The 71,031-nt window shown below is 45.2% G+C and overlaps 3 protein-coding genes across 5 annotated transcripts in view; 2 read left to right on the plus strand and 1 right to left on the minus strand.

Annotated features, from left to right (window-relative positions):
* Positions 1-205: 205 nt before the first annotated feature.
* Positions 206-31,616, minus strand: LRP11 (LDL receptor related protein 11). Of its 3 annotated transcripts, XM_084775832.1 has the most exons (7): positions 29,915-30,711; positions 24,522-24,679; positions 22,022-22,163; positions 13,949-14,074; positions 11,482-11,691; positions 7,291-7,386; positions 206-2,001 (listed from the first exon to the last, which is right to left on the minus strand). In XM_084775832.1, exons 1-7 carry the CDS (start codon positions 30,471-30,473, stop codon positions 1,847-1,849), a joined length of 1,446 nt encoding a protein of 481 aa, XP_084631958.1. In that variant the 5' UTR covers positions 30,474-30,711; the 3' UTR covers positions 206-1,846. The 3 variants fall into 3 exon arrangements, with proteins under 3 accessions (XP_084631958.1, XP_084631959.1, XP_084631960.1); XM_084775833.1 differs by lacking the exon at positions 11,482-11,691 and having other exon boundaries at positions 29,915-30,722; XM_084775834.1 differs by lacking the exons at positions 11,482-11,691; positions 13,949-14,074; positions 22,022-22,163; positions 24,522-24,679 and having other exon boundaries at positions 29,915-31,616.
* Positions 31,617-45,247: 13,631 nt separating this feature from the next.
* On the plus strand, positions 45,248-53,180 carry LOC311594250 (UL16-binding protein 1-like). The gene is made up of 6 exons (XM_084775837.1): positions 45,248-45,538; positions 48,546-48,665; positions 49,712-49,966; positions 50,196-50,546; positions 51,068-51,196; positions 52,292-53,180. Exons 2-5 carry the CDS (start codon positions 48,572-48,574, stop codon positions 51,172-51,174), a joined length of 807 nt encoding a protein of 268 aa, XP_084631963.1. The 5' UTR covers positions 45,248-45,538; positions 48,546-48,571; the 3' UTR covers positions 51,175-51,196; positions 52,292-53,180.
* A 13,648-nt stretch (positions 53,181-66,828) lies between these two features.
* The window catches only part of LOC311593841 (UL16-binding protein 1-like), a gene marked incomplete at its 3' end in the record, with an annotated part of 4,906 nt that continues 703 nt past the window's right edge, over positions 66,829-71,031 (plus strand). Inside the window, exons 1-3 of the mRNA XM_084775233.1 lie at positions 66,829-66,926; positions 67,188-67,293; positions 70,538-70,750. Coding sequence (XP_084631359.1) covers positions 67,221-67,293; positions 70,538-70,750 — 286 coding nt within the window. The 5' untranslated portion in view covers positions 66,829-66,926; positions 67,188-67,220. The remainder of the gene's footprint in view (positions 66,927-67,187; positions 67,294-70,537; positions 70,751-71,031) is intronic.

Consider the following 71,031-nt stretch of genomic DNA (forward strand, 5'->3'; position numbering starts at 1 on the left):
GAGGTCTCGCCCAGGCTTCAGACATGGAACCCTAGGTAGGGCTTCATCTTCTGCATCAGACTTTATAAGGTTTGGGGTGACTCCATGTTTTACAACACTCAGTTTCCCTCTGTGAAAAGTTGGTATGATTTAATCCAAATACTATTGTAGCATTTTGGGCAAAGTTAGTAACCTACAATTTATAAGAAAGGATTTTTTTAAGGCATAAGAATAAAATAGTTTATTAAAGGAATAGTACATACAAGACATATTTTCTCAAGTACTTTAAAACAATAGCAATACTAGATTGTAGTTAACTTCTTTGTATATAAAAGATGTGCAGAAAGAAACATGCCTTATCAGTCTCTATTATATTGGATATGGCTGTAGGTGACCTCATCCATAAACACCACAGAGTGTAAGTTCACTCATGCAGTTCATCTTTCAGACTGCTGTGTGACATTTACATCACTGGCAGCTCTAAACAGTCAGCAAAAGGCTAGAGTTAGGCTCTCAAGAGACAAAAGCACACATTGATTTTCTAGAACTACCCATTTATTAATACATTTTGATAGGTTATATTCCCTCACCAAAGTCAAGCCCCTTGTTAAAGGGACCACCTACTTTACATTCAGCCTAAACTAAAGAGACTACAGTGTTTTTCAGTGTTTTGTAATGTTTGCCACTTACGGTAAATACAATTGGGATATCGTGATTATAAATGGGCACCACACTGCAATCCCCTCAGAGTAACCTCTAGTGTACAACTTGAGTGATGATGGAAAAATCTGCCTTTACTCCCCACAGACTTAAAAGAAAGATGCTAAGCTGGATGCTGGATTTCTAAAGGGTGAATTTGTGCAAAAGTGTTTTCTGCTCTGTACATACATCCTGACATGAGCTGATTGTACACTTTAACATTTTAATAACACGAAAGACAGTAAGGACAGAGGTGTAGCTCCATGGTAGAGCTCTCGCCTAGCACAAACAGGCTCTTGGGTCTCACCTCCAGCCCTGCAAAATACACGAAGGGAAGCATCTGGCTCATTCCATTGAACAGCCTGTGATACTTGAACATGGGGACATTTGTACAAACACCGTACCCAGGCATCAATGTTTTGATTGATAAGTCGCACTTTTTCATCAGAAAGGCTCATGTTGAAAACCGGTACATAGCAGTCACTGCTCCACATTGTGAGACAGCACTGAGCAGATTGTCCTCACTTAGCCCTAGGCTACGCTTCTATTTGCCTTTGCCTCCAGGTCCTCTGCTGCCACTTTGATCTCATTCCGTTACCGCCTAGAGTTGCTCTTAACCTGAAGGTCCCTTCCATGGTCAGCCACATGTGGCAGCTACCACTGCAGTTTGATGTCAGAAGCATGGGGTGGGGTGGAGACCCATATTCCTCTCCTGTGGGACTTTGCCAACCTCTTCAGAGTGCTCATAACAGACCAGCCATCGGTAACAGCTCACTAAGTGTAAGTTCACTTAAAATCCCTTTTCAGAGAGATTTGGCAGAGGACAAGAAGATGGAGCTCATGGGAACTCTGGAGAAGAGGGCCAGAAGACAAGGGGAGGCTGCTGCGGACCAGCGGATGGCAGTCCACACATGAAAGGCAGGACTGCCATCTGTCACCATGGCATACTGACTTTATGTCCCAGCAAACTACAAACTCAATCTCATGAATTCCTCTCTACCTTTGAAGACATTTTACCTCCCAGGAAAATGATTTCATGATCATTCAAGGCTTGAGATTGCAGCATCTTCTAGCACAATTTAAAGCAAAAGATCTTAATGATGATAGAACCCAAAGAACAAGTTGTAAGAGATGCCCATCCTCGCCCCCAGCTGTTTAAATAGCTTTATTACAGATACATCCCATTGATGAGGTAGTCGGATTCCTCGGATGTAATGGGACGGGCTTTCTTAAGTTTCTGCTTCACCAGTCGGAGTCGGCATGTCACCATGAGAAGTAACAAAGCGGTGATGACCAGACCCAATGCCAGGGGTAACACTGCACCTATGCAAGGTTTGGAAAAAAAAGTGCTGGTCAGTGCTTGGCAACAATGGCTGCTACTGGCTATTCTATGATGAGCACTTGGCATGCATTGTTTTAGTTTTAAGGTCTGTTTTGGTTTTTGGTTTTTCAACACAGGGTTTCTTTATGTAGCTTTGGAACTCACTTTGTAGACCAGGCTGTCCCCAAACTCACAGACATCCACCTGCCTCTGCCTCCCTAGTGCTGGGATTAGAGGCATATGCCACCACCACCCGGGCATGGGCATGCATTATTTTACCTCATCTGAACAACTCCAGTTGGTGCTACTCTTACTGCTGCTTCTCCGTAAATGTGCAGGATGGTTAATTTCCCTGTGTGCTTATGTATTATAGCCTCAAACCCAGACCTCTTAAAAACTAAATTCTCTACCAGTTTCCTCCAGAATTTGCCTGGCATCAGGAGTAAAAACCCTGCAGTGAGATGGCACTTATCTCCAACTACGCTAGAGACTGTTACCATGAGAAATGTCCTCATTGTCAGTCACGCAGGTCCTTGGTGAATTCAAACAGGATCATCTCATTGGCTGTGGTCTAACCCCTGGTTTCCGGTTCTGGTGGTTTAGGATTTATTTCCAGGGCTTTTGAAGATGGCTCAGTGGTTAAGAGCACATATTGCTCTTCCAGAGGACCCGGGTTCAATTCCCAGCACCCACACGGCAGCTCCCAACTATCTGTAGCTCTAGTTCCAGGGGATCTGACGCCCCCTTCTGGCCTCCACAGGCACCAGGCACTCATGTGCATAGACATACATACAGGCAAAACACACAAATACATAAAAGTATTATTTTGATTCATTGTTTTTAAATCCAAGGATGCTACTGTCCTCCAATAGACCATTTATTGAAAACTAACTTCAAATATGCTGGTATTCACGGCCAGCCCTAAAACCGCATGCATACAGGCAACTCTAAACAGACTGGGCAGGCTCTCTGTATGTGTGTGTGTGTGTGTGTGTGTGTGTGTGTGTGTGTGTGTGTGTGTGTAATAAAAAGAAGCCATGAATTTTGTGGGGGAAAGGATGTGGGGGAAGTGAAGAGAGATAAATGGGGGGAGGGAGTGATATTTTAGTTTAATACTAACATTGAAAAATATGCTAAGCTGCGCATGGTGGTGCGCACCTGTAATCCCAGCACTCGGGGAGGCAAAGGCAGGCAGATCTCTGTGAGTTTGAGGGCAGCCTGGTGTACAAAGTGAGTCCAGGACAGCCAGGGCTACACAGGGAAACCCTGTCTGGGGGCGGGGAATGCTGGTGTAACTTTGGCCACTGGTTTTCCTTTGGAGCTGGCTGTAGTCTGGAAGGGCCACGCAGGTCTGCTTCCTGCCAAGCCCAGCAGCCTCTATCCTTAGTCACCTACACTGGAGGAGGGCCAGGTTTGATGGGATAGAGAGGCTATTTTTATTTAGTTGTACCTTCTTACAACAGGGCAAAGTAGAGGAGCCAGCATCTGCATGTGTAGCTTGACTCTGAAACATTTTATTTTATTTATTATGTGTTGACTGATAGCTATCCATGTGTCAGTCACTGGCCTAAGTGCTGCTAATCAAAGATAAGCAATTTTTTTTATTTGCTCACAAAAATACCCAGCTTCAAGGATAAACTAATACTAACAGCCAGCTTTATAGCTGAAATAACTGCATGCTCACAAGCACATGGGCTGGTGCATGGTATCCATTTTACAAATGACGGAAACTGGGGCATCTAACACTGTGTCATATGCAGTGGAAGATTCCCCCACACATTCAGAACAAGCCTGTGGTCTAGTCCCTGTGGTGCTGATTGCTCTAAGATGAATGTCAGGACATAATCGAGCAACTTAAACTGTTTAGCAGGCATTTACCAGAAAGACTGCAATGAAATATTGTCACAATAATAAGAGTTGAGTTTAAAATCTAAAGGTGGGAAGAAGTGTCTGGCTGGTAAGATTTTTGCTAGAGTGATTTTGATCTTATGTGGGAGCTCAGTTTGGGGGGGGGAGGAAGATAAGTTTGTTACGTATGTTTGTTCTTGAATATATGTAAATACTTTGGAGCGTTTTCTGATTAACATGCCTCTAGGGCAGTGGTTCTCAACCCTCTTAATGCTGAGACCCTTTAATACAGTCCTGGGTATCTGTATGTAAGCAGACCCGCCTGGAGATGGATGGGGGAACAGTCTTCCATATTTCTGATGGCCTTAGGTAACCCTTCTGTTCAATGCCAAAAAAGGTCAGGACCGACAGGTCAAGAATCACTGCTCTAGGGCTCCAGGTGCAATGTTCCCTGAGGCTCTTGGATCGTCTGGTCCAGATACCTAGGGGCTGTTAGCACAGCACTAGTAGCTGCTGCAGTGAAAGTGAGATCAACAGATAGGGAGAAGCTACAGGAGCAGGCTCCAAAGGGCAAGGGTCAGGACAGAGAGACAGAAAGGCAACAGAAACAGACTTCACAGAGAGTGGTTCCAGTGAAAAAGATGCTCTGAAGGGCTCAGGGTGAAGCCGGAGAAGTCTGCTGGAGTAGCACATGGAAATTTATTTACAGGAGACGGGACTATTTTCTTTTTTTTTTTTTTTTTGTGCGCAGAAAGAGACCTGATTACTTGCAGCCACAGACTATATGAACCAATCGAGAGAGGGGGATTACCAGATGATGCCAAACCCAGGCGAGGAAATGGCTATATCAAGATTCAGGCCGGGTGGCCATGGAGAGAGGGAACACCTTTTGCCAGAGCTGGAGGAAAGGAAGGGAGGGTGGGGCAAACAGACTGAGTGTAGGTAGCTGAGGTAGTTCTCCCAAGACAGCCTTAACTTTAGGCACTTAAGACTGGTCCCGGTATAGCTTGACATCTTTGATGTGACCTGGAGCTGACTTCACGTTAAAGGGCTAATAGAGGGTATCAGAATACCAAGGACAGCTCTGTGTGTGAGCATCAGGAAAGGATGTGAAGTTCATTTAGTGTCTACGGGTATCACATTTTAGGGCAAGGAAGCCTGCTACAAATGCACCCCCCACAGCCGGGCAGTCAGAAGCATCCAGAACCACTGCTTCTCCTTGCATCCCTGTGCACCCTGAAGAAAGAGTGTTCAAAGGGTTAAGCAGCCTGCTAGTATCAGGACCAAGACAAGGAGACTTTGTTCTCCTCCCTAAGGAGCCCTGAGTTCTGCCTGGCCAGGGAGGGTCTGTTAGCCAGGTCCTCTGGCTTGATCAAAGATGAAAACCAGTGTTTAGGCTAAAGGTGGGGAGCAAAGTTTGAGTGGACATCTCGATCTCAATCCTAACCTTGTGGCTCAGGTCCACCTAGGGAGACAAGACAGATGTGACATTCATGAAAATTTCTTATTTTCCAAATCACATATGAGGTTGCTAATTCCTGTTTAAGGTGCTGCTCCCCATCTCACCCCCACATACACACATCTGTAATGTAGTACTTGTCAGAATACTGAAACTCTGTGTGTGTGTGTGTGTATGTGTGTGTGTCTGTGTGTGTGTATGTGTGTGTGTGTCTCGTGTGTGTGCATGGTTGATGCTGGGTGGTGTCTTCTTCAATTGCTCTCCATTTTACTTTTGAGACAAGGTCTCTCACTGCACCTGGAACTCATGTAGCTGTAATAGCTGGCCATGAGCCCCTGGGATCCTCCTGTCTCTCCCTCAGCGTGCTCATATTACAGGCAAATGCCACCACACAAAAGCTGAGGAAATAGCTTGTAACAATGGGAATGACATTCGGAGCATCTGAACATCTGGAAAGAGCAGCAGTGAGTTAGAGCTGATCTCCAGAGACATGTGGCCACTGCTGACAGATGACCGGGAGACTTAGTCTAACATCGTGAGACAAGCCAAATTCAATAGGCCAGCCAGCCGGCTGCAGGGGGACCAGACAGGCGCCTGACGTCTGCTGTTTAAACATTGCATTTTGGTATTGTCCAGCTATGAAAGGAGATGAGCCATGTTGTTCAAATACCACAAAGAATATTCTGGGGTGAAAAGGCAGCTTTGTCCGTGTTTAGATTGGTAATTTAGGAATTGCTGGTTTAGTGTGCAGGATTCAGGACGAAAGCCTTTCTAAGGGACTGTCAGTGTGTTTCCCTTCCAGTTAAAAACACCCCAAATGATGGAGCTGTCATTGCACATGTCAACGGCCTATCTGCCGCCACTCCTGTTGTGTTCTGTCATTAAGAGCACAATGTCTTCCTCGGTCTTCTTCCTCACAAATAACTCAGCCTTAATGGCCCCCATTTACAAACCAACTGTGTAGTATATACGCTAATCACAGTGTTGCATTCACCCTCCACAGCCACCCTGTGCAGCACGAATAGTTACGTCACCTCCCCAACTGAAGTCACTGGCATCCAGAGATAAGAACCTGGCTGTAGTTGTCGAGCTGAGTGGAAGAGCCAGAATTTGAACTGTGGTGTCTGATCTCTCCTGGAACTTACCCTGTAGCCCAGGCTGGCCTCAAAACTCAGAGATCCATCTGCCTTTGTCTCCTGAGTGCAGGGACACTTGTGTACGTTACAGTGCCCAGCAGCTCATATTCTTAACCTCTATTGTGGGGCCCAGGGACTGTGCCACTGGGACGACCAGCCTGGAGCTTGTAAATACTGATACTTAGGACGAAAATCTCAAATCTCGAGACCGGTGGGAGTAAGGATCGTTCCCTCCTTTGTTCTGTGCCTGTACACCCCAGCGTATGTAGCTCTGCAACTCACAGGTAGTTCCTCTCCATGCAAATGAAGCATTCCCAGCATGTCAGCCCCAGCCAATGATGTTCACTCACCTGAAAACCCCTCCCCACCTCCCCAAGGCTTATATAGCCCTCATTCCCCACCCCAATAAAGGGCTGCTGTATCACAGTGAGCTAAGCCAGCTGCTACACTACAGCTGTATCAGAGACCAGTGCCTGTCCTCACATATTTACTGCCACACCCAGTATCCCTGCCCGCCCCGCCAAAGCTTCATTCCTTCAAGTCCTGCACCTGTACACATCCATGCCTGGATGCCCCAAAGGGAAGACATGGACCCCGGGCTCATGACTGACACCCTATCTCACAAATTTTTCCCACAAAGTGATCCCTGGAAGGGTATGACAAAGCCAAAGACAGTGGGCTACTGTCAAGGGCACCATGATGCACTGTGACTTTGAAGATGAGAAGACAGTCTGGTCCACGGAGTACTGCTTCTACATGAATGCTCATGGCTCCGCCTGACATGCAGCGGGGCTCAGGTGGCCCCGTGCACCTCACTGCTCAGTCGTGTTTCCAAGATTGACACTCACCTGCTTCCGGGGCTGGGTGGTCCCCTCGGGCTTCATCACTCTTGGACTTGAAAGTGTAACTCCCTTCTTCTCGGTTCTCTCCTGAGGGGTTACTGTCTGTGGAAAGTAAGCAGATAGACGTTAATGGGACATTAAAAACTTCAGGAAGTGGGCATGAAATCACAGCGTCATTTACTTTTTAACTTAGGTAGATGGCTATCTGTCTGAGTGTATGACATCTATGTCGGTGCCCACAGAGGCTAGATGTGAATCGCCTGATGTGGGTGCTGGGAATTAAACTTGGGTTCTCTAGTTAACCACTAATTAACCTCTCCAGTCCCTAATTTACTTTTTAAGCGATGGGCTAAGAGAAAGGAGTGGCAGGATTTATTTTGAAATAAACGTGGGCCAGCTGGGCATGATGGCTCATGCCTTTAATCCCAGCACTCAGGGAGGCAAAGGAAGATGGATCTCTGCTGAGACCCTACCTGATGTGAAGAAGGAAACTTGTCAGGGTCACTTAGGGCACTGGGTCAAAATTACCAGAATCTGATCTTGTGGTTTATTCTTCTTACACATTTAACCACAGTAAAAACTTTGGGAAAAGGTTTCCACGTAGCACACAATAAATATAAAATTCAGGGGTTTGCACAGAAAGTTAGGCATTTTCATGCTGGAGTACCAATAATCTTTGAAAAGGATCTCCGAATGGTCTAGAAGTAATTTAAACAACCTTACATTGATTAGTATGGTTTTTTTTTTCTACTGATGAAGGGAGGATAATAACACTGTTGGGGTGGGGGACATAGTGAGGTCCCCAGAGCTATGTGAGCATGCACAAGGCTCCCCCACCCCCAATAACTGCTTATGAATATTGAAATATATTCCTGTAGTGTTCTAAGATCACAATCTATCTCTTCCTGCGCCCAAATGGAGGATATGTAAAGACATGCTCTGGTTGATTTAAATGACATTTTCTGAAGGAGTAAACAAAGCTGATGGAAATAACCTTGACTATCCTCATTTGTGTTAGGGTTAGGTGAAGGGTGGCTAGTTCAAGAGGACACTGGGTTAGATTACTGAAGACTAAGGAGTTTCTTAGAGGAGTTACTAATGCCCAGGATAGACAGACAGACCGATAGACAGACAGACAGACAGACAGACAGACAGACAGACAGACAGAAGGGCAATAATGGAGGTTCCAAGGAGACTTTAGTCTCCAGTATCAGAGACAGATGGCATGGTGGGGGATTTGAGGAGAATCTGGGACCTTGTGGCAGGAGAGCCTCGTGTGATTCTTTAAGCCTGGGACGCTTTATAGCAAGAGCCTGAAACTGGGCTCTCTTATTCTTAAAAGCCAGGGAAGAAAGTGGGAGCAGGATCACACTCTGGCGACACCTTAACAGCAACACCATCTGATGGGAACTCACTTCCTAGGGGCGGGTCCTGTCTGGAGTGCCCCACTAGGGGAGGCGCTCTTGGAGTTTGTCATAAATGAACCTCCTCACACTAGACATTCTGTTGGACTCCTGGCACCATCTTAGAAGGACACAAACATTTACAACTGTTGCACAGATCACACTTCCACGGATCCAAAAGACCTCCTGAGAACTGCGATTGAATGGACTCCCAACAGTTCCTTCACTACACAAGACATGAGATGGATGAGAACATGAAGAGAGAAGCCTTTCAAAACACGTCCATACACTCTTTGCTGTGGCACCTCCTAGGAGGCTGGCTATTTCAAAGATGAAGCTGACTGTCTCCTCCCCCGCCACTGGCGGTCAGAACTCACCCAAGCTTATAGTGAACACAAGTGGTGTACTCTCTATAAGAAGCGCAGGGCCATAGAAGTAGCTGCGGATGCTGAGTGAAGAGTGAAAGATTATGTGGTCCAAATCAGTGGTGGGAATGACAAACAAGAGGCTCCATTGGAGCAAGATGTCTTGACCCATGATACAGTGCGCCTGCTGTTGAGTAAGGGGCATTTTCCTTGTAGACCAAGGACAACTGAATCGAGGAAATGCAAGTGTGTTTGAGGACGCATTGTGGATTCCATCTGAGAGTCCTCAACTTACATTTTTGGTTATTGTTTTAAAAGGCAGAGGGGGTGATATTCCTGGACTGGCAGATACAACTGTGCTCAGTGGTTGGTGCCCAAAAGAGCTAATAGAACCTGATGGTTTTCGATTTTCTAAAGAAGATGATGTCACCAATATGTCGTCAGAAATCCCTGAAACAAAGAGGATAAGAAGCCCAGGACCAAAGCACCCAAGATTTAGCATCTGTTATTCCACATGTCCTGCAATTCAGACAGCGATGTATTGCTCTGAAGAAACGCTGCACTAAGACAAGCACGGAGGAGGCTGCTAAATGTACGGCCAAGAGAATGAAGAAGCCAAAGGGAAAAAACGCCAGGAACAGATTGCCAAGGGTATAGACTGTCCTCACTGAGAGCTTCTTGGGTCCAGTCCAAAACAAGGCTTGAAGAGTAACAAGTACCATTTCTGTGCCTTTGGCCTCCTGGCTGCTGCACTGGCTGCCCCTCTCTTCCCACATGGCCCAGCTCAGTCTGTCCTAGATGTTCTTGTCCCTGCCTCTGGCTGTGCTTTTCCTCGTAACTATATTAAACTTTCCCCTCCAGTATTAAAAAAAAGAGTAACAAGTAAGTGAAGAGACTTGAATCTTAAATAATCAAGTCCTTAAAGCTGGTAGAGTAGTTTACACTGTAGGAAGCCCTGAGTTTGACTCCCAGTGGTATATAAACAAGTAAACAAGTAAGTGTCCTGAAAACAAAGACCTTTGATATGACAGTTACCCAAAGATTAGCTATGGCCTGAGGCTTTGGCATATTTAATAGAGGAAGAACAGAACAGCACACCTGTATGCAGAAAAAAAAATTTTTTTGTATATGTTTTACTCCAGTTCCCTGAAGGGCTTGGCTGACCTGCTCCGCTCCCCAAGAATTCTTAAGTTCCCAAGAATTATAGCCCATGCACGGGCACACAACACTCCCTTGTAACACTCTGCAGGCCAGGAAACCAGATTTTCTTCCTCCAGCTAGGCTGGATACAAGAAGACAGCCTTGATAATGAGTGACTTGGACCACACAGAGAACAGGCCCTGCAGCTGCAACCACATCCAATGACAATCCGGCCATTGTGCCATGAGGTGCTGAGCAAACACAGGCCACACTAAAGCTCTGTATTCCCAACTGCCGGCGGCTCAGGAATTTCTGAGCGCACATTCACTATGTAACCAAACATTTATACGTGTCCTATATATAATCTTTAAAAAACTGTGTCTGAGGCTGAGGGTGTATTCCAGTGGGTCAGCGGCTGTTTTGCACATGTAAAGCCCTGAGTTTAATCCCTAGTGTGAGTGCGCGCGCGCACACACACACACACACACACACACACACAAATGATGCCTATACTGAACACACCGAAAAAATTTTTCTTGTCATTAGTCCCTAAAAAATACAGTAAAAGAACTATTTATTTGGCACTTACATATATAAGGAATTATATGTAATTTGGAGTGGTTTATAGAATATAGGTGGATGTGTGTCAGTCACATACAAATATAATGCCATCATTTAAAAAATCATTTATTTTGTATGTATGTGGGAAGGGGGCATGCATGTGTGCCAAGGCCCTTGTTGTGTGGAGGTCAGATGGCAACCTGCAAGAAGGACTCTGCTCTCTCCTTCCTCCAAATGCATCCTTGGGCTGGAGCTCAGGCCATTAGGTTCTGCAGTGCAGGTCCTAAGTGCCTGCACCTGCTGAGCTGTCTTGCTGGCTCTGCATTGCTACTTTTATAGATGGGATTTGGTTCTCACCGGTCTTGGAAGCGAGCTTTTGGGGACACCACGGGAGGACTGTTTTCACTAGGCATTCCTTTCCATAAATCAACACTTCATTTCTTTTTAGCGCTGGCGTTTGAGTTTGAGACACATCCTCTTGCACATCTCTACAGTTCTAGAGTCCTTTAACTGTAAACTGATTAGTACAAATGTCAGGGGTGGTTTTTGTCTTGTTTTTGTTTTGTTTTGCCTTGTTTGGCCAAACTCTTCCTTTCAGTTTGCAGCATTCCATATTTGGAGTACATGTGCCTGATGGTCTCTCAGCATGTGAGTCATAATCCAACCTGGGGTCATATTAACATCAGAAGATGGAGACTTACCGCGCTGAACGCATGTCATGTCCTTACCTGGCTTGACAGCAAGGATCTGACTCTCTGGTGCCCTCTGGGTGGAGTGGATCCTCTTCTCTGTGTGGGATGTGGTGGCTGCTTGTTTGTGGGTGGTGGCTTTCTGGGATTTTTCCAACCAGGGGTCTCCTTCACCTTCACTTAGTCCCGTGGTCCCTGGCTGGGCAGAAGTAGCCACTGTGTGTGTCACCATCTTGCGGTCAAGGCCCACTGTGGAAGAAGTAGCTCAGTTACCTCTCTCTCTCTTTCCCTCCCTCTATCCCTCCTTTCTCTCTCTCTCTCTCTCTCTCTCTCTCTCTCTCTCTCTCTCTCTGTGTGAATGCATGTGTGCACATATTGCTCATAGCAGCCAGAGGACAGCCCTGTTGTTCCTCAGGTGTCATCCACCTCTGTTTTTGAAGAGTCTCTCACTGGCCTTGAACCTGGAGCTTACCAGATAGGCTAGGCTGGCTGAGCAGTAGGCTTCTGGGATCCTCCTGCCTCTGCCTTCTCATAACTGGGATCCTGCCACACACCGCTGCTCTTGCCCTTTTATATGGATGCTGAAGAACTTCCACCTTTGCTTTCCGCCTTTGCTTTCTTTCCTGAACTTTAACTAAAAGTCAGTATATCTGCAGTTACTTTAGTCATGGGTATTTAGGACTAATATCCTACTATGCTGAGACATGCAGAACCCAATAAAAACCTATCACTTAGTTTTCAAATGTGCAATGTGTTCTTTCCTCCTAGCTTTCCTAACATGGACAAAGGCAAATTAAACCTTATGTTGTTTCTTTTTTTTTTTTTTTTAATCTCTCTACTTTGGCAGCAACGGGGGCTAAACCTTTTCCCCCCTTCTTTACACCAGTGAGTTACTTTCTATAGCCTGCCCCCCATCTCTCCAAGGTTTCTCTATGTGGCCCTGGCTGTGCTGAAACTCACTCTATAGACCAGGCTGGCCTTGAACTCACAGATCCATCTGCGTCTTCCTCCTGAGTACTGGGACTAAAGGCATACATCACTTGGCCTGGGTCCAGCTCTTCTTTCTTATGGTGCACTTTTAAGTATATGACTTTACAAAACTGATTTATAGGTCTAAGTTAGCCATACCCCAATGTGTCATAAACAGTCGTTAAAAATTATAAAAGCACTGCCAAGTGTGATAGACACTTATGCCTATACTCCCAGAGCTTGGAAGGCTAAGATTAGAGGATTGTGAGTGTGAGGTCAACCTGGCCACATGGCAAGACTTATTTCACACCCCTACCACACACACACACACACACACACACACACACACACACACACACACAATTATCAAGGTAAAAATGTTCATGTACTTCAGTTTTTGTTTTGTTTTTACTTCAGGTTTTAAAAAAGTGTATTACACTACATAGTAGAGATCAAAGGACAACTTCCGAGAGCTGATTCTTTCTTCCTATCACGTGTATCTGGGGACTGAACTCAGACCATCAGGCTTTAGCAAGTAAGGGCCTTTATTCATTGAGTCATCTTGCCCTCCTTCAGTTTCTAAAAGGTGTATGCTCTATTTTTACATATACCATAGTTCAGAAAAGAAAACGAAGGCCAAGGTTCAAGTTTTACAGCATCCATGGTGTGGCAGTGTGTAACGGTGTGTGGTGGTGTGTAGCAGTGTGTAACGATGTGTGGCGGTGTGGTGGTGTGTGTGGCAGGGATCCCGGTTCTAAGGAGGCAGAGAGAGAAGGATCCCAGAAGCCTACTGCTTAGTCTACCTAATAAGTTCCAGGTTCTAGGCCAGTGAGAGACTCTGCCTCAAAAAAAAAAAAAAAAAGTGGATAGCATCTGAGGAGCAAAAGGGTTGTTCTCTGGCTGGCTGCCTTGTGAAATGCTGTATTTTAAAGACAAAAATAGTCTTTGACCCCAGGCAATGGGCAAAGAGACACCTTGGTGGTGGTGGTGTTCGTATATCAGCCAGGGGCAGAGCAGATGGCAGTCCTTTGTTCATCCTAGCTTGATGCCTGCCTTGATGGCCAAAGCTGTTTCATGCCTAGGGCACATAAGATAAAAAAAAATAGTCTTTGAAAAATTGAAAAAAAAATGGGCTGGAGGAATGGCTCAGAAGTTAAGAGCATTGGTTGCTCTTCCAAAGGTCCTGAGTTCAATTCCCAGCAACCACATGGTGGCTCATGACCATCTATACTGAGATCCAGTGCCCTCTTCTGGCATGCAGGCACAATGAATAAATAAATAAATAAATAAATAAATAAATAAATAAATCTAAAAAAGAAAAATTGAAAAAAAAATCATACATGATGGCCAAAAATTTGTTGTCTGCAACTCAGAGTTAGCCTCTGTGAGTTCTCAAGCATATATTTTTTTCCACCAAAAGTTACTTTTGAAATGAGTAGTGGAAGAACTCAGGGCTTCCATTTTATCCCAGAAACACTGAGAAGCTTCTGCCACCCCTTTGAGATCCCTGTCTGATAAGACCGTGCAACTGACTCACAGTTCTGACAGAAGTCTTCATCAGACCCATCTGGACACTGCCTCACTCCATCACAAGCCAAGGTGATGTCAATGCAGCAGCCATTGTCACAGAAGAAATGGTAGCGCGAGCAAACACTGGAACATCCTGTGTGTGAACAAGGCTCAGGTCACAGGGACATAGGGCAAGTTAACATCCCCTGTCAGGATGACTGGGGAGAGGGAGCACAAAGCAGGGTAAAGTGACAGTGATAATGAGGACACAACAGAACTGGAGCAGCAGGTTAGAGGGCTCCCCTCCCCTCCCCTCACTGAACTCTCAGGGCTGCCTCAGAGCTCTGCCTGAAAGTCGAGATCCAAGTCTTTGTTGCCCTGGTTACGTTCCCCGTTACTCATTTTGCATGCATGCATGCACCCATCCATCCATGCATCCATCCATGCATCATGGTGCCTTTTTCAGGTGGGTCACCTGATGATATCCCAGCCCTTTGATGAGCGTGCTTCAGGAGTAGCAACGCCCTTTTATATATTCTGTGTCTTGAACTATTTTTTTTTTTACTTTTTCATTGTTTCTTTCCTTTTTTGTCCTTTTTGGTTTTTCGAGGCTGGATTTCTCTATGTAGCCTTGGCTGTCCTGGAACTAGCTCTATAGTCCAGACTGGCCTCGAACTCACAGAGATCCACCTGCCTCTGCTTCCTGAGTGCTGGAATTAAAAGTGTATACCACCATTGTGCAGCAAATTCTTTTTTTCCAAGTAGGTCCTTTAAAAAAACAAAACAAAACTGAGATTGCCTTTCTGCTGTTGACTCCATGTGCAAATGACCAGACTGCCATAGAGGATGATCTGTAGCCACTGGGAAATATGGGAAATAATGGCAATTTTCCCTCCTGGAGCTGTCAGGAGCTTTTAGCCTGCAGTCCAGTCTGTAGGAGCTACAGATATTTTCATGAGAGGCAATTTTTCTCTACTCTTGATTAAGCCAACGTTGTTAAGTATGAATCAGCTGGGGGCTGGGCAGATGGCTCAGTGGTTAAGAGTACTGGCTGCTCTTCCAGAGGACCGGAACCCACATGGCAGATCACAACTGTAGGTAACTTTAGTTCTAAGGGATCCAACACCTGCATACAGGCATACAGGCAGCCAAAACACCAATGCACATACAAATTAATAAATAAATTTAATTGAAAATAAATAAATAAATACAAAAAAGAGGTCACTTTTATGTGATAGATATGAAAGGTCTAGAAGCAGGTCTTCAGGTGTCCTACAGTTTGATAGTGACAGGATAGACTAGATTGCTCTTTCAGGAACATGAGTAGCAAAACATAAGATGTTCCACTAACAGGAAAAGCTAAGCATAGTTGATATGCACAAATGGAGTCAAACACTTATTTCATTGAAAAGCTATCAACTAAAAGGCTAAGGAAGTGAGTGTATCTGAGTGCAAGGCAATTGGAAGAAAGAAATTGGAGAAAGGAAGTAAAGAAGCGAAATAATGCAGCCCCTTAGAGCAGGTCGGCCCCCTGGACGGAAACCTAGGCCTGCAGAGTCGGCGACAGCCACCAGGGGGAGCAAATGGAAATGCAGATCGCCAAGCAATCTTACACCTGTGATGGAAAATCCTGGACTCCCCTTACTTCCCTGTAGTATTGGAGGCCGATCTGCATTCATACTTTAGCTGTTTCTGGAACAGTTATCTCCAAACTTTTAAAGTGTATTAATAGATACACATCTTAAATTTACTCATAAATAATATATGTGTGTGTGTGTGTTCATGTTCTGAGACACTGTATCCAAGATGGCCCAGTGGGTGAAGGTGCTTGTCTCCAAGTCTGAATTCCAGGCTCAATTCCAGGAAGCTACATGATGGAAAGAGAGAAACAATTCCTTGTCCTCTGACCTTCACACACGTGTGTGTGCGTGTGTGTGCAAACACACACATGGTAAGAAGACACATGCACACACACAGAATAAAAGACATCATACCCCTTATTAAATACACTGAAAATTTTCAGGAGACTGATAATGAATAAAAATAAAAGTTTTGAGTGTCTTTTTTTCTGCCCTAAAAATATGTTCATAGTCCCGCAGGGTTTGTCTCTATTTTAAACCACTGTTCTAGCTCATATTGAGGGGCTCTCCAGCCTGCTATCAGAAAAGATGGTTCTCCCAAGCATTCAGAAGGCATTAGAAATGCCAATGTACTCAAAAGCTGAGCCTCGTTAGTGTGTGTGTGTGTGTGTGTGTGTGTGTGTGTGTGTGTGTGTGCATTAAAGGACACAGAAACACCCGTCTATGAGCTGGGCATAGTGGTGCATGCCTTTAATCCCAGTGTAGAGACCAAACCAATGCTATTTTGTGTTCAGGGCCTGAGAACTTGACATGCCTCCCCCACCCTCACCCCCTTGGAGTTTCCAGGGAGAGCCACAAACATACATGAAATAACCTTTCCTAGGAGTTTGTACTCGGGGCCAACCAATCAGAGCTGCAGGTCACAGTGACCAGAACAAATGAAAAATTCCCTCTTGCGGTCTGTCCCTGGTTCCATTGCTTAGCTCTGATTCCCTAGCCAATAAGTTGAAAGGACAACTTTCCTGTACCCCACTAACCTATCACGGAACAGCAAGGCTTGGAAATGGCTTGAGACAACCTCTACAGTTTTTCCCTTAAAAACCTTGTTCCCCTCCTCAGGAGGGGGCTGACGGTGCAGGCTCTGAGCTTGAAATAAACAAGACCCTGTGCTATTTGCAATCTGGCTGATTCCTGGTAGTCTTTGGGGGGTTTTACAACTTGGGTATTAGATTTGGTGCATTGGGCGGGAACCCCCAGACCTCCAGGACCCCCAGGCCCAAGGCCAGCTATAAGTGCTCTTGTCCTGTCATTGTTTTGTTCTGTTTGCATTCCTTGTTGCTTGTTACATGTTACTTTCGTTCTCAGGTGTCCTCAGGTGACTCAGTATCTGAACAGCCAGAGGTGGCCAAGCAGACGAGCTAGAGGGTCATAGATATGGGGGGCTTGGAAGACGTTCCAGTCCCCAGCGGTGGAGATGAGAGTCTCCATCTGGAGGTTGCTAACCCAGCTCATGAGAGGACCGGCTCTCTTGGCTGCCTCTCAGCTTCTTCTCTTGGTAGCTAGCTTGGTAATCTGCCTCCACTTGGTAGCCAGGTTGGTAACCTGGCTTCATGAGAGGGCGTGTTTCTCAGCTTTTCCCTTGGTAGCCAGCTTCTAACCTGTTTCCACTTGGCAGCCAGCTTAGTAACCTGGCTCTGTGAGAGGGCATGATTCTCAACTTTTCTCTTGGCAGCTGGCCCAGTTTTTCTCTTGGTAACTAGTTGAATGTGTCTATGTGTATTTATACTCTGGTCTATGTTTGAATGACTTCTAGCTCCCTGGACTTAGTTCTGGTCCACTTTAAGAAAGTTAGAGCCAGAGCATACAATTTGTCAGTGGACAGTGAAAAAGGAAAAATGATGACTTTTTGTTCAACAAAATGGCCCTCGTTCAACCTCAAGTTTTCTGGGAGACCAAACTGATCACTCCTGCAGTGCGGTGAGATGCCAACATCTCACTACCTGTGCACACCAGGAAGTCTGATTTGTGCTTTGCTTTCTTTGTCTTTGTGTGGCTCTTGTGACTAAAAATCTTTTATAAGACATCCAGACCAGGTCTGGTGAGTTTGGTTTCTGGCAGAACATAACGGAGCCCATTGGATCTTGGGACAGTCTGCTGTTCTGAATTTTGGTTCTTTTCTCTCGCCATACATTTCTGTTGTGTGCTCCCTTTCTGTTTCTGTTTGCTTGTAACTGTCTTGGTTCTAGAAATGGGCCAGGTCTCAGGTGCCATTTTGGCCAATGCTTTCCATTACCTGCTGAAAGTGTGGCAGCTTGAGCCCGGTGCCTCCTACTTCCTGCTAGAACACTTGGCTGCTGCTGAGTCCTGGGGAGAGGAGCTTGTTCTAAGCATAAAAGGCCCTCTGGGGACCCCTGCCATGAACATGGATGCTATTTGATCCAGCTTGCAGTCTGGTTGCAAGCCTGCCCCCCCCCCCAAGCATAGAACACTGGTCTGATCTGGAACACTGCTGGAAAACCCTAGCACCTGCCTGTATTCATTGGGTTCAGCAGATGATAAGGTACTTTTCCCTTAAAATTACAGCTGCTAAATAAAGGTTTTTGTTTATCTTAAATGTATTGATGTATATGGCCATAATACAGTTGATTCAACTTGTTTTATTTAAAAGTACACATTTATTGTGTTCTGTATATTTTGGCTATAAATGATTGGTTATTAGATATGGTTAAAGATCTTTGACATCTATAGCAAAAATGTTAACTTAAATAATAATCATGTAGACCACATGGTCTATAGCCTGCCTTGTTACTCTACCATCTTGAGATAGCCATGTGATATTAAATAACAATTTTAGAGCCTCTTGGTCCTAGTAAGATCTCTACTTGTTATAAAAGTTGATTCAGCTTAACAGACTACTATTAAAATTTGGGTTTTGTTTACTATATCTATGATTAAAAGTTTTACTTTAATATTAGTTCGAAAATATATTTAAAGTTATAGTAACAACTGATACAGTTTATGGTCAGCTATATCAATAAATCAGTTGCCTGATGGTTAATAAAACAACTCCAAAAAATAATGCCCCATTCCCTAGGTGGGATAGATAGTTTTTCGTTGTTCAAATTTTTATATAAGATATAGTTTACAACAGATAGCTAAAGACAGACATGGATTCAGCTCAAATATGCTGGCCCTCAAGCTTGTTAGAGATCTGTTGAATATGGCATTTAACATATGTAAATTTATTATAAGAACAGAGATTTCCAGATCATAACAGTAGTTCCCAAGGCCTCAGAAGACTTGGACAGAACCCCTGGATTGTGGTTTCTGGCCATGGAGCAAAACTGCTCCCAACATCTAACCCTCAACTATGGATCAGCCTGTGGACAAACTGGACACCCGGAGAGTCATTGTCTCACGTTGCTGAATGCAAGGTGAGGTCAGTATCTTCCGTGTTCTTCTTCCACAGAAACAGCCTCTTGTCCTCTGTGCCTGATGCAAGACTGTCTCTGCCCATCATGCCATGCTGCCACAGGTGACAACTGGGACACTGTCTATTTCCTGGGATATGACTTAACTAGTCATCTCTGTCATTTTAATTGATGCATAAATTCATTTAGGTTACAATTTATCCTTCTCAGGTCTCTGATTACATTGATGGTTAAGCTAACGATAGCTTGACAGCGAGAGGACAATTAGACCTACTGCTAATAAAAAATAAGTCTGTCCAATTTGTACTGGGTTTCAAAAATATGAGCTTACTTCAGCTGTCTTATATAGACACGATTTTAACTTCTGCCCCTAGTTTGTATTTGTCTCAACAGATTTTCACCTGGCTAACAGACTCCATCCAGAGCTGCTGGGATCTGGATCTGCTGGAAGCTGATGTAAACCAGTCCCGCAGAGATGACTACTCTATGTCTCTTCAACTGGATCAGCTAAACATAAGTGCTCCATTAGCCTTCATTAGCCTTTGACTAGCTTTTCAGCCTTTCTAGGCCCTGATAATGACAACAGCGCCCCTAATGTCAGCAGGAAGAAGTTACAGAATGGCATGAGGGACAACTGACTAAAAAATAGGACCTTAGTTATGTTTAAGCCAGTCATGCTTTGTGTCCCCCCCCCCTTATATCAAACAGTGGTTGGGCACCATTCAGCTAATAATCATGAAGACACAGTACCTGGCCCTACAGCAGGCTGATTCAAAAACATAAATTTCATGAAGACCCATGATTGGGTCTTCAGTGAATCTGTCAGAAGGAGAGACTGTAGAGACCAAACCAATGCCATTTTGTCTTCAGGGCCTGAGAACTTGACACTGCATCCCCCCATTCTGCCCCAGAGTTTCCAGGGAGAGCCACAAACATACAGCTAGGAACTGTTCCTAGGAGCTTGTGCCTGGGGCCAACCAATCAGAGCTACAGATCACAGTGACCAGAGCAAATGAAAAATTCCCTCCTGCGGTCTGGTCCTGGTGACCTCACTTAGACCTGGTCCCCTAGCCAATCAGTTCAAAAGGCAACTTTCCTGTATCCCCCCACTCCTACCTACAGTTTTTCCTTTAAAAATCTTGTTCCCCTAGCACTAGGGGCTTCTCACAAGGGGGATGATGGTCTAGGCTCTGAGCTTGAAATAAACAAGACCCTGTGTGATTTGCATCCGGCTGATTCCTAGTGGTCTTTGGGGGGTTTCAGGACTTGGGCATTATACCAGCACTCAGAGAGACAGAGGCAGGCCGATCTCTGTGAGTTTAAGGCGAGTCTGGTCTATGAAGTGAGTTCAGGACAGTCAAGCCTACACAGAGAAACCCTGTCTTGAAAACAAAACAAACAAACAAAAAAAACCAAACAACCAAAAAGAAACACCAGTCTATGTCTCCATATCTGTTTTCCACTGCTTATACATGGTATTTCACATGACTTCATAGCACACTCTCTAACTGAACCAGTAAGTGATCATGCAGGAATAGCACCACACTGATGTCTTTATTTTGTTGTCTGTTCTTTTGAGACAGGCTGTCTCTGTATACCCCTGGCTGGTCTGGAACTTGCCCTGTTAACCAGCCTGGCCTTGAACTCACAGAGATCTGCCCGCCTCTGATTCCTGAGTGTTGGATCAAAGGTGTGCACCACCACATCCACTTCTGTGAAACTTTTGAGTAGGGCTTTTCAACTGACTCTCGTACCTTGCATATTTTAGTCTAAGGTACTCATTAAACCTACATATTTTTCTTTATGATTTAATACATGAACTATTGATATAGTTGAAGGAGAGATAAACCTGTTTTTTAGGCTCGGAACGGTCTTGTGAGAGAACAGGTGAGGTTAATCCACTAGAAGACCAACCACCTCAAGCAGGAGCTTGATTGTTGCCAGCTGAAAAGATCCTGTGACCAGACTCTGGGAGGAGATATATAAATGAGCCCACAGCTAGGGGCGGGATTTTTTTGAGACTTTGGATAGTTTTGGCTGTTCATTTCTCCACATCAAGATGCTCCTAGAGAGAACTGCTCTCGGGAAGGCTTCGGGGCTATGGGTCCTGCTGAGGTTCTGGGTTCTGGTTACTCCAGGTTCCAGCAGAAGAAATCCTGCTGATTATGCCAGGAGAATTGCTCCTCGGAACTGATATCCTTACAGTTTTGTTATTGTGTTCCTTAATCCTCTTTTACTATTGTTTTGGTTAGTCAGGTTATAAGTGATGTATGCTTGGTTAATAAGTTGTAATAAATTATATTGGTTAAGAAAACTGAGCCTACATATAGTCAAGTTTCTCTTCTATCCCATCATATGCCTTTCCTCCCTGAACCCCATATTTCATTTTTAATTGATGGATAATAATAGTATATAGATACATGGTATATAATGGTATACTTTGATGTATGTATTATATACATACATGTATATATGCATGTATATGCTTAGTACTGACAAGATCAAGTCAGTTAATAAATCTATCACCTTACTAATTTTTTTTTTTTGTGGTAAGAACATTTAAACATTTGAACCTGGTCTTCTGGCAATTTAGGAAGACACACTACTATCAGCCATGGTCACCATGCTATAAAGTAGAGGTCCCTAAAATGTACTTCATCTATTTAACTGGAATTCTGACAAGCGTTTCCTACATAGTCACCCCAGCTTTTAGTAACCACCATTCGACCCTCTGCTTCTACTGGCTGGACTGTTTAAACTGCTGTCTTCAGGCGCACGCTTCAAACACACACACACATATCAGAAAGACCCTCTCTTTACACAAAACCCTCTCCTAGGAAAGCCAGGCCAAAGAGGAAAGGCACACAGGCCCCATTAGCTCACGGTCTATGCTCTGAGAACACTTTCGACACTCTAGCCGTAGGGCCCAATTGTCCTAACTATAGAGCTCGTATATTTTTAGCAAAAAATTCAAGCACGAGAAATAAGGTGGGAGAGCCCCTGAAATGTGTCACCAGGACGCAAAATCCCACTGACGCCATCCCTCCGTGGCTAGCTGTGAGCCACTCAATGTAAGGAGTTTCTTCTCACCTCCGGTGGAGTAGATTCTAGGAAGCACAGTCACAGACACATTGTCCGAGCTTCTCTGACCCACTGTGTCAGTCACAGTCAGCTGGAAGATGTATGCGCCTTCCTTCAAGTGGGACAGCTTCAGGGTTCCTGGCTGAGGCACCTGCCGTACAAACATGTGAGCCCAGGGCCCAGCAGCACACATGACCATGAGTACTGCCCCCCTTCTCCACAATGAGCATCAGCTAGCCCCTCTTTTCTCCTGAGAGATGCTACATAGATAACTTTGAAACAGACATAATGATAAACGATAGATGACACTCGAAGTTAGAAATTTCTTCTGATGTACAAACCGAAGCAAAAAGTTGAGATGTAGGGGAAGAGAAACAGAAAGGAGGGCACGCACGGGTTCAGTCCGTCACTTACACAGACACAGAAGGCGGATGAGGCATGTGGTAGGAGGAGACCTTGCTAACAGACGACTCAGCCTGAACCTATTGTGTGACTCAGTTACTAACACAGTTCAAGCGGTTAGCTTCATCAGTAGGCACTGAGGCAAATATTTGTTCAGCTCACGAGAGAGAGCAGTGGCCGGAAGGGACCGCAGCACGCATGAGGAATTCACTCAGGGGTTTCAGAGTCCATGAAGAGTATATATAGCTAAGAAAATACAGATTAGGCTAGAAGGGGGGGGGGGGTCTGGAAAGCAATACAAGGGTTTTTTGTTTTATACAGAATAAAAGGATGTGTTGTTCAGCATTTTCCAAAGGGAAGACTTAATGTTGATGCATGTAGTGAGGTACAGACTGTTTGCATAAGCAATAGAGTTGATAAACATACTCTAGGACAGTGCTTCTCGACCTGTGGGTCCCGACTTCCTTGGGGGGGGGGTCACAGATCAGATATACTGCATATCCAATATTTACATTATGAGTCATAACAGTAGAAAAATTACAGTTATGAAGTAGCATCAAAACAATTTTACGGTTCAGGGTCACCACAAATGAGGCACTGTGTGAAAGGGTCACAATGTTAGGAAGGTTGAGAACCACCAACCTGGGACATGATGTATAAAGTGAGTTTCTGCTTCTGGAAAAGTCAGTCAGAGAACAATGAGCGGGGTGCTTGAGGAAGAACTCTTGCTTGAGTAACAGGCTTGGAATGATTCTGAGCAGGTCCAATTCTAACATTATCTTATCTCTAAGCAAAAACAGCACACTGAGATCAGTGCAGTGGGACCAGCTGATTGTTGCTTTTGTTTTGGTCCAGGCCAGTGTAAACTGGTTTTTCATTACCTCACCCTCTACAGCAGTGGTTCCACCTTGCTAATGCTACGACCCTTTAATACAGTTCCTCATGTTTTGGTGACCACCAACCCACATTCTCGTTGCTACTTCATAACTGTAATTTTTTATTTATTTTTATTTTCTTTCTTTTTTTTTTTTTTTTTTTTTTTTTTTTGGTTTTTCGAGGCAGGGTTTTTCTGTACAGCCTTGGCTGTCCTGGACTCACTTTGTAGAGCAGGCTGGCCTCAAACTCACAGCGATCCACCTGCCTCTGCCTCCCAAGTGCTGGGATGAAAGGCGTGCGCCACCATGCCCGGCCTCATAACTGTAATTTTGCTACTGTTATAAATCATAATGTAAATATCTGGTATGCAAGATGTCTGAAATCCAACCCTTGCTACTGTTATGTATAGTAATATCTGTGTTTTCCAATGATCTTAGGTGACTCCTGTGAAAGGGGTTGAGAACCTCTTCTCTAAGGGGAGTGGCCTGGATGAAGTGTCTGAGATCTTGTCTGGAAGTGTTCCTATCTGGCTCCAACTGTCCCATGGGTGGTATATATAGGAACCCCCTGTACAAATGGTTCCTGTCCATCCACAGCCCATCTAGCTGTGCCTGGGTGAGCCTGCTGGAGAGCAGGAGAGCAGAGGTCAGGACAGCCCTATGCTGTCCACCTCACTTCTTAGCACAGTGTCCATAAGTAGGTTTAACTGCTGTGTACAATGATTCCAGGTCCAGTAAAGAAAAAATTCATTCTACTATTAGCTCCCTTTTTATTATTCTTTCATTCACACTTTCTGGGCAAAATTATTAAGTAAGGGTAGCCGGGAACTCGTGACCTGAAACTTGCGATCTCCCTATCTCACCCCCCTGAATACTGGAATTACAGGCATGTGCCATCACACTTGACTTCTATCCAAACTCTTGTTTTATACTAAGAAAAAAGAAAACTCCTTAAAAAAAGAATCAGAATTATTCAAACACAGTGTAAGGCTTTCTCTCTGAGCTGAAGAAGTTGAACTCTGGCAAGCTTTGGAGCAAACAATGAAGACTGTTTACTAAGCACAAAGGGAGCTCACAGAATCAGCCATTTTTAGGATAATCGATGTTAGACTTTGTCCATTTTATGCACATTCTGCATATTTCCATGATTTTAGGAACTAATTGCAAAGGACATTACAGAAGACCACTTCCCGGAAACACCAGATTTTGTTATCAAGAATGACACGAGTCACCTTCATGTCCACTGATGGGTCACCCTGCTGCAGTGTCCACTCATACAGGATGATGGCGTGGTCATCTGTGCTTTCTCGGCCATCCAGAATCACCCCGTCTGTGGGCAAATGCAAAACCACATCCTTCCCGGCCTTGCTAAGTGGAGGCTCATCCTCACCTGTGAAAGAGAAGTGACCTAAGAGCCATGACCCCTGATTCCCCAACCTACAAAGAGCAGCATCTTGTCCATCAAAAAACCTCAGATTAGTTCATCAAAGAGAATAATCAACTGAAATCTATCTTCCTGTTAACTTCCATTGTGTCCCGTTTAAAAACCAAAACAACAATTTATTCTGATATAGCAATTTAGCTGTGATGCCCACAGAAGAGCAAGTATGGTGTGCCAGCCATTTGTAGTAGCTATAGAAAACTAACAATATATTAAAATTTTTTAAATGATTTGTTTTTATTTTATGAGCACTGGTGTTTTGCTACCACGTGTGTCTATGTGAGGGTGTCAGATCCTCTGGAACTGGAGTTACAGACAGTTGTGAACTGCCATGTGGGTCCTCTGGAAGAGCAGCCAGTGCTCTTAACTGCTGAGCCATCTCTCCAGCCTCCAGTAATATTTTTTAAAACTTTCAAAGGTTTTACATGGAAAAGTCAGGAAAACACTGAAATATCTTGCTTGTTATGAAATAAATTAATTCTGTCTCTCCTGAAGGAATAAAAGTCACTGACTTTTGTTTAAGTAGGACATAGATGGATTTTTCTGAGCCCAGGGAAACTTTCACAGTCTAACTTGACCTCTGATGACCTCTAAGATAACACTTCCTCCTGGTTCCAGTTCAGGCCAATTACACTGTTAAATGTATTTTGAAACAAACCAGAACTTTATCTACACAGAGGCAGTCCTCAAACAAACAAAGGACAACACTTAGCCAGATCCAGATACATGTTGAATTTTCATTATAAAGAATGTAATTGAACAAGTTAAATACTATGGAAACATTGATTTCTCTTGGAAACTGACCACACTGGCTAGGAGAGGTGAAATAAGACTCGGAACAATAATCGAGAGTGAGCGATTCAAGGTGGGATTTAACCTAGAGAACATTAGCTGGCCTCATTCCAAACACAAAGCTGTGAATGGAACCTTCCAGAGAGGACCAGGGACTTCTGAATCTGTGCCAAGTGGTGCAAAGGCTACAGACTGGCTCAGAAGTTAAAGGGCACTGCAGGGGCACTCTCTGAATGGGCCAGAGAAGGGAAGAGAGGTAGGTACATGGAGGAAAGATAGCATTAGTTAGTTAGTTAGTTAATTAGTTAGTTAGTTAGTTAGTTAGTTTCCTGTTTAGTCCGGTGAATCAATTATTTATTTATTTATTTATTTATTTATTTATTTATTTATTTATTTTTGGGGGGGACAGGGTCTCTCTGTGTAGCCCTACCTGTCCTGGATTCCCTCTGTAGACCATGCTGGCCTCAAACTCACAGAGATCCGCCTCCTACTGCCTCCCCGAGCACTGGGATTACAGGTGTGCACCACTGTGCCCAGCCCATTTTTATTTCTTAACCCCTAAAACTGGTCCTTTATTTTTCACCAACTTGATTGCTATGATTGTTTGCCACAATAAACAAGTTTTTGCTAATACTGTTTCTCTAGCACAGATTATTCTCCTTAAAAATATTCTCTAACAGTGGTTCTCAACCTGTGGGTTGCAACCTCTTTGGCAACCCTATACCTAGGAAAACGTTTATATTATGATTCATAGCAATGGGAAAACAATAGTTACAAAGTAGCAATGAGGCCCAGGTGTGGTAATCCCAGCACTCCGGAGGCAGAGGCAGGTGGATTGCTGTGAGTTTGAGGCCAGCGTGGTCTACATAGCAAGTCTAGGACAGACAAACAACAACAACAACAACAACAACAACAACAACAACAACAACAACACCTCCCAAACCAACCAACCAAACAACAAAGTAGCAATGAAATGACTTTATAGTTGGGGGGTGGGTCCCCACAACATGAGGAAGTGGATAAAGGGTTGAAAGGTCAGGGCATTAGGACAGTTGAGAACCACTGTTCTAGGAGAATTGCTATTTTAAATCTCTGATACATTACTATTTCCTAGTTGGTTTCCAAGAGGTTAGTACCAATTTGTACTGTCAATGACCATGAATATATAATTATATAAAATATTTCCCACATGTGTGCCAAATTAAAAATTATTTTCCTTTTCAATTTAGTAAATCTAAGCTGACATTTACATTTGATTTCTTTTATTTTTTGTTTTTTGTTTTTCCCTCTTTTTGGTGGCACTGGATAATAAGCCTAATTCTAACCCTAACCTAGGTCCTCAAATACGCTAGCTAAGAGCTTTACCTGGAAGCTCTAGGCCTAGCCTCTGACTGTCTTTAACTTTGAATAGTTTCCATGTTCATCAACTGCATTTCCTCACCAGGGAACTATGTACTCAAATTCTCTGCTCATTTACTTTTGGCAAACCAACCCTCAGCTCTGTTAATATTTTAAGATCATATTTCCTAGATCCTTTGTTTGTAATTCCTTATTTCTTGACATGGATTATTTTGCGAATTTGTACATCTTTCTTTAATGATCTACTTGATTTGAAGACATCTTCCTCCCAGATAGGTAATACTAAGTTTATCTTCCAGTTTTTCTTAACTATGAGGTAGACTATGGCTTCTATTGAAAATATATGTGTACATAGGGTCAGTGGGATGGCTCAGTAAATAAGGGCATTTGCTGCCAAGTTTAATGACTTGAATTCCACCCCCAAGACCCACACAATGGAAGGAGAGAACTGACTTCCTGCAAATGTGCCTCTGTCTTCCACACATATGCTGTGTCAGGCAGGCCCATAAACACTAAGTAAATAAATGATGTAAAAACAAATTTCCATCTGGAATTTGCATATGGTCAGGGTTGTGAGTCTCAATGCACTTCCTCAGACACTGTCAACAAATAATCCTAGTATTATTTATGAACTATAAATGATCACTCCTAACTCAAAAGAGAGAAGATGGAAATATGAGTCAGATCTGTGGAGCTGAGTCAGCCAGCTGCAGAGGGAAGGTCAGCCCTTGCTTTGTAGTGGAAGACAGGCAGCCCAGTGGGGCATGCTGGGAAGACCGGAGAATTCCACCTGAGGCTTTGGCTTCTCTAGCAGGCAAAGGGTTGCCTTTCCAAGTTCTACCCACAGATACTCAGTTTCAGGCTAGTTAGTCAAAAAACAGCACAAAGGTTCTAGTCCCTGAACCCTGGGAGATTATATTCTCAGCCCCTTCAGGACCCAGCTCCACCCCACGTCCTCTTTCCTCAAGGCATTCCATCTGCATTTCCAGTCAGTCACACCGGCCAACAGAGCTTCTGTAACTGTAACACCTACACCTGTACCACCCTGATAACTCACAGGTAACACCCATGCTTGGTCATTACCAGGGTGATCACCAGGGACTTGGGTGGGAGCAGCCTAGACTCAAACTCCAGGACTGAGGACTTCAAGCATTCGCTTTTCTTCAGCTGTTCTAGCAAGTAGGGTTCTCTCACATCAAGATACACCCCCCCCCCCAATTCGGTCCTAAATTCTCTCACTATTCCTGACAGCTGCCTCACTATCACATAGGGTAACAGACCCTGGCGGGGGGTGGGGGGGTGGGGAGGTGGGGGGGTGGGGGGGTGGGGGGTACTAGGGAAAGCCCTGCAAGCTACTCCACTTGGCTCAGCTCAGCAAACTACTTGCTGAGTGGCCCTCAGGCAAGTTGCTTTCCAGGTCAGCCTTACGAACAAGAGGTTTTGACCTTTGAGCTGTTGTAACAAGAGTGAGTTCATGTGTGCAAATAGCTTAAAATAGCTTCTAACATCACACTCAATGAGAGCAACCAATACACTGACTGACGGGCACATTGTAAATCTTTTTTTTTTTTCCTTCCAAGATAGGTTTCTCTGTATAGCCTTGGTTGTCCTGGACTGGCTTTGTAGACCAAGCTGGCTTTGAACTCACAGAGATCTGCCTGCCTCTCCTTCCCTGAGTGCTGGGATTACAGGCATGCAACACCATGCCTGGTTTATAAATCTATTCTATTCCACCTCATACAGCCCTCCTCCATGTCTTCTTGAGTCTTTAGTTTACCCCAATGGACCTGTCACGACTCCCTACAAGGAGCTTTGCTGACTCACTTGACTCATTTATCCTCAAACTGCACATGTTCACAAAACTCACAAGAATGGGGGAAAGAAATAATAGTAATAACCCAGAACGGAAAACGGAAATAGTTCTAGAAACATAAAGAGCTAAATCAGGACAAGGGAGTCCTGGGTTCTGTAAAATGCCCTTTGCCCTCTGTGCGGGGGGGGGGGGGGGGAGGGGGGCGCAACAAATGCAGCCTAGTCTGTACCTTCAGCATCTCTAGGTTACTGAGGACCTGAAGAAGCCTGGGTATGTCAATGCTCCTCAGAGAGGGGGTCATGGCAAACTTCCCCAAAGAAGAGAAAGACAAAGGGGAGAGGAGAAAGAACCGCTTGGATGGCTGTTGCTCTGGCCTTACTTTTAACCCCGTCTACTTTTCTTCCCTCAGGTTTAAGGAAAGCTCTCCTAGCAATGCAAATTTCTTCCAGGTGAGCTCAAGAGGACGTGGGGGATGGATTTCGTTTCTCTACCAATTTTGCTCCTTCGATGTGTCGGGGGCGGGGGTGGGGTGGGGTGGCGGGGGTTGTCTAAAGCGCCTGCATGTAAAACCACTGGGCAGGCTACTCTGGTCTTTTAAAGAGACACACTTTACACAGAATCCTACTGTGTACCTACTGCTGAGCCCAGCAGGCCCCATTACCAAGTTCCAACCCCCTTAGCACACAGCTGGCCTTGCTTAAACTCAGTGAGTTAAACACAAAAACAAAAAGGTCACGAATGTGGGGGAAATCTGTAGGCGAGGGATGGGAGAGAAGGGTGGAGTCAGAGTGACAAGTTTCTTCACATTTTTATCCGGAGGAAGTATGTACAGGCGGAGAGCCAAACCAGGAAGCAGAAGGTGAGTGTTAGGGGCAATTCTGCATCTAATCAAATCTTGTCCTTGCCATTTCCTGCCCTAAAACGCGCTTTATAAAACCCATGAGACGAAACAGAACTAAAATAACTTTTACTGGGGAAAGGAGGCTCTGAGACATCCTCTTAAATCGAATTTCCGCCAGTCCTCCCGGATCCGCCCTCAGCCCCAACAGAACCTGCTTCTGAGCAGCTACTGGACTTTCTTCCTAAGTCTGAGGTGGAGGGGAGTGGGGATGGGAAGCGAGCCACTTTCCCGGTCATCCCCAGCTACAGTTCTCTGGAAGCAGCTGGTTTTGCATGGTTGGTGGCAGATGCCGGTCCCACCGGACCATCTTGGCACTTACCTGGCCCGGGCGAGATGCCAGCTGCTTCCCCGGCGCGGCTAAGAGTGTAAGTGCGGTACCCACGGAGGGGCGCGAACTTGCAGACGCTGCGGCCGCTCGCCGTGCAGTTGAACAGGTAGCAGCGGGGAGCGGGCGTGGGCGCGGGCACGCTGGGCCCCCGGGGCAGCTGCACCACCGCAACCGAGCAGCTCGGCTCGGAGCAGCAGGCCGCCACGCACTGCCGCCAACCCCGCACGGTCCCCGGTGCGCGCAGGAAGCTGGCCCCCGCCGCGATGGAGTCCTGGGTGCGGATGATGGTATCGGGAACCGCCCGGTAGACCGCTGTCCCGCCCGCACCCGGGCAATCCTCCCGCGGGCCTCCGAGCAGCTCGGGCTCTAGCTCCTCCCGCGGCCGTGCCCGCTGAAGCTGCCGGCGAAAGTCCTGAAGCAGCCTATCCACCTCGGACGGAGGAGCGGCGGGCTCCCCGGGCCGGCCGCTGGGTAGCCAGAGGCAGAGCAGCAGCAGTCCGCACAGGGCGCGGTGCTGGGAGCCCGGGCCCCGTCCTCCCCGGGCGGCCATTAGCACAAGCGCGGCCTCAGAGCCCGGCGGCAGCCCCGGGGCCTGGCTGCTGCACCGAGGCGGCGAGCGTGGGGGCTTCGAGAGGCATCGCGGGCCTGGCTCCGCCCCGGCCTTTCTACCGGCAGCAAGCTTTCGGTACGCTCTCGCCGCGGAAGCGCACCCGGACAACGAGCGAAGATCAGCACCCGGCGTGCGGACAGCGGCCGCGGCGGGGCGGAGCCTGGCGTGCAGGGGCGGCCCCAGGGCGGGACTTCCGCGGGTCCGCAGGTCACGGGCGCGCCCGGCGGTGGAGGAGGGGAATCCCCGGGACTGCCTGGCTCCCACAGTGGGCGGCGTGGATGTTCGGGCCTAGCAGGCCTCGTTAACCAACCAGACCGGAGCAAGGACATGGCTCACGGGCAGGGCCCTTGGGGTTGGAGGGGAGAGCGAATCAGTCCATCAATCTAAAAGTCAGGGGCTACTAAGGAGAGCCGCAGGCATAGCCAGGGAACCACAAACAATTTTGCCCGGTTTTTTTTGACAGCCAACTTCATTTGCGTTTCGCGTTATTAAAAAGATTTGGACTACGGTAGTTAGTAAAGGAAACAAAATATTTACTTTAAAATTCTAATTTGTCTTTTTCACTTCGAGAGCTTAAACATCAGAAACTTAGCAATGAAAAACTGAACTTGTGAGGAGAAAAGGCTGGGTGATATGGAAAGAAGGTACCCTTTTCTGTAAAGGTGAGGGCTGAGCTGATTGACGTCTTCACATCAGTTTCCTGGGGGTTGGATGGATGGTACCCATATTTATTAGTCTTCAGTGTGTGGCTTTAACATCAAGGTATGATCGACTGGTTTCATTCGTCCTCCCAGAGTGGAAGGCGTTTCCTAGGATTTCCTAATCCCACCCAGAAGACCCCACCCTAATATTCTAAATCAATAACAGAGTGCCTGCACACAAACACGAATCCCCGTATACTATCACAATGAAAAATATATTCCCGGTTCTGTCTGGGGAAAAAAAAAAACCCCTATTTTTTCATACCTAGTATCTCTCTATGTAGCACAGGCTGGCTTTGAACTTGTTCCCCCTTTTCTCTTAGCCTCTATCTCCTGTCTTTGTCTCTTATTCTCTGCCTTTTGTCCCTCTGGGGCTAATAAATCTCCCTTGTGCTGAAACCTGTGTCCTGGGGCTCCTTGTGCCGACTTCAGGGTCCTTTCAGACATAGTCACGCCTAATACAAATCCTATGATCTCCAAAGAAGACAGAGAGGCCACAGCTATGACGACTCCACCTGGATTGTGGTTTCCACTGGGGGAAACTGCCCATGCCTTCCTTGCCTGCTGCCAGGACTTTGCTCAAAATGTAGACACTTAAGTACTTGTTAATTTCCCTATTCAGCTAGCCAAAGTGATGTATGTCGGTTTTCCCAAGCATCTCTACCCAAAAAAAAAAAAAAAAAAAAAAAAAAAAAAAAATCATCAGACCTGGGTCTGACAGCCAAAGGCCCCTTGCTCTGTATGACAGTCGAAGACCTGCCACCCCTGCCAAGCCATCAAGACTCCGCCTTAAGCTGCTCCTTCAAAGGGCTCTTCTTTGTTCCATTCCTCACTCCTCATACCCTTACTACAAAGAGATGCTCTTCCCAGACTGACATGAATGTGCTTTCCACGCTGACAACAGCTCTTAGTCCCTTACCCTAACCTCCTACCTCCTAACCCTGCATCCCTCCCGTCCTTTCACTGGCTTCTGTTTGTACATTCTCCTGCTCTCCACAATTCCCCAAAACCTCTCTTGCCCTCTGCCCACTTCTTTGTCAACCCTATTGAATGGGGTACGGCCTCTCCTTCCCTTGCTGAACACTGTGACCCCCCCTCTTTCTCACACTCAGGGACCTTCTGCCTACAAATCCAAACCCCAATACCCTCTACCCTAAACCAGCCCAGAGGCCTCAAACCCATTAACCAATCCCTTGTATCCAAATGGTTTCTATGCCCCACCTATGTCTTCACCCTACAATACTCCCATACTGACAGTCAAGACAAACCAACAAACCAAATCAACCAAACAAAGAAACCTAACAAAACCTTCCACCTGGTCCAAGACCTTGACCCCATCAACACTGCCATTACCCTCTCCACCCTATGGTCCTTTTTCATTTGGTCCCTTCCGGGCCGTATGGACCTGGCCTTCCCCAACCCCCTGCTTCACTATGTAGAGGACCTGATAGCCAATCTGACACCACTTCAATTCTTAATTTCCTCAGATCTTACCTTCCAAAGACTTACATTTCTTACCAATAAAGATGATGGTCACACCAACATAACAGCTGGCAAGCTGCCCTTTCCTTCCTTATGACTCACCTCACTTCCCTCCAGGCTACCCTACTACATAACCAGATAACCAATACACAACCCAGATAACCCTGCTACATAATCAGAAAACTACTACATAACCCAAATAACCCTACTACACAACCAGATAACCCTGCTATATATTCAGATAACCACCACACAACCAAGATAACCCTACTACATAACCAGATAACCTGCTACATAACCAGATAACCACTACACAACCCAGATAACCCTACTACATAACCAGATAACCCAGGCAACCTACTATCTAACCAGATAACCCTGCTACATAACCAGATAACCACTACCCAGCCCAGATAACCCTACTATATAACCTGGTAACAACATACCTAACCCTCCTTCAACACAGGACAATATTTACCACTTACATCAAATATTTCCCTCTAATACACAATTCCTCCTCTCCTTTTTCAAGTTCCCTGATTCTCACCCCAGCAGATAAGATTTTTTCCTCCAGAACTGAACCCAAACCAACAATGTATGTCAGCAAACTAGCTCCACCTCCACTATACGATCCCTCGTTTCCCACTCACCAAGTTATATATAGATTAGTTATATATAGATTTGAAGTTATGACAGCCCAAGGAAATGTTTTAAGGCATGTAAATATGTTATGAAGCTCTGAAGATGTAAAACCTAGCCTATAAAATCTGTAAATGCAAGTTGTAAAAATGCAAGTTTAAAGTATGAGGATATGAAAGTTCAACTAAATTGTGAGTGTCTGAAAAAGTGATTTATAGATCTGATAAAATAATTTAAGGTGCACTTTTAAAATTTCAGATTTCTACCCCCTCTCTATGCTACATAAATCTACTGCCCTTTCTGCAATGTAAATTTTAATACAAATAACAAACGATGGTGCTGCTAACGTATCTAAGACTTTTAAGCTTAGAAACAGTCTTGTAAGCTTCAGAAAATTGACTTAAACCCACCTGTCACAAGTCAAATGGAGTCCAGATAAGTCCTCCTGTCAGCCAACAGCCTTAATTTCCCCACGTGACTATTTCTCAGGAAGAGATTTATCCCCCTTTCTCTGGGACCACTCCCCCCTTTCCTTGCTCCCCTACTTCTCTGTTCTTGGGACTCGCCTTTCCCAACTACTATGACCAAGACCCTAAAAGTTTCAAATGTACATCCAAGATAATTTTTTTTCTCCTAGACTGCTTAACTTTCCCTTCTGTCCCTCGTCTATCTGTCCCAGTAAATTTAAAATCAACAGCTCCATCGACTCCCCAGCCCCAGATGATGCCTCAGAGTCTGCATCCCAGACAGCTCCCAAGCAACTAGCACAGGCACACCAGCATCACAGACAGCTCCAATGATGCCTGCACTTCCCTTTCTTTAACTTTGCAGATAAGAAAGGAAAGAATTTCTCCAAGATTATATTTCCTGCCACCAGCGGTGGAGTAATGTTACTCTGGACATACTAACGAAGAGGTCAGTATACTCAGACACTGCCCCCCCTCATCCTCACCTGCACCCCTTTGATGGAATCAGCTTTGCCTGCTGGAACAGCTTTGGCTCCCTGCTCCCACCTTCATGTTGGAAGCAATTGTGAGCACCTGGCCTAGATGAGCCAATCAGACACAGCTGGACCACAGTGCCTGCGCCTGAATCACACAAGCTGAATCAGTGTGGGGAGAACTGCTGAGGGGTCCAGTAGGCTCCAGGAGTCTGTAGAGCAGAGGAGCAAGCTGGTTGGCAGAGGAGGAAAAGGAGTGGACAGAGGAGCAAATGGAGAACTGAGTAATGTGGCCCTGAGAAAGGAAGATGGAGAGACGGGAGCTACCTGACCCATTTAGTCCTCAACGGCTCCTTTAACTAAAGACATAAGACTTCTAGTTAGGGAATTAAAAAAAATTATACTAATATAGCTAGGCAGTGGTGGCCCAGGCCTTTAATTCTACCACTCAGAAAGCAGAGGCAAGCAGATCTCTGAGTTCAAGGGCAGCCTGGTGTACATAGAGCATGTTCCAGGACAGCCAGGGATACACAGAGAAACCCTGTCTTGAAAAAAAAAACTAATCTCCCCTCAAATTATACTAATTTGTGTGTAGGTGTACATGCATGTATGTACATGTATGCGGAAGCCAGAGGTCAACCTTGGATATAGTTTTTGAACACACCTGCCAGTCCACATTAGAACTGACTGTACTTAGATCGGGTACTAATTAAAGAAGATTCTTCAGAGGACAGAAGGTAATGAGGAGTTTAAAATCCCTCCTTTCATCCATCTTCGTCACACTGAGGAGAAGGACTGTTCGTTGAGCATCTTCTGGGTACCAGACCCTTCAGAGCTGATGTCCCTTCATCTTCTCAATCATTTAGTGGGAACCAGTCTATTTGTCTTCCTAAGTCACTGATGAAATACTGGAGCTAGCAAGAATGTAACTTAGGAGATAGACGTTAAATTCACTTCATGTAGGGCTAAGCCTTGCTTGTTGGTGCCATCTGGTGTTGTAATGGAATTTGCAATGCTGATGACTTTTGAAGGCACTCAATAAAAGTCTGTTAAAGAAGCCATCTTAGGGTTTGTTTGGTTTGGTTTTTTATGCTATTGGGCTCTTTTTTCCTTTCTTAAAAATCAATGTCACAGAAGGGTGGTTTGCAGGAGGTAACATATGTACTTTAAGTTCGCTTTGTCATTGGCTCTTTTTTCATTGACCTACTTTGGCAACTTTGTTGGAACTCAACTGCTTATAGATGCTTGACTGTGCATTTAACATCTCTATTTTGTGGCTGGAGAGATGGCTCAGCAGTTAAGGGAATATTAACTTTTGCAGAGGACAGGACCTCAAATCCTAGCATCTATGTTGAGTGGCTCACAACTGTCTGTTGGTCCCTGGATGCATATTCTGTGTCAAACTGAGATGTAGGACCATCACGATTGTAACCATGGTGGCAGGTTTTAAGAAGAGACTTTTGTGTCATCAGACCAAGATGACTGAAACAATGGACTCCTAAGGGACTGAATTTTTACCAGGAATTTCATGTTGGGTGAAGGACAAAGTGGTTAAGACGCAAGGTGAGTCAGGTGTAGGATGCGTTAGGTAGGGTTGGTTAGGGATAGGGTGATCTAGGGGTAGGGTGCATTAGGGTAGGGTGGGTTAGGGTTAAGGTGGGTTAGGGGTAAGGTGGGTAAGCGGCAAGGTGGGTGTCCTGGCTAGTTTTATGTCAACAAGCTAGAGTCAATCTGAAAGGAAGGAAATTCAATTGAGAAAATGCTTCCGTAAGACCCAACTATGGGGCATTGTTGTAATTAATTATTGATGAGGGAGGGCTCAGCCCATTGTGGAGGTGATATTCCTTGGGCTAATGGTCCTAAGTTCTGTAAGAAAGCAGGCTGAGAAAGCAAGCCACCGGGAGCAAGCCAGTAAGCAGCATCCCTCCATGGCCTCTGGATCAGGTCCTGCCTCCAAGTTCCTGCCCTGTTTGAGTTCCTGTCCTGACTTTCTTCAATGATGGACTCTGATGTGGAAATGTCAAATAAGCCCTTTCTTCCCCAAGTGGGTAAGAGATAAGGAAGGTAAGCAGCAAGGATGTGTCCTCATGCCTGCCAGAGGAGTAGCTTGTTTCCTAGTAGGAGATATCCCACATCTCGGACAAGTTTTCAGACCATCCAGCAAGGCAGATTGTCAGGGATGGATGGGACCTCATATGGAATATGGCAACTTAGTTATGCAGACGTCTTGCACTCTGTTTAAACCTAAACCTCATGGCAGAACCCAGAAGATCATCTTGGGGCTTGAGGCACCTCCTTATTTGTTATTTTTCTTTTTAATTAGCATAATAGGGTGAGTACAGAGCTTAAGTCTTTGGGATTGCCAGAGTCCAAGTTTTGAGCCTCAGAAATTTGGCGTGTGATTGGGTCAGACAGATGGGCAAATGGGCTTCTCATGGCAATTAGAGTGCCTCATGTCAAGTGGTGATCATGCTGTGCTGAAGCTGGGGAGCCAGTTGGGAATTCCTCACCTGTTGGTTTCTGGCTGGCTCACTGAGTAGTAGGATGACAGGTCCATAGCAGTTACCATGACAACTTCAGCTGTCTTTCTTCTATGGGACCAGCTGAGGATGTGCTACCACCATGCCCTACAGACCCGATTTTTTTCCCCAGGGTATCCTTATGGAAAATTTCTTAAGATCATAATGAAAACCTTAGAATTTTGGCAGTCTTCATTACAATTTTGAGTTTTTAATCCCAGATTGTATATGGAAAAAAATAACAGTGGTGAGAAAGTTGTTCACTTTCCTTGCATGGAAATGGGCAAATCATACTTGGGAGAGTGAGTTCTAGGACAGCTGGGACTACACAAAGAAACCCTGTCTTGAAAAAGAAAACAAAATAAGCCAAAATGAAAACAGCCCCTGGTCTTACAAAGTAATATTAAGGCATTTCCTACAGCAGGTGTACATCCTATTCCTGCAGTTAAAAGGCGGTCAGGATCAGATCCTAAAGTAAATGGGAGCATAATTGTTAACCAGAGAGCAATCATAGCTACAAGACTACCAGCTACAAGGCAGTAGGACCAATCTTAAATCCTAGAAATCTTACCTCACAGTCCACCTCTTTTCTTTTGTCTTTCAGGTCTTCTTGGTCCTCTGGTGCCTCCTTAAGGGGAGAGTGATAACCAGGCATGAATACCAGTGACCTTGATAGCAGTGGGAGTCCAGAGAATTATGATGTATGATCTTTTCCACCTGGCTCAAGCCTGAAGCCTTGGATCAGCACAGCATCTCCCAGGCTGGACTGGGTGCTCAGCAGGCTGGTACCTAACAGGTTGAGCTGTCTGAACCGGGGGCAGGGGTAGGGGTGGGGGAATCTTATCCAAAGTTCATTGCAATGCTTTTAAGGACTAAGATTGGAGCAGAGCAATCTGATAACAGTCCAGCACGCACCAGAGGGACCATGGTGGGTGGTCTCCCATAGACTATTTCTTAGGAGGTAAAGTTTTCTCGATAGGGGTGCAGTAGATGCTGAGAAGAGCATAAAGCAAGAGACAGACCCAGTTACCACCAGTCTCAAGAGTGTACTGAGTTTAAAAATCTCCTTTAAAGTCCTTTTCATCCTTTCTATGTTCCCTGAACTCTGAGGATACAAGTGTTGGGGTGTTGGTCTGATGTATTTTGATGCTAATTACTGCTTGCTGTCTTTTCATGTACCCCAAATATTGCTGCGTAATGTTGTCTAAAAATGTATTCCGCTTTGGCCAATAAAAAGCCGACACACCTGGGCAGGCAAATGGGGTAGGTGTGGATAAGGTTCATGGACTTTGGGAGACAGAGAGAATCTTTGGGAAAGGGAGAGACTAGACTGAGGAAGGAGGAGAAGCACCATGGGACAGGAATAGAGCCACGTGAGCCCAGAGGAGGAATTCCGAAGTTCCTCATGGAAAGAGATGGAGAAGAACATTAGCAACTATTTTGGGATTATGGAAGGGGGGTAGCCCAAACAGACATTATTAGACACAGATGGAATAGGATGGAGACTGGGAGTTATTAGAGAATAGCTTAAGAGGTAATATTTGCCTTGCTCAGGGTAAAGGCTTATTCTAAAATACAGCACGTGTCTGTGTTTTCATTGATTGCTATCGGGTTAGAAAATACCACCATAATAATAATTAACCTAATAATAAAATTTATTAGGCCATAATTAACCACAACATACAACAGAGTTTCCAATCTATGTTAAGAGCCTTAGAGAATAATTGAGGAACTTGGCCAAGAAGGCCAGACCATTGCTAGAACCCAGAGATAGAGGCTAAGTCTGTGGATAATCTCCATTAGCCACTTTTTGGCTACTACTTGGGCTGTTTCCATCCCAAGGTTTGAAAAGTCTCTACTCAACATGTGATTGTATCAACAAGGACCAGCAGATATTTGTATCCATATAGTCCTGGCTTGACTTCACTGATGGCCATTTACCCAAATTCACCAGGTACAGCACCTTGACTCTGTTATCCTGGAGGGAACATTGTTTTTCTTTGCATTTACCTGAGTGCAGGTCAGGCAAGGGTCCGATATGTTTTGAAGTATTTCTCAATGTCCAGGCAGCCAGATCTGAGGAACAATAATTCTGAGATTATGTTTTTCTTCTCAACACCTGCATGGAATGGTGTAAGGTGTGTAGTCAGTGCTGTCCCAACACCTTTGGTATGCAAATTAGCTCATCTCGAAAGATCCACCATCCACTTGGGGGAGGGTGGGGTAGTTCCCTGGGCTCCCAAAATAGAGTTCTCCTGGATCACACTCAGGAACATCTTTGTTGAAGCCAAGGGCAACAGAGCAGGTGAGCTGGCCCCACCCTTTCCCAGCTGCCGCCCTTGGGAGAGTGGGTCCCACCCCTTGCCCTGGCAGACAGTTGAGCTGCCCTTCATGGTGTGAGCACTGGAGATCTGGCCCCACCACTCACGGGGCACTGCTGGAGAGCTGATCCTGGTGGTGTGAGCTGAGAGAGCTGGTTCTGCTGCTTGCCAACTGGCTCAGGCAAGAGAAGCCAGCCACAGACCTTTTTTTGAAAAAGTGGGAGAGCTTGCCCTGGTGGCATGGGCACAGGAGAGCTCTCTGGAACACATGGACCTGGCAGGATGCTGGAATATAAAATTAAGGAGCTTGGGAGAATTTTTTCTTATGTATGCACTGAAGCTGTTAGGCCTGTGGTCCTTGTAGCTGTGGGAGGGGAGTCCCAAAACCAGGGAAAGGGAGAGAAATCCCATCCTTAGAAATAAATAGAATAGGTGTGTAGAAAACTGGTTGTTGAATGACAGTACTAATCTAGAGTCCATTTGGCCCATAAGAGGTGCATTCAAGGGGCTGGAGTGATGGCTTAGTGGTTAAGAGCACTGTCTGCTCTTCCAAAGGTCCTGAGTTCACTTCCCAGCAACCAAATGGTGGCTCACAATCATCTAGAATGAGATCTGGTGCCCTCTTCTGGTAGGACAGGCACACATGCAGGCAGAACACTATATATAATGAAATAAATCTTTAAAAAAAAAAAAGAGGTGCATTCAAGCTAATTTCCTCAAATTTTTAAAAGTTTACAAAAAAAGAGATACGTTTTAGACATACTAGCATTACCATTGTTTGTAATCTGTACTGGAATCTACATTGTAGAAAAGGCAGCCGAATCACACCTTTGTATCATAGTAGAAGCTTGGGAAATGGTTTTGGCTTAAAAGCATGAACACTCTTTAAGGCAAGCACAGGGAAGTAAGAAACTCCCCGTAGAGCAGAAGGGCAGAAGCTCACTTGATCTTGATTTTCAGTACAAATGTGGACTGTGAAAGTGAGGCCTCTTTTCTCTATCCAGAAGACTGGATGTGTCCAGATCAGCACAGTGGGAAGAACTGTTAAGTCTACACTGAGAAGACAACCAAAGGAAATTTACAATCTTGTGACCATGATAATAGTAGCAGTACTTTACCATAATGAGATTAGTAGTTTATCAGGACTCCAAGGATTAACTCTGCACTTTTGAAGTCTTAATATAACACTAGCATAGCTAGAGAAAGAAATCTGAAGCCTTTTCATTTTTTTTTTAATATACCGAATTTTCTGACATATGAGATGACCCTCAACTTTAACTTTAACTTTTCCAATTAAAACATAGAGTTTGTGATATACTCGTTATATAAGGCGGGCGTGGTGACACACGTCTTTAATCCCAGCAGAGGTGGCAGAGGCAGGTGTCTCACTCTGAGTCAGCAGTAGGATTATGCCCTGTCCAACTCTTAGTGCTGACTTTTGGGCAGATTGAGTGCTATGTGACCTCCCTCCTGGGGCAGCTTGCTATTAACCTGATCATCTCAGAAAATCATTTTTTGGGCAGGTGAGAAAACCTTTATATATAGAAAGCATGTATTATGGGATATAGAAATGACAACGCTGTATATGCTGGCATCACTTGGCACTTCACAGCAATTAACAGTTGAAAACACAGGAACATGATTTCCAAGGCAGTGAGTGAGGAGAGGGCCCTGGGGTGATTCTAGGTGTCTCATTTCACTGCTGCAAACTCTAAGCTGCATTTGGCATAAAGCTGGCAGACACGGGGACGGGGAGCGATGAGGAAGGACTCAAAAACCTTGCATTATGTTTCTTTTATTGCACTGCATGGCATGGCCACAGGAATCTTCTTATTCTTTGCCTTTCTGTATTTATACGTATCCTGCTTCAGAGAGTGATTACAGGGAGGGATCCTGAGAGTGTGGGAAGGAAAGAGGCCAAGGGTCTCCCAGAATAGAAATCAGAGCAACATGGTCTGGAACTATCTTGCAGAAATTTAGAAAAACAAATGGCGACTCAGAATGGAGATGTTGAGACTGGGAGTCATGTAAGGAGAGACAAGGATTGGGACCTGCCTGAACTCACAGTCCGTATTTCTGTTCCATGGGTAGTCAGTGCAGTGGCCACCCTGCAAGAGCTACTTGGGTTTTGCTTACTTTTGGCGTGTCAAGTCACCCCAGGTGCCTGAGGGTTCTGAGGAAAGCAGCTATAGCCTAGGCTGGAGTCACCAAGCTCAGTCATAGCACCCAGGCTCTGTGCTCCACTCAGTTGTGCTGCTGATTGGCCTGGGTGCTTCTCTGGCAGGTGAGTCCAGGTGATCTGACAGAGGGAGCCTGGACACAGGGACCAGCATGAGGAGCCTGAGACCTGGTTGGCCACATTGCCTCAATTTAGTGTCCAGTCCTCCATGTGTGGCTCTCTACAGCATGCTGCTAGGCAATTGCACTTCAGAGACAATGCTTCACCCTTCCCCTCCCAGACCACAGGGAGAAAAAGTAACAGGAGAAGCCACTGCTGTAGGATACACAGGGTCTAGAGGACGCAGGAGAGCAGGCTCGCTCCCTAGTCCACTCTGCAATGAAGTACAAACAACTTCATGAGGACCCCGCTTCCTTTTTCCTGGAGCTCCCTGACCTCGCTGTGCATCACTGGGCAGTGAGGAAGAGTCAAGATACCCAAGTCAATAAGTGTGATGCAGCAAATGAAGAGAACAAAAGGGAAAAGTTTCATGATCCCCTCAACAAAGGCAGAAACAGAAAAGGCGTCAACACATTTTCTGATAAAATTTATGAATAAACTAAGTATAGGAAACACGCACACACACACACACACACACACACACACACACACACACACACACGGTGGAGGAGAGACTTACAATACAAATCAGCTAACAGGATCGTTAACAGTGAGAAGTTGAAACCAGGACAGTGCCGACTATCACAACTTGTGCTCAATATGGCAGTACAAGTCCCAATTATGCATCAAGACTGGAAATAGAAAGGTTAAGAAATCTCTGCTTGCATATGACGTGATGGTAAACTTAGAAAACAGTGAAGAATTCAGCAAATAATGTTAGGAGTAATAAACTGAGTATAAATCTGTAGGATTAAAAAATCAGCAAGCAAAAAACAAAACAAAACAAAACAAAACAAAACAAAAAAACAACCCAGTTTTATTGACATACACTATCAACATATGACATGAAAATTAAATTAAGAGAACTGCTTCATTGGCAGTAACATAAAAAAAAAATCTCAACGAAGGGGTAAAAGACCTGAGTATGGAAAACTGCAGGAGGATGAAAGGGAGAGAGGATGTTTGACCCCATTGTGATCCCTGAGATTGTGAATTGTAAAAACCTGTCTCTTGTTTGTGTGGTTGAGCCCTAACACACACCTTTAATCCAAGAACTTTCTTTACATAAGATTTAAATAAAGTTAACTCTAGCTCACATGGTACAGCAAGAATCTATCTGACAGAGATTAAAGAATAGGACTTTGAGTTGAAGGATATTAAAGGCAGCACATAGAAGTAGGAGGACTTTTAGCTCTTTAGCTCTTGAGCTCTTCAGTTCTTTGTCCTTTGGCTTTTTGGGCTTTAGGCTAGCAAGCCTTTGGTCTTAGGTTTTTTGGCTTTTTCCTAGCTAATTGGCTCCCCCCTAAAAATGCATCAAGACTGCAAATAGAAAGGTTGAAGAATCTCTGCTTGCCTATGGACATGATAGTAAATGTTAGAAAACACTGAAGAATTCAGCTGTCAGCTGAGCTAGTGAGCCTTTTGGGGCTTTTCCTTTGGGATGTGTGCTGAGTAGGAAGGTCAACTGGGTGCTTTCTCTGCCTCTCTGAGCTAGCAGGTTTCACCCCAGCACCTGGCTCCTGAGTCTTTATTGGTAAAATAAAATTATTGGGAGTTTCATTTAAAACAACAGAAAATGACACAAATAACTGAGGATACATACAGCCTGTGGTCACTGATTATAAGAATTCTACTTACAATGTTCATACTAATTAAAACGACCTACAGACTTTATGTGATCTCTCTTGAAATATCAATAGTACTCTCCATAGGAAAAGAAGAAAAAATAGCCAAGTTCACACAAAAACATGACAGTTCCAATAGTCGAAGAATTTTTAATTTTTATATTTGTTTATTTTATTGTATGTATTATGAGTTCTTTCCTCATAAGTTTGTCCGTGTACCACAATGTTGTGGACGGTTGTGAGCCATCACACGGGTGATAGGTATTGAACCTGTGTCCTCTGGCAGAACAAGTATTCTTTAAAAAAATATTTATTTATTTATTATGTATACAGTGCTCTGGCCACATGTATATGTACAAGCCAGAAGAGAGCACCAGATCACATTATAGATGGTTGTGAGCCACCATGTGGTTGCTGGGAATTGAACTCAGGACCTCTGGAAGAGCAGATAGTGTTCTTATCCTCTGAGCTATCTCTCCAGCCTAACATGATTTTTTTTTAAGAAAAGGAGCTATAAGAGATAATCCAATCCCATCCTGAAAAGAAGCCTAGATATTGCTCTAGTCAGGAGGTTTGTAAACATGGGGAGTGCTTTCAGGGGCCACACAGCAGGGCAACTTCAGCTTTTGGGAAAAGAAAATCACCTTGAAGGACATCTTAGTCACTGCTCTATTCCTGTGAACAAACACCATGACCATGGAGACTCTTGTAAGAGAAAACAGTTGATGGGGGCTGATCACAGTTTCAGAGGCTTAGTCCATTATTACAATGGCAGAGATCCTGGTGGCATGCAAACATGGTGCTGGAAATGCAGCTGAGGGTTAACTCCTGATCCATAGACAAAAAGAGCCAGACTAGGTCTTCCCTGGGCTTTTAAAACCTCTCTCTCTCACACACACACCCCAGTGATACATTTCCTCCAACAAGGCCACACCTCCGAATCCTTCTAATCTTATCAAAGAGTTCTACTTTCTGGTGACTAAGCATTCAAGTAAGTGAGCCTATGAAGGACAGTCTTATTCAAACCACTACAAAGGGGGAGACTGTGAATATCTTAGAACCAGTACAGGAAGAGAAATTACCTTTCTGTGGATGACTGATTTCTCAGATAGAGTGACATGAGTAAGGAGCCATTTAGTAAGCTCAAATACAGTTCTGCCACCATATCTTCATCTTTGTATAGAAGTGGAAACAGGGATTTGAGTTGCAACCTTGGTATAGAAATGGTTTATACAATTTGCTACACAAAACAAAACAAAACAAAACAAAACAAAACAAAACAAGTCTCTGGTAAATTATTCAAACTGAGTTGTTCTTTAGGATATCAAGGGAACAGAAGAAGAGAGTTTGTACAATTGCATCGCTCAATTCAGAAAGGTGAGAGTCTTGGATACTAAGTAGTGCCTTGGGGTAAGAGAGCAGAAGCTAAGGACAAAGAGCAAATTAAAACAATAGCTACTTGGCAAGATGGCTCAGTGGGTAAAAGCTCTCTCTCCACCCGCGCCCCGCCCCCGTGCCCCGCCCCCGCGCCCCGCCCCCGCAGCCTTGTTTCTTGTCAACTTGATAGTAAAATCATCTGAGAGGAGAGAACCTTAGCTGAGAAAATGTCTCCATTACATCATCATCCTGGGCCATGGGCAATGTGAAAAGTTCCGGGAAGACCCTTTCTTATTTAGTGATTGGTGTGGGAAGGCACAGCCCACTGTGAGTAGTGTCTGGGATTGTGGTCTTGAGTGCTATAAGAAAGCAGGCTGAACAAGGAGTGAGGAGCAAGCCAGGATAGCAGTTTTCCTCCATGGCTTCTGCATCAGCTCCTGCCTCCAGGTATGTGCCCAGCTTGAGTTTTGGCATTGGCTTCCCAGGAAGGACTATGGCTGGAGATGCTGCCAAGAGCCATCTTATTAAAGAAGTTCAAGAGGCATGTCGGTTTTCTGGGAAGGATCTGTATATCACAGAATTGCTGCCAGCAATTCTGACAACCTCAACATTTGTGCACTCCTGCATCTCTGTAAAATCTGGCACTGTGTGAACCATCACGTTCTGGGTATTTACCCACTCTGATTGATCAAACTTCCTATGGGATCTTATTGAAGATGTACTGTAGGCAAACATAAGGTTATTTTGTCTTTAAATTCTGATTTCCTGTCTAAATGTTGTGTAAACTCTGCTCCCTAATTGTTTCCCTGTTATGTCAATAAAGCAGCTTACAGCCAATCCATGAACAGGGGCAAGAATAGGGCTGGACTTCCTGCCAGCAGTGGAGGAGGAGTCAAGAGAGAAAGCAGGGATTCAGCCATGGGTAGAGGTCCAAGCATGATCAAGAGGAAAGAGCTGGAGCTGAGGAAAGCTACAAAGTGCAAGTGTGGCTGGGATGTTTGCTAAGAACAGGACAAAATAGCATAGAGGATTAAGAACAGACGTAAACTGCTCAGATTGTGTTGTAAGGCCTTTTTATTATAAAAGAGACTCAATTATTTGTGTGATAGCTGGGTTAAGAAATAAGTGAGGAGAAAGAAATGCTTTTATAAAAATAACTTTAATAATGTACTTCTGTGTAGATGAATTAATTCTTAATTATGGAATTCCTGATATGACTCAAACAATTTTAAAAGTTAAATGGTTTTAGATCTTCTAAAGCAATTTTAGAAAGTTTGTGGCTGCAACAAATACCTTTGTTGACCTCCAGATGCCTTAGTAGGGGACAGCCTTGAGGAAGAATTGTGATCCAGATGGCACCGTGAACCCTGGAATACACCATAAATATAGACAACGTGGTTTAAACTTCCCATGAACCCATTTCTAGAGCTACCTAGAGATGTCTAAATTAAGTACAAACCAAATAAACAAACTGTTCTAATTCCTTACACCTTGTCACCTTATGGCATCATATGCTGTCATTTTAAATTGATTTTGTTTCTTGGAATGAAAGACAGCTAAAATTATTGTCCTGAACTCATTATAAACTAAGAGATATCTGGAAAATGTGTATCCAGGACATTCCTAATTGAAAAGACATATATTCCTGTAATTTTTAGAGCCTGTTAAACTTTAGGCCTTGCCAATCTTTGCCATTCTGAACTCATTATGAACTTATGTAATGGATATATAGATAAGAAATGTTTAGTTTTGGTGAAAAAATATAACCTGTTATATTTTTTAATTCATCTGGTTTTGTGATTAATTGATTTTTGAGTGTGAGGTAATTCTTTTTCTCAGAAGTATAAATACAGACAATAAATAGGGTTGAAGTTAAAGTTTTTAACTTTATCCATCCTCTTCTCTTGAATGCTTGTGCATATCAATGGTCTAGTTTTTAATCTCTCTCTTATCTTTTATTTCCAGGTATATTCACAAATAAGTTAACAGACTCAGGGCTCCCCTTCAGCCCTCTCAGACATGTAGGCATCTGCAGACCAAAGAGCCTCCTTTTAGGGCCCCCTGAAGTTTGTGGCTAAAAGCCACTTTTACAGCCCTGATTGTGAGAAATTGTGGTCAGTTTTCTTTTTTTAGCCTCAGTACAGCCAGTCCCAGAGAAGGAACCCTGGCCTCCCTCCCCTCCTTTTTCTTTCAATTGTGATCAGCTGCCTGAGCCATCAGCTTGGTGACCCAAGAGATAAAGTGAATGGGGATTCTGCATCCTGTACCAGATTCTACCTTGGACTTTGCCAAAGCAGACAGACTTTGGCAGGATGCATGAGCCATATAAACCTGATTATCCCTGAGTCGCTTTCATCATGGTGTTCAGTCACAGCAATAGAAACATTAAGACAGATGATACCCGAGTTCCAGCTCCGAAGCCAGTGTGTGTGTGAGTGTGTGCGGTGTGTGTGTGTGTGTGTGTGTGTGTGTGTGTGTGTGTCATGTTTCACTGAGAGAGAAAACAGATGTGCAAGAGGCTCACAAGCACTGAGCAGTGGAGAGTGAGTGCTTGGAGTGCCTTACCTCTGGACAGATGACTCCACAGGGGCAGGCCTTGTCACTTGACCGCAAACAGACTCGTGAGAACTTGATAGGGTCCAATCCAGACAGTTACTATGACCTTTTGTCCTATGGGAGGAGAAGACAGACCAAATCCCCCACATTAGTGTGAGGAGTTGACTGAAAAGGCTTGTTTATCCTGGAGCCCCAGATGCTCTTGATTGGCCACTGTGATGAAACATATTGAGACAAATACTGAGTCTCTGGATCTAGGAAGCATCCTTGTCAAAGGAGAGCGGCAAACAGTCAGGATTAAGAGTGTAACTAGGAGAAGAGTGGGCAGAACTAGGGTCCCGAGTGTGGGCATAGTAAGATCTCTAAGTGTTAGGTAATAGGGGAGGGGCATGGGGAGGGGGGCTTAGGGTGGAAGAGGGAAGTCGGAGGAGCCTAAAGGGGAATATCACGATACAATTGATCTGATGGGAACAATCGAAACTGAGGGTCTTCTGGGGGAAGAGGGAGGAAGGTAACGGTAGTAGAAGGAGGAAGGGAGCCATAATAACAATGTGGATGGCTGGAAAAGCCACCAGGAGGCACACTATTAACTACCTACCTAAAAAATATAACAAGTGTAATTCTGTATATGACTATACATAAAACCACAACCAATCAGTATGCAGAGCTGTGGAGCCCAGGCCCAAGGGATTCAGTTACCTATGACTCCCACACCTGAGGCTCAGGGGACAGTGCAGAAGAGGGGATGGGATTCTCATGTGTCTGCTCTGGAAGAGCGGTCAGTGCTCTTAAGCCCTGAGCCATCTCTCCAGGTCCCAGAAGCAGAACCTTCCTGAAGAGCTTTGTTTCCAGTGTCACAGAGCTAAGGAGAAAAGCACAGCTTTGCGGACAAGATAGGAATTGTCTGCAGTGGGGGGCTTGGGGATAAAGGAAGGAGGTCTAGGTGTGAGGAGGGGACAATGACGACAGAGGAATAAGGATGGGGGCTGGGCTGGGTGACTGGAGCAAGGGTTAGGACAACATGAAGTGGGAACAGATCCGCAGGAGCAAATGAGTTTGGGATTCAGATGGAGGGTTGTGGGAAGGTGCAAAACGGCTGGAGTGGAATCCAGAAGGGAGTGGCTGTGGAGAGGGAGACATGTGGTATTGCTGAAGCTGAATGACTCGGGACAGAAACTTTCAGGGGTGACTGGATATTGCTGTGGGCTCAAACACTTCCCGGGGGCTGGGGCTGCTGGCCTTACTTAGGTGGTGCAAGTTATAGTTGCAGGCTATAGCGTCACCTAGTGGAGACAAGGACTTGTTGGCAGGTTTAACGGGCTAAGGGATCTAGTGTCCAAGAGGGCGGAGTAGTCAAAGCAACGCAGCTCCGCCCAGTTCATAGTCTCTCTCCCAGAGGCAAGCTAGAAATACCCGGGCGATTGCCTAAGTGCATAGCAAAAGTGCCTGGCGTTTTTGTGAATATTTGAGCGGTTTGTAGGGCAGCACTGGATCCTCACCGCGTCTCTTGGCAGCTCCGGTTACACCTGTTGCTCAGGGTATGGCAAAGACTGCAGCCGCGGAGCACAATCGGTCTACCCTGGCTCTGCGACTTTTGGTTCCACTGACCTGTCTGTGGTCTTTGCTGTCTGCAGGTGAGTTGCCATGGCCTAAATGGTGGGGTGGGGGTGGGAGGGGTGGGGAGGGGTGGGAGACCCACCAGACTCTCGAATTATGAGGTAGCTCCAAGGAAGCTCCTGGACCATCCCTTAAGAGAGAGAGAGAGAGAGAAAAAAGTCCTTTGCCCCACCCTCTTCCATTCTCTGGAGAGGGGCTAGGAAGTTACTCCTGGAGGACAAATAATCTGAGCAAGATGCCGGAGGGGAATCGATGGTGACACTGTGATCCACAGGAAGCCTGTCAAGTCCACACAGTGCTCAGTGTCAGACCCGCAAGGAGGCTGACGCAGACAGCTGGTTTGGACTGGCATGCCTATTCTTGGAAGATTGCGTTCACCCCTGAATCCTCACAAACCCTCAGCCATTCCAGGACCTCTTTGCTCTTGAGGTAGCTTTCCCACCTTCCATGGGACTTCTCCAGCTGATCACAAAAGGTGCTTCCAGGGACAAGGCAGCCACGACCACCCATTGTCTCATTTTCCCCCTTCTGTTCTTGTTTTGTTTTATGGCAGGATTTCACACCATTTCCTGCACTATGGAATTTGCAACAGTCTCTTCTCTCTGTGGGTCTACAGAGTGTGTTACCCTGGCTCAGCTTCAATTCCCATGTGATTCTTTATCCACCAACCCACCTCCCCTGCCTAGCCAGCCTTCTCCACTGTTCCACCCACGGAATGCCTTTTACCCCTTGTTCCAAGAGGTGGCAATCTGCTCAAATGCCTGAAGACACCTCAGTTAGTTAGGGGCTGGAACACCTTGTCCTCTGTCCTAGGCCCAGACAATGGTGTTCATTAGGCAGGTGTGGGTTTTGTTGCTGTTGTTGTTTTGTAAATTGTAGTAGACACTTATTTTTTTTCAGTTTGGTAAGCCTGCCTCTCTCCCCCCCCCCCCTTCTCTCTCCCTCCCTCCCTCCCCTCTCCCTCTCTGCCCTTCCAGAAGGACTTCCTTGGTGCCAGAGGCAGAGACCATCTCTGAGTCCCTTGCTTCCCTCACCTAACCACACTGCCATGTTTCCTTCACAGAGGCTGCTTCTCTTTGCTACAACTTCAGTGTTGGCAAGTCAGGGTCTGGACTGTGGAGGTACGACGTCCAAGGTCAACTGAATGAGGAGATTTTTCTTCACTACAGCAATAACAAGTGTCATGTCTTTGGTGCGCTGGGGAACAGACTAAATGCAACAAAGATCTGTGAACACCAGGTGGACACTCTGAGTGATCTAGTTTACTCATTCAAAGAGCAAGCGTTACACATCAGTCAGGTGAATGACACAATCAGAGGTAAGTTTCACATGGCCCCATAGGGTTGGGGATGCAGTTAAATGATTTGTGACAGGTTAGGGACACTCATTGCTTTTATGGAGGAAAAAAAAGTATCACTTACAGTTCCACCTAAGTGGTTGAGCAGCAAGGACAAAAGGTAGACCAAGGTCAGAGGACGGCAAGGGATGGGGAGAAGGCAGACAGGATGCATCAAGGCCAGAGACTAATCTCTTTCCAATGGGCACAGAGCCCCTCACTTTGCAGCCCACGATGTGTTGCCAGTATGAAGGAGATGGAGATGGAATTTTCAACGGATATTGGGAACTTAGCCTCAATGGAAGCAAACTGTTCCATGCTGACGCAAACACTGGAAAGTGGCTTGAAGTGGATTCTGGATTCAGCTGGATAAAAGATACCTGGGTGGGAGACAGGGATCTAACTGCCTCCTTAAACAGGATTGTACAGGGCGACTGCAGAACCTGGCTGGATGAGTTCAAGTTGCACTGGGAAGAAAAGCTTGAGCCTATAGGTAACTGGGAAGAAGAAAGGAAAGATGATGATGATGATGATGATGATGATGACGACGACGATGACAATGGTGTGTGTGTGTGTGTGTGTGTGTGTGTGTGTGTGTGTGTGTGTGTTGATCTAGTCACCATGACTCTTGGGTTAGTGGCCATTTTCCCCATCATTCATCTCCTTTCTCCCCCTCTTCTGTCTAATTAACTGTGTTTACACTGGTCACTCCCTGTGATTCCCTCTGTCGCAGTCTGGGCATCCTTCTATTTCCTGGCTCTCCCTCATTCTGGAGTCACTGTCCCTTTTCATCTCACCTGAGTGCTTTCATATTGCCACAATGCTCCCATGTCAGCTCTTCTTCTGCCAGCAGGAAAGACGAGGTCCCATCATTACGCTGCTTCCCCTACCATAGCTACAGAACTCTTTTGAGGACCAGGACATCCCCTCTACCTTCCTCCTCAGGACCCTTGAAAATAGACGTTCATAGCAAAGTGGGTGGAAATCTGTGTGCTCCTGAATTTCCCGAGCATCCAGAGGCTAAGGTGAGACTTCTTCAGATTTGCGGTCTGGTCAAAGACACAACTTGTGTTTTCATTTTAGCCTTGCCAACCACTATTGCAGAAGTAGACCAGCTTCTGTCCATGGCATTTTTGCTCAACCCCTCTGACCTGCTGATCCTCTCCTGTTTCCTCCTGCATGTTTTCTGAGGAGAAACCTTGGCAATGACAGGTACTGAAGGCACTGTTGGAAATGGGGTCAGGGACAGATGGGTGAAGAATGAGGCATAAGAGTGAATTTCAGGAGACCTGCTCTTGTCCCTCAGCTGCAGCATCTTTTTGACAAAGGAGGCGAGAGATTCTGAGTTCATGTCACGTGCTGGCAATGGCTTGTGCATGCTCAGCCTTGACTGACAGGAGAGAAATCTTGGCACAGACAAGTGGGTTTGACAAGGGAGCACAGTGGGTTCCTGGTCAGCACAGGTTCTTAATCAGGAGCTTCCCGTGCTGCAGATGTGAGGACAGCAGGGACACAAGGGAAGATCATGGTAGTTCCTCTTAGTATGTAGAAGGGAGAGGATTCTATCCCACAGACAAAGATAAGGAAGGTAAAAATGAGGTGGCCCAAAACAAGATCACTTGCTGCTACTGCATCAGCCTGGGGTTTGTTCCCAGCATACACATGCCAGCCAACAACCACTGACAGCACACAGTGCACTTACAGACGTGCAGGTGAGCACTCACACACGGAAACCAGAAACAAAGGAAGCAGCAGCAGCAGCAGCAGCAGCAGCAGCAGCAGCAGATGGAGCAGCATTCCCACTGGAGCCCTGTGGCACAGAGCTGCTGCTGGAGTCCACTGCTCCCATCTGGACTGCACAGAGGGACAAGGCGAGGCAGGGACAGCCACAGCCACAGCTGCGTGTGCCACACTCAGACAGTGAGAGATTTAGAATGAAGGGGAAAGAGATTTCTGGAATCCCACTCGGGACCTGGACAGTGAGGACCCAGGCCCCTCTCTGGACAGGGCTCCTCCTAGCTCCTTTGGCTCCTCCCATCAGGCCCTGAGTCAGGGAGCACAGCTAGTCACCACTGCTTTCTCTTGAACTCCATGCTCTGCAGCAGGGCGTGGGGCTGACTCTGGAACAGGGGAAGGAGGGAGGAAGACAGTAGATGCTGCAGGATGTGAGGTCAGGGGTGGTGTGAGGAGGGGAATGAGTGACCCTCGGGGAGGGTGGCTGGGGTGCTGAAGACTGGTACAGGTCACCCAGGAGAACTGGCCCAGGCTGTCTTCAAACCCTACAAAAGATGTGTTCCCTTGCTGTAGGTTGAAGATGCTCCAGAGATGGTGGTGAGAATTCATCTGGTGCAGCCACTCTGCCTTTTCGTCAGCCTCAACCAGACGAATCATCACTCTGTTGGCCCAGGATTTGATGTTCTTTCATTCTGTACTAGTCATTTTGGCCCCTTCTTACCACCTTGTGCCTTCTGTCTTGGTGCTCCCTGGGTGGGGGTGGGGGCGGAATTTGCCCTTAACATGGAACTACTTGAAGAAGTTTGTACATGCCAAGCACAGGAAACAGGATAAGTGGATCTCCTTAGTGGGACTGTGAAGTTCTCACTTCTGTGTATACAACTTATCAGTATCTATGTCAGTGTGAGGCAGAATAGGAAGATCCAACCTACTTAAGAGTATTTGCCTGAAAGTTAAATTTTCTGTTTAAAAATTTTTTGTTTATAATGGATATTTATTATATCCACTCCTTTACTAGGAAGCCTTTCTAGAACAAAAGAAGAAACATATCTACTATTTTACATGACTATATTGAAGGGGACTGGTTAAATAAGCCTAAATGACTCCATGACAGGCTTCCTTTTCCTGTTAGCTCAGAATAGGCCTAAATCTTCATTTCTCATAGAAGAGCTCGGTGGCTGCTGGGAGTACTGCATAGAATAGGCAGCCATAGACGGCTGGACAGGAGAAGCTAAGATTGCTTAAGGCTGGTTTGCTGCTGGTCTAGGTGTTCTAGGATGATTGATTGCTGGTCTAGAAATCTCTTGTCTTATGATTAACTCATGACCACTGACTAAGGTGGGCTGTGCTTTTTCAGTGTGCCCATGCTTTTGGGGTATAAATGCTCCAATCCTGTTAAGTATTACCTACCCTTGTCCTGAATTTCCACTGAATGCCTTTAAAAGGAGGCTTCAAGCTTATCTCAGGGTCGCCATTGTGTCTAAGTGGTGATCTCAGCATGCTGGATTTCTACAGAATAAACACTCTTTGTTGCTTGCATACTATTTGAGTTTGGGGTGTTTTCTTCAGTGAGTTACAGACTCTAACAGTATATGATAGAAACTATTTTATAACATAAATGATATTTTATAATATCATTACTATTATATATTAGTTTATGTGATATATTCTAGGTAGTTCAGCAATAGCCACATGCACATGGAGAAACAGAGAACTCAGAAGCGACTTTCTATAAGTATAAAAAGTATAGTTCGGCTCCTCCCTGCTTCATACTCGCCTCACAGAGCACCAGGAATCAGCTGCAGCACTCCCCACTATATGCGCCAGACATATGAAGCAAGGGGAAGTGAGCTACAGGAGGTCCAAGATGGTGGTGCTGGCCACATACGGTGTCTGAGCAGCAGGACAGAGCCTAGAGACCAGGCTGGGAGCTACTGACCACACGACCTGGAGAATCCTAGGTGAGATGGGTTCACACTGTGCAGAGGACAGGTGGGTATATCCTCTGGTCATCCAACTGGTCCGCGGAGGACGAGTCCCCAGTCCCCAGAGACTGGCTGCCTACCTGACTGCAAACTGAAGCTGTGTTCTATATAGAAGCCTCTGTATCTGAGACTGAATTGTGGGCAGTGAAATGCCAGCATCTGTATCTGCTGGCCCAGGGGAGAACCCAGGAGAATGGGTAGATCTGACCCTGGAACACTGCCCCGCTCCAGTCCACAGAAAGCCCCATGATCTTGTGGCCACACTGAGTCTCCAAAGGCCATCACAAGCCTATCGGGAAGTATCTGCACTTTCTCTGGCTAAGCTGTGTGTTACAGACTACCTGTCTCAGTGTCTGCTGGCCCAGAGGGGAGCCCAGAGTGTGGATCTGGGATAGATCAGACTTCAGATCACCCTGCTAGTCCAAAGAGGGACCCAGAGCCCATGGAGGTAGGGGTGGGCATGGCAGGCAGCTACAGATATGTTCTCAGCTATGGTCCAGTTTCCACACTCTCTGTCAGACTGAACCTAGGTAAGGGGCTGGGGTCAGAGCAAAAACAGGTGGGCGGAAGTGTAAGCCAGAGGGCATCTCCCACACTCTCTGGTGGACTGATCTGAGGTCCCAGGACCCCAGTGGCTGAGTGCATGGTCTCCAAAGTCCAGCCAAAGGCAAATAGTATCTTGGACTGAACCTTGGGCTACAGAACACGAGCACCAGCCTCTGCTGACCCAGTTGGGAGCCTAGGATGTGGAGCAAAGTGCCCCAGAGCTGAAACCAAGTCACCTGCCTGATCCAGGGAAGGCTTTTCTGATCCCCACAAGTGAGGGATCTCAAACTATAGACATTCACCAACTAACTACTCTCAATGACCAGTGAAGGACACCAGAAACTACCTCCCAACATCAGAAACAGTAAGATGCCTAAATGCCAGTGTAAAAACACAAACAACAAAAGCCAAAACAATATGGCATGTCCAGAACCCAGCTCTCCCAAAGAATTCAACCCTGGGAACTCAAACACAACTAAAGCACAAGAAAATGACCTCAGATCCTTAGTAATGAAGATGATAATGGAGGAAATGAATAAAATCTTTAAACAAATATAGGAAGATGCACCCAAACATATTGAGGACCTTAGAGAGGCCACGACAGAAGCCTATAGAGAGGACATGAAAAAAAATCACTGGAAGAAATTCAGGAAAATGCAAACAATCAGATGAAGGAAATCAATAAAATGGTTCAAGATCTGAAGGATGAAAATGGAAACAATGATAAAAGCACAGAAAGAAGAAACCCAGGAGCAAGAGACTTAGAGAAGAAAACAGGAAATACAGAGGTAAGCTTCACTAACAGAATTCAAGAGATAGAGGAAAGAATCTCAGATGTAGAAAATACAATAGAAGAATTTAATGCAACCATCAAAGAAAATGTTAAGTCTGAGAAGTTCCTGACATAAAACATCCAAGAAATCAAGGACACCATGAAAAGACAAAACCTAGGGATAATAGGAGTTGAGAAAAAAGAAGATGCCCAACTCCAAGGCCCAGAAAATATCTTCAATAAAATAATAGAAGAAAATTTCCCCAACTTAAAGAAAGAGATGCATAGAAACATACAGGAAGCCTACAGAACACCAAATAGAGTAGACTAGAAAAGAAAATCCTCCTGCAACATAATAATCAAAACACAAAATATCCAGAGCAAAGAAAAAATATTAAAGGTGGCAAGGGAAAAAGGCCAAGTAACATATAATGGAAAACCTATCAGAATTATGCTCAACTTCTCAGCAGAGAAGGCTTGTGTAGAGGCCCTGTAAACCCTAAGGGACCACAAATGCCAGTCCAGACTACTATATCCAGGAAAAATTTCAATAACCATTGATGGAGAAAACAAGATATTCCATGACAAAAACAAATTCAAACAGTACCTGTCCACAAATCTGGCCCTACAGAAGTTACTAGAAGGAAAACTCCAATCCAAAGTGACAAACTACAACCAAGATAACATAGGAAATAGATAACTTCACTGTAGCAAAACATAATAACACGAACACTCCACCACCACCAACATTAAAATCAAGAGATTTAGCAGTCACTGGCCACTAATATCTCTCAACATCAATGGTCTCAATTCTCTAATAAAAAGACACAGACTAACAGAATGGATCCATAAACAAGACCCAGCATTCTTCTACATTCAAGAAATACATCTCAATCACAAAGATAGGCATTACCTCAGAGTAAAAGGCTGGAAAAAGGTATTCCAATCAAACGGACACAAGAAGCAATCTGGTGTAGCCATTCTAATATCTAATAAAATAGACTTTCAGCCAAAATTAATCAAAAGAGATGAAGAAGGACACTTCATACTCATCAAATGAAAATTCAACCAAGATAACATCACAATTCTGAACATATACACCCCCAATACAAGGGCACCCACATTTGTAAAAGAATATTTTTTAGTGTTTTGAGACAGGGTTTCTCTGTGTAGCCTTGACTATCCTGGAGCTGCTTTGTTCTTGCCTCAAACTCACAGTGATCTGCCTCTCTCTGCCTCCCAAGGGCTGGCATTAAAGGCGTATGCCACTACCACCTGGATTGTAAAAGAAATATTAACAAAGCTTAAACCACACATCGACACCCACACATTAACAGTGTAAAACTTCAGCACCCCACTTTTACCAAAGGATAGGCCAATGAAACAGAAACTAAACAGAGAAATAATGATGCTAACCGATGTCATGAATCAAATGGATCTAATTGATATCTACAGAACTTTTCGCCCAAACACAAAAAATTATACCTTTTTCTGAGCACCTCATGGAACCTTCTCCAATTGACCATACAGTAGATCACAAAGCAAGCCTCAACAGATACAAGAAGAATGAAATAATACCTTGTATCCTATTAGATCACCATGGACTAAAGCTGGACTTAAATAACAACAGAGATAACAAAAGCCCCCACACACATGGAAATTGAACAACACTCTATTCAATGACAACTAGGTCAGGGAAGAAACAAAGAAAGAAGTTAAAGGAATTCCTAAAATTCAATGAAAGTGAAGGTACAACATACCCAAATATATGGGACACATTAAAAGCAGTGCTAAGAAGAAAATTCATAGCACTAAGGGCCTTCATCAAGAGATTGGAAACATCTCATATAGGCAACTTAATGACACATCTGGAAGCCCTAGAAAAAAAAGAAACAGAAACATCCAAGAGGAGTAGACGTCTGGAAATAATCAAAATCAGGGCTGAAGTCAATAAATTAGGATAAAAAAGAACAAGTCAAAGAATCAACAAAACCAGGAGCTGGTTCTTTGCGGAAAAAAAAATCAATGAGATAGACAAACCATTAGCCAAACTAACTGAAAGGTAGAGAGAAACTATCCAAATCAACAAAATCAGAAATGAAAAGGGAGACATAACAACAGACACTAAAGAAGTGCAAAGAATCATCAGGTCCTACTTAAAAGGTTTGTATGCCACAAAATTTGAAAATCTAAGGGAAATGGACAGTTTTCTTGATCTATTCCACTTGCTAAAGTTGAATCAAGATCAGATAAACAAATTAAATAGTTCTATTTCTTCCACAGAAATAGAAACAGTCATTAAAAGTCTCCCAACAACAACAAACAAAAGCCCAGGGCCAGATGGTTTCAGTGCAGAATTCTACCAAACCTTCAAAGAAGAGCTAATACCAAATACTCTTCAAGCTACTCCACAAAACAGAATACAGATGGACTATTACCAAACTCATTCTATGAGGCCACAGTCACATTGATACCTAAACCTCACAAAGACCCAAAAAAGAAAGAGAATTTCAGACCAATTTCTCTTATGAACATTGATGCAAAAATGCTCAATAAAATACTCACAAAATGAATCCAAGAACACATCAAAGATATCATTCACCATGACCAAGTAGGCTCCATTCCAGGCATGCAGGGATGGTTCAATATATGGAAATCCATCAGTGTAATCCACTATATAAACAAACTGAAGGAAAAAAAAACCCATACGATCATCTCCTTAGATGACAAAAAAGCATTTGACAAAATCCAATACACATTCATGTTTAAAATTGTGGAGAGATCAGGGATACAAGGCACATACCTAAACATAATAAAGGCTATACACAGCAAGCCAATAGCCAACATCAAATTAAATGGAGAGAAACTTAAGGAAATTCCTATAAAATCAGGGACCAGACAAGGCTGGCCACTTTCTCCATATCTCTTCAATACCGTTCTTGAAGTCCTAGCTAGAGCAATAAAACAACAAAAGGAGATCAAGAGGGTCCAAATGGGAAAGGGGAAAGTCAGTTTATCCCTATTTGCAGATAATATGATAGTGTATGTAAGTGACCCTCAAAATTCCACCAGAGAACTCCTACAGCTGATAAACACCTTCAATGAAGTGGTTGGATACAAAATCAACTCAAAAAAGTCAGTAGGCCTCCTGTGTACAAATGACAATTGTGCTGAGAAAGAAATTAGGGAAACTATACCCTACAGGAGAGCCACAAGTAATATAAAGTATCTAAGATGTAACTTTGAGCAAGGAAGTGAAAGACTTGTATGAAAAAAAAACTTCAAGTCTCTGAAGAAGGAAATTGAAGATGACATCAGAAGACGGAAAGATTTCCCTTGTTCATGGATCAGGAGAATTATTACAGGAAAAATGACCATTTTACCAAAAGCAATTTACAGATTCAATGTAGTCCCTATCAAAATACCTATACAATTTTTAGTGACCTTGAAAGATCAATTGTCAACTGTTGCAGTTAAATTACCAGAATGGCCTAATAATTTTTATTGTTGGTCTATAATTATTATTATGACACTATTTTCTAACCAGCTAGTAATCAATCAAGACACAGAGACTTGCTATATTTTAAAATAGCTTTAGTTAACTGGGGGACGGGCAGATATTAATCCCTTAAATTACTTCCCATAGTGGGGCAGATATCCTATACCATGCCATCTGCTTCTAAAATTTTCTATCAAGCTACCTCCCAATCCCAAATACTTGCTAATTATCATCATCTGGGCCAAGTCTCCATCCGTGCCAGCCACGTGATTCTCCTCCACCCAACCCATGATGGCGCAGCCTCCTTTTCCTCTACACAGGTCTTCCTTCCTCTCTGGTCTCTCTTCTTCCCAAGATTCCCTCCATCTCCCCCAGCCCTGGAACCTTAGCCCTGCCTATCCCATTTGCTCTGCCCTGGTGTGTTGGCCAAATGGGTTAGGCTCTTAGGCAAGGTACAGGTAGGGCATAGAGACAGCAAGCAGTAATTAGCATCAAAATACATCAGACCAACCTCTAACACTCAACTTCATATGGAGAAACAGAAAACCCAGAATAGCTAAAACAATCCTGTACAATAAAAGATCCTCCTGAGTAATCTCCATCCCTGATCTTAAGCTATACTGTAGAGCAACAGTAATTAAAACAGGATGGTACTAGCATAGAAATAGGCTGGTTGATCAATGGAATCCAATCGAAGACCCAGAAATAAATCCATACACCTATGGGCAGCATACACCTATTGATTTTTGACAAGGAAGCCAAATCTATACAATGGAAAAAGGATAGCATCTTCAACAAATGGTGCTGGCCTACCTGGATGTCTACATGTATAAAAATGCAAGTAGATCCATACTTACCACCATGCACAAAACTGAAGTCCAAGTGAATTAAAGACCTCAACATAAAACCAGAGACACTAAATCTGTTAGAAGAAAAAGTGAGGAAGTGCCTGAAATTCCTTGGCACAGGAGATAACTTCCTGAACAGAACACCAACAGCCTAGGCTCTAAGGTCAACAATTAATAAATGGGACCTCATGAGGCTGAGAAGCTTCTGTAAGGCAGAAAACACTGTCAACAGAATAAAGCGACAGCCTACAGACTGGGAAAAGATCTTCACCAACCCTACATCAGACAAAGGGCTAATATCCAAAATATATAAAGACTCAAGAAATTAGACACCACCAATGTAAATAACCCAATTAAGAAATTGATTTCAGAGATAAACAGAGAATTCTCAACAGAGGAATATCCAATGGCTGAGAAACACTTAAAGAAATGCTCAATGTCCTTAGTCATCAGAGAAACGCAAATCAAAATGACTATGAGATTCCATTTTACAAACATCAGAATGGCTAAGATCAAAAACTGAGGTGACAGCACATGCTGGTAGGGATGTGGAGAAAGGGAAACACTGCTCCATTGCTGGTGGGTGTCAAACTTGTACAACCACTTTGGAAATCAATCTGGCGTTTTCTCAGAAAATTGGGAATAGAGCTTCCTTAAGACCCAGCTATTCCACTCCTTGGAATATACCCAAAAGATGCTCCAGTGCACAATAAGGACATATGCTCAACCATGTTCATAGCTGCCTTATTCCTAATAGTCAGAGCCTGGGAACAGCCTAAATGTCCCTCAGTGGAAGAATGGATAAAGAAACTGATATATTTACACTATGGAATACTACTCAGCTATTAAAAACAAGGAGATCTTGAAATTTGCAGGCAAATGGATGGAACTAGAAATGAAAATGCTGAGTGAGTTAACCCAGACCCAGAAAGATACACATGGTATATACTCACTTATAATTGGACACTAACCCAAAAAGGATGTCCTCTGAGAGTCTTCATTCAGTGGAGGATTGGGACAGATGCTGGGACTTTCTATTGGGACTCCAGGTGAGAGAAGTATGGAAGAACGGGGAGATAGTAGGGCCCAGAGGGTCCAGGAACCCTACAAGACCATCAAAGCTTGCAGATCTGGACCCAGGGGGTTATGCTCAAACTACTGTACCAATCAAGGACAATGCATGCAGTAAACCTAGACCCCCTATTCAGATCTAGCCAATGAACAGCTCATTCTCCACAGTTGTGTGGAGAGTGAAGACTGACTCTGACATGAACTCTGATGGCCCCTATTTGACCACTTCCCCTTGGTGTGGATGCCTGTTGGCACTCAGAGGAAGGGTAAGCTGGCTATCCGCATGAGACCTGATAGGCTGTGATCATAAAGTGGGGGAGGAGGTCCCCTTCTGTCACAGTCCTAGGGGAGGGGAATAGGGTGAAAGAAGGAGGGAAGGGGGAATGGGAAGATACAAGTGAGAGGAATCACAATTGAGATGTAATCTGAATAAATTATTTAAATAAAATTAAAAGATTAAAAAAATATAGTTCACGGGGCTGGAGGGATGACTCAGAGGTTGAGAGCACTGCTGTTCTTTCTTTTCTTCTTCTTTCTTTCTTTCTTCCTTTCTTTCTTTCTTTCTTTCATTAGTGTACAGTGCTCTGCCTGCATGTGCACCTGCAGGACAGAAGAGGGCATTATGTTACATTGTAGATGGTTGTGAACCACCATGTGGTTGCTGGGAATTGAACTCAGGACCTTTGGAAGAGCAGCCAGTGCTGTTAACCTCTGATCCATCTCTCCAGGTCCTGAGTTCAATTTCCTGCAACCACATGGTGGCTCACAACCATCTATAATGAGATCTGGTGCCCTCTTCTGGTGTGCGGGCAGAATATTGTATGCCTAATAAATAAATAAGTCAAGATTTAAAAAAGAAAAGGAAAAAAGCATAGTTCCCTGTTGAAAAGACTTTTTTTTTGAAGCAGGATTTCACTATGTAAACCAGGCTGGCCTGAAACACACAGAAATCCTCCAGCCTCTACCGCATCACCCTTAGGCATAAGGTGTGTGCCACCCTGCCTGACTGGTCATTGGAGTTTAAACTCTCATGGTGTGCAGGTAAAGTATTAGAGCTTTAAAAATGACTATTTCAACCAAGTTAATTTGAAAAAACTTAGTGGCATTAGGAAGATGGACACTATTAAAGTGTCTGAGGCATCACTAGAGGAAATTTGCAACAACTAATCACAGGAAACGCAAACTGAGGACTAGTTGTTTAGTAGAAGTCACTGGTCACTACAACAGGGCCCCAGACCTTAGCACAACTGACTCCATGATGCAAGTGCCATTCAGGCTGTAGAACTCAGCACATCTGCTTGCTTACCATTTCTCATGCTGGGGAGCATGAGGGCACACAGGCGGGTTTGCAGCTGAGAATTCTACAGCCCTATCTAAATGCAGCAAGGAGAGCCTATGGGCTTGGAATGAGCCTCCTGAAACTGCAAAGGCCTCCCTCAGTGACACACTTCCTCCAACATGGTGACACCTATTCCAAAAGGGCGACATTCCTAATTTCATATCCCATCTCCTTTGACATATGTCCTTCTCTGATGCTCGTCACGACCAGTTTTAGAGCTTCTGGATTCTGTACTCCTTGCAGTATGGACCAGCTTCTGACCAGGTTCCCACATGGGCATTATCTCCTGAAGAATCTGGCTGTTTGCTTAGCACTAAAAGACCTGGTTATCCAAAGCATGAGGAGAAAACTGAGTGGTAAAGCACCTGCTTCACAACGATGAGAATCTGAGTTGATTCTTAGACCTCCAGGCCATAGCGCTGTGTGCTTTTATTGTCACTTCTAGGAAGGCAGAGGCAGGAGAACCCTGCATCACTGGCAAGCCTTTCCAGCCTACTCGGTGAGTTCTGAGACTCTTAGAGACCTTGTCTGATCACACTACTGCGGCACACTTGTAAGAGGTTATAAAAATGTTTTCCTTGCTAAAGTCTGGAGGTCTGTGTGTAAATACTTCCTTCTAAGACATTTTTGTTGTTAATATTATTATTATTATTATTATTATTGTTATTATTATTATTATTATTTTCTATTATTATTTATGGCACATGTATGGAAGTCAGGGATGCTTTCTTTAAATCACCATCATTAGTCACTGTTCCTCACTTAGCCAAACAGTTTTCATTCATGCAATCTGTCAGTGGATTTTCTTACAGATGACTAATGTGTACTTCATAAATGTCCTAAGAGCCAAGTCATCATTTCCCAAGAACAGAAGCATTGTAAGCTGTTTTCGTTAGCATTTTATTGTATGCAGAGACAACATAACCATGGCAACTCTTATGAAGGAAAGCATTTAATTGGGGCTGAACTATCAGTTGCAGAGGTTTAGTCCATTGTCAACAAAGAAGGGAGTATGGCAGCGTGCAACAGATAGGGCTGGAGAAGGAGATGAACGTTGTACATCAAGATCCACAGGGACAGTAAAAGAGAGAGAGAGAGAGAGAGAGAGAGAGAGAGAGAGAGAGAGGGAGGGAGGGAGAGCTCTAGCGCCTGGACCTGTCTTGAGTGCTTAAAGTCTCAACTCCCACCCCCAGTGACACCTTTCCTCCAACAAGGCCACACCTACTCCAACAAGACCACACCTCCTAATCATTCTAAGTAGTGCCACCCCCTGATGATTTAGCATTCAAACATGTGAGTCTAGGTGTGCCATTCTTCAAACCAGCAGGCAAGCCCACCACTCCTGATTCCCCTCCTGTGTTCTGCACCTCCACTCCACACTGCTGGCCAGGTCAGTGGTTGGCTTTCCTACATTGCTAAGGAGTCTTTTACAAAGCCAGCATCAACACACAGGATGACAAGAGCTGTGAAGACAACACCTCTCACACTATTCCAGTCTCTATGCTGCTGGCAAAGCCAAGACAGGTGATGACACAAACCAATTGTGTCTTATGCAAACTGGCGTTGTATCAGAGTTTTTACCAGGGTAGATGTGTGGGCGCGCGCGCGTGCACACACACACACACACACACACACACACACACACACACACACACACACACTCACTCACCTACCCCAGATATGGAAGCTATGACAGACCAAAGTACCAACTATATAAAGGTACTACTTGGAGATCCACTGAGTTTTCTTTGAGGTTTACTGACGGGAAGGGGGTGGGTGGGTTACTTACAGCAGCTGGGGGATGTCACAGCAGCTGTACCACTGTAGAGGCCACCTCAACACAGGCTGTGACTCCCAAAACATCACAGCTGAAACTGCAAAGCTTACAGGCCTCAGGACAGGTTTGGAATCTTCTCTTTCTATAGCCTGGGAGGGTCACCTAAAGCTTCTGGGTTTCACATCCTGAGACCATAGAAGTTCACTCATTTCCTGAGCCTCAACAGAGAATAACCAGTAAGAGCTAAGCCAACAAAAACAACAAATGTAATCTCAAGTTTGAGATTTCCGGGACTGGACCATGCTCCACCTCGCCAATCCCGTGCCAGTTCCCCTTGGTGGCACAGTCTACATGCTTCACAGCTCCTTCTTTTTGTTATAAAGAGAGGTGTCATTGTAGTCATTGTCTTTTATGCTGAGTATAGTTTGGTATTGATTATTCAGGACCCAAGTGGCAGTGATTTTTGTAATGTTTCTCATCTGCCATTTTAAAAATTGGATGAGGCATTGTGCAAACATCAACAAATAAAAGACAGCACAGTCAGGCTGATAAGGGGCGGGGCGGGGGCAGGAAAACAGATTATTGAACCAACTCAATTGCTTAGTGGGTTGAAATCTCAAGAGCACTGTCTATTCAGAGTTTTGCTTTGTTTGTTTTTTGAAGGTGTTAACCAATGATCTCAAACAGCATTTGGTACATTTACACAGACAGAGCATTCTGCCCCCCAGTACAAGTCACTCCAGGCATAGCAGTCATTTGGTCTAGTGCTCCTGTTTTGGAGCAGGACCCAGCAAGAGAGTTCATCTGTTGTGGTAGGAGTTCAAGGCTGTTAGCTGTGGCACTTATGCCTGAATAAGTTTGCCTCAAAAGTCTCTATCGGGTATATGTGGATGATGGCAGCTGCCATGGCACAGGCAGATCCCAGGGAGATGGTGGGCCCTATTCCTTCCAGCCAAGGGCAGCCCTGCCAGTGGAACACTCCTAACAGTGGTGTAAAACACTGACAGCAGAGTGTCTGGGTAGGTAGGTGGAGGGCATTTACTTATTTACTTATTTAATCAAAAGAGGAAAAGGGGCAATTCACACATGGATCTAGGAGAAAGGCAAAGTGTTAAGGTCTGATCTGATCAGAAAAGGTCTGGACGGTTTCTTCGTTTCTTCGGGCTGGCAATATCACAGAAGTATCTGTGAGCCCAGCAGAAAGCAGGGGACAAGGACAGGGGTTAGAGGAACCTTGATCTTGGTCTGGCATTCTTTAGTTGGGTAGCAGTCACTTGGGTTGAAGTAAGGAAAGCAGAAGGAAGGGCTGAGAATCGCGTCTCAGCGGCTTGAAATAGCTGGGAGTGGGGGCGGGGGGGGGGTGGACAGGGAGATCAGAAGGGGGTGGGGAGACAGGTGGGTGTGAGAGAAGAGTGCCCAGGCGCCCTCCTGGGAAGCAGGAAACAGGACCGCGAAACCGCTAGAGGGTTGCCTGGGCACCTGCCTGGGAAACGTTAAATGCAGAACGCGGGGCCGCTGGGGAAGTGCAGGCGAAAAGTGCCCAGCCGCCTGCCTGGGGAGCGCGGAAATCTAAAAAATAAAAACAAAAAACAAACAAAACAAACAAACAAACAAACAAACAAACCCACACAGAGCCCTTTAAGCAAATTCCACGTGATTTTAGCACTACGGATGGTAGCAGTGCAAATGGCTTATCTGAAGTCCATAAAACTCTTTGAAACGAATCTAAGAGACAGCCCTATTTAATGGCCCCTGGAGATGGGATTATACTCCCTGGAACAAATGGCGAAAAAAGAAAGAACAATAACAACAACAACAATAAAAATAAATTGTAAGCGGCCCTGGCGCCTTTCCTCTCTGTAGCTTGTCGCCTTTGTAGTAGATTTTAGAACCCTCCTTTCGCCTTCTCATGTCTACTGTAAGAAGTCCCTCAGCTGGCGCCTGTGGTCGTTTTCTGAGATCTCTGAATTGGGGATCGGATGCGACCCAGCGCCCGCCGGGCCTGAATAAAAAGATTCCTTTTGCATTTTACAGTGTTTTTGTGGTGTGTTTTCTGGTTCTTTTTTGAGCTCTATCTGGGCGCAAGAGGTGGGGGCGGGGGCGGGGGCGATACGGGTGGTGGTTCATGCCTTTAATCCCAGCACTCAGGGAGGCAGATGCTAGGGGACCCCAGCCAAGGCTACACGGAGAAACACTGTCTCGAAAAACAAACAGACAAACAAACAAAAAACAAAAAAAGAAAGTAAAAAGAATTTGTAAGTGAGACAATTTAAATGTTAGTATTACCATTGTTTGTAATCTGTACATAATTTTGGGTTAAAGGATTAAAACTGCGACCAGAGGACACACGTCCCCTTCCCCCTTCCTTGCCAATTGCCAGAAGAATAGCAAAGGTGGGAGGGAACTAGAGAGCGGACTCAGTGAGGGGACAGGCTCCCCTGTGATCCTGACACCATCCCTGCTTTGGAACCCTTCTTCCTCTGCGCCACAGAGCTGCCCTGCTTCTGGTTCTGGTTGGGGTGAGGAAAGCCACTGTCTCAGACCGCGTTTACCACACCCTCAGCTGTGTTCCTGTTATGCCTAGATTACCCAGATCCAGAGACATTCCCGCCCCCCCCCCCCCAAAAAAAACCACCAAGACCTGATACTGATGCAATACACGCAGGATCTTGTATTACCGGCTCAGAGCTTCGGATCACTGTCCTTCCTGACGCAGCAGGATAGGAGAATGATACCGGAGCTTCAAGGGTTTATAAGGAAAAACTGTAATTAGGGGTTGGGGTCGCAGGGAAGTAAGGAAAAAAACCATAAGCGGGGGTCGTGAGTCTCAGGTCGTGAATGTAGACCTTCAAGCAGATTGGGTCCAGGAGGGTGAATCTCCAGGGAAGTTGTTTTATCTCAGGGAATCATTGGGTGGTAATTGTATTTAAATTGTTCCGGTGGAGTTTCTGGAGAGTGCTGGCAAGCCCATTTTGTTGCAGTGGGCGATCAATCCCGAAACGCAGGAAGGAGTGGGATCACCTGGAGGACAAACTCTCAGACTACAGCATTAAATGTAGAATATACTTTATGTATAGAACATGGCATCAATTTTGTTCCTGCATTCCTGTGTCCCGTGCGCCCTGGCTTGGCCAAGGTTGTGTGCCTCGCTGGCTTCTTCTAAGCGGCTGGCCCGCCCCGAGCCGGCCGGTGGCCGGCCGCGGCCCGCCGCGGCGGAAGGCAGGGGTGGAGCTGCTATTCTGTGGCGGAGGAAGAGTTCCGGTGAGGTGTGTCTACGGCACAGCAGCACCCAGGACTAGTGGGTTTGACAAGAAACAGACTCAGACCAGGATACAAGCTCGGCGTGCGTGGGCCAGTAGGTGCAGCTGCTGGTGAGTGAGATGAAGGGACCCGGGGTGTGGGGGTCTGGACAATATAGTCCTCACTATTCAGTTCTTAGCTCGTCCCTCCACGGAGGTTGAGGGAGACCGTGGTTCCCGAGGGAGACCATGGTTCCGGGGGAGGGCCAGAGTCACCGGGCACAGGGGGATCCTTCCTAGCGGCTTGAATTCACCTTCCAGGCGCCCGGAACTTTTCGCAGTTCTCGGGCTCCTTTGTAGGCGGTACAGAGGACTCCGCGATTCTCTCCACAGCTCCGGAAATCAATCACATCTGTCGGAAGAGCTATGGCAAAGGCTCTTTCCCTGAGGCCGAATCTTTTGGTCTCACTGAGCTTTCTGTGCACCATGCTGCGGGCTGGTGAGTTACTGGGATGTAAGTTTACTCCGGAGGGCGCCGCCTACTAGTCTCAGAGGTCGCGGTATTGCTCACCGGGAGCTCCCAGGCTTCTCCTCTTCTCTGTTACTGGGACTTAAGTCTGGGCGCCCTGGCCCTCACTCTGCTCTTCCCCAACCTCTTCAGTGCCTAGACAAAGTTAGGGGGAAGGTTTCCATGGACGGAGCAGAAAATGGCTACGAAAATGAGGAGGGCAAGGAGCAGAAAGGAGTAGCTAGTGAAACCCTCAGTCCCACCTGGAAGCCTAAACCTGTTCACCAGCACCTGGTGTGATGGCTGCAGCGTGGAGCCCTCCAAGGGGGAGTCTCAGGCCGCTCCCCTGAGTTATATAGTAATGAATAAAAACAGGCCGCAACATAGTTGGTATTTATATAGAAAGGGGGAGGGGAGAGAGAGAAATGGGTGGTGGTGGGGAGGGAGAGAGGGGGAGAGAGAGAGAGAGAGAGAGAGAGAGAGAGAGAGAGAGAGAGAGAGAGAGAGAGAGAGAGGTTTCCCAAGTGGCAGTGACCTCTGTGCTTCCTGTGACAACAGGAGGGGGCCTGTATTTAAGGCCCTTGTTCAATCTATTGCTGTCCAGGGGATTCCTTGGGTCCCAAGGAACATAGGGGACACCCCTTGAAGCCTGAGGTACTTGCTGAGGAAGAAGTGGTAGCTGACTTGAGAAGAGACCCCAGGCACTTCCTCTAGATGAGATAAGATTTCCACTACTCTCCTGAGAACAGGAGATGCTCTGTCAGACAAGAGTCTTGTCTCTCCCTGCTAGGCAGCTCTCAGCACACAGTGATTTGCTGTGACCCTGCAGCAATGTGTCACTTCAGGATGTCTTGTCTGACTGTGGCCTGTCCACCTAACCACCTAGAGGGAAAGTGCTCACCTCATGAGTCTCCCTGAGGCCTGATGCCCTTTCTGATAGCCTAGGTCCTGAGGTCACTCTCTCCCAGGGCCCAGTACTATGTCAGGAGCCACCTTGAAACAGAATCCATTTTCCCTGCTGCAGGTGGTCCAGGCTGGCTTCTACCCAAGGAACTGCTATGAACTCCACCCAGGGCCATTTCCTAGCACTGAAGCCTCAGGCTGACTGATTGTCCTGTGTCTTAGAGCCCTAGATGCAGGTCTGGTCTTGCTCTTTATAGAGAAACTGTCTCTGACTCTTTCAAGCTACAAGAGCAGAGTTGAGCAGGTATAACTGAGACTGTCTGACAGGCAAACACTTCAATATTTCTGTGACAGTGGGCATTACTTGCTCTCCTATTGCTGTGATAAAATACCACAACTACAGCAACATGCAGAAAAAAAGCTGTGGGGGAACTTTTGTTTCAGAGGGAACAGAGTCCCTCACCTCTAATCAGGGAAGCATGGAACAAGGCAGGTATGGTGGCTGGAGCAGCAAGCTAGGAACTTATCTCTTTTTTGTTTTGTTTTGTTTGTTCGTTTTCTGGTTTTTTTGTTTTTGTTTTTGTTTTTTGAGATAGGGTCTCACTGTGTAGTTTTTGTTGTCATGGAACTCTATGTAGAACAGGTTGACCTCAGACTCATAAAGATCCACCAGTCTCTGCCTCCTATGTGATGGGACTTAGAGGCATAGGATACCATATCCAGCTGAGAGCCCACATCTTAAACCTCAAGCAAGGTCCAAAGATGAAGAAAGGGGAATGGCTTTTAAAAACCACACCTCTACTGTCATACTTCCTTCAGCAAGGCCACACTTCCTAAAACTGTCCAAACAGCTGCCACCAACTGGGGGCCAGACTCAAATGTCTTACTCTAGAGCAGACGGGGTCATCCAAAACACCACACTAGGCATTCTCAGTGGCATCTAGGGCTTCATCCCTGAGTGACAGGGCGGTGACAAAGCACTACAGATTGGGCTGTACTGGATGCAAAGGTGAGTGGTCCTTTCTGGCTGGGACCTGATCTGCTCTCCTAGGAAGGCAACCTGGGTCTGGCTTTGAAGTGGTTCAGTTTAAAGGGCCTGTTGATTTATTATATGCATATGAGTGTTTTGACCGCAGGTGCATACCTGCACCATGTCTGTACTTGGTACTCTCGGAGGCTAAAAGATGGCGTTTGATCCTTTCGCAACTACAGTTACAGGCAGTGGTGAGCTGCCAAGCTTTGTTGCTGAGAATCAATCTTGGATCTTCTGCAAGAGCCACAAGTGCCCTTAACCTGCTGTGCCACCTCTCTAGCCCCAGTGGTTCAGTTTTAAAGAATGGACACAGGAGCCCTGTGTCGGCAGATTTCAGTTTCTTGATCATTTGCTTTGTCTTCAATTATTAAAAATGCAGCCACATCTGGGCTGGCTAGCCACATCTGTCTGTATTCAGGATCTTTTTGTTCCATTTACCATAACCCTCCCGACTTAAGCAGTCAGGATTCAGGATGTGTCCCCTTATTCATCAATGGACCACTGACCTTGATGCTTTTGACTCCTAACCTCTCCACCTGGTGGTATTTTTCTGTACCATATTTAGTGAGATTCCACATGGGGAATACAGTTTCTACCCACTACTACCTATAAGGAAGTAACTCCCTTTGCAGCCAGAGAGGCTTAGCAAGAAGCATAGAGGATCCTACTTGCTGTCTGGATCACTAGCTCAGGCATAGCTAGATTTCATTTCCACCCAGGGACCACCTGCCTAGGGAATGGTAATGCCCACAGTAGGCTGGGTATTCCTACACCACTAACAATCAATGCTGTCCCTGAGTAGAGACTCTCTGCTTAGGCGACTCTAGGCTGTATCAAATTGACAGTGAAAGCTCACTAGGAAAAGGGATCTGAGGGAGGGGTGCCATCAATACAACCCTTTATTTCCTCCTCACCCTTCTCCACAGTGACCCAGCAGTCTCACACACCATCCTGTCCCCACAAAAGTCTCCATGGGCAGCTTCACGAAATCACCCAGGATGGATAAATCCAGAATGTCGCCTGATACAACCAACAGGGCCTATCGCCAGGAAGATGATGCGATAATAGATTAGAGAATTGTCCTGATGGAGAGGAGGGGTTGGGCCACAGCTTGATCTGCATCTTCAAGCAAGAGGGAATAAGTGAAGCTTGCTCTGTCCATTGGGGGCTCAGACATAGATTTTTGTTTTGTTTTGTTTTTAAGCCAGCCTTCCAGAAGGACTTTCTTGGTGGCACAGGTAGAGATGGTCTGTGGGTCCCTTGAACTATGCCTAACCTCAATGCATGTTTCCTTCACAGCTGGTGCCTCTCTTTGCTGCAGCATTGCTATTGGCAGGTCAGGATCTGGACCATGGTGGTCCAAAGTCCAAGGTCAACTGAACGAATGTCCTGTGTGGAACAGACTGGATGTCTCACAATTCTGTGAGAAAAAGGTTAAAACTTTGAAAGACGAAGATTACCTCTTAAAACAGGTGCTGTATGAAATACGGAAGGAGACTAATTCAATCCGAGGTAAGTTTCCAATGGCCCCACAGGGCGGGGGTGTAGCTCAGTGGTTTTGTGCTTGCCTAGCATGCATGAGGCCCTAGGTTCACCCCCCCCCCATTGCTACAAAATAAGTAAAAGAACATATCAGATGATCCCCTGAAGGAAAGAACAAGATTTGTGACAGGCAGGTTAGGGACATTCAGTGTTTTCATGAAGGAGGAAAAAAGTTATCCCACATAAGATGTTTATTTGCAAGAACAAATTGTGGTGGGTAGGGTGAGGTCAGAGGATGGAAAGGGGCAGGT

The sequence above is a fragment of the Acomys minous genome (genome assembly GCF_964271855.1).
Source record: "Acomys minous genome assembly, chromosome: 3".
Classification (NCBI taxonomy): domain Eukaryota; kingdom Metazoa; phylum Chordata; class Mammalia; order Rodentia; family Muridae; genus Acomys; species Acomys minous.

What these genes read in the sequence shown, in the direction of transcription:
- LRP11 (XM_084775832.1), bottom strand. Translation starts at nt 30,473, where the DNA reads ATGGCCGCCCGGGGAGGACGGGGCCCGGGCTCCCAGCACCGCGCCCTG. An exon ending in TAGAATCTACTCCACCGGAG is followed by an intron (nt 14,075 to 22,021) that starts GTGAGAAGAAAC and finishes GTTCACACACAG; the next exon opens with GATGTTCCAGTGTTTGCTCG. An exon ending in GATCCTTGCTGTCAAGCCAG is followed by an intron (nt 7,387 to 11,481) that starts GTAAGGACATGA and finishes TACTTTCCACAG; the next exon opens with ACAGTAACCCCTCAGGAGAG.
- LOC311594250 (XM_084775837.1), top strand. Translation starts at nt 48,572, where the DNA reads ATGGCAAAGACTGCAGCCGCGGAGCACAATCGGTCTACCCTGGCTCTG. An exon ending in GTGGTCTTTGCTGTCTGCAG is followed by an intron (nt 48,666 to 49,711) that starts GTGAGTTGCCAT and finishes TTTCCTTCACAG; the next exon opens with AGGCTGCTTCTCTTTGCTAC. An exon ending in TGACGACGACGATGACAATG is followed by an intron (nt 50,547 to 51,067) that starts GTGTGTGTGTGT and finishes TTTTCATTTTAG; the next exon opens with CCTTGCCAACCACTATTGCA.